Source organism: Melospiza georgiana, chromosome 5, assembly GCF_028018845.1.
Source record: "Melospiza georgiana isolate bMelGeo1 chromosome 5, bMelGeo1.pri, whole genome shotgun sequence".
NCBI lineage: Eukaryota > Metazoa > Chordata > Aves > Passeriformes > Passerellidae > Melospiza > Melospiza georgiana.
The window spans coordinates 14,546,302-14,605,317 of record NC_080434.1 but is presented as its reverse complement, the minus strand read 5'-3'; the positions used below and the strand labels follow the sequence as shown (position 1 = coordinate 14,605,317).

General features: G+C 40.3%; 1 protein-coding gene across 1 annotated transcript; it reads left to right on the top strand.

Annotated features, from left to right (window-relative positions):
* Positions 1–268: 268 nt before the first annotated feature.
* Positions 269–41,434, top strand: MND1 (meiotic nuclear divisions 1). The gene is made up of 8 exons (XM_058024779.1): positions 269–313; positions 2,410–2,475; positions 3,300–3,357; positions 4,962–5,110; positions 22,258–22,332; positions 24,166–24,280; positions 39,520–39,564; positions 41,190–41,434. Exons 1-8 carry the CDS (start codon positions 311–313, stop codon positions 41,294–41,296), a joined length of 618 nt encoding a protein of 205 aa, XP_057880762.1. The 5' UTR covers positions 269–310; the 3' UTR covers positions 41,297–41,434.
* Positions 41,435–59,016: the final 17,582 nt, after the last annotated feature.

The window sequence follows — 59,016 nt, the reverse complement described above, 5'->3', positions numbered from 1 at the left end:
TTCTACAATAAAAAAACAAAAAAAACCAACCAAACAAACAAACAAAAAAAATAAAAACAAAAACCACCACAAAAACAAACCACAAAAAAAATTAAAAAAAAAAAAAAAAAAAAGCCACGCACACGGCGGCCGAAACCGCGGTGCCGCGCACGGCCGCCCCGTTCCCGCCGTGAGGGCGGTGAGGGCCGCGGGCCGGGCCGGGCGGGGCAGGGCGGGCGGCAGGCGGCGCTGCGCACGCGGCCTCGCGGCCTCCCGGCGGCCTCTTCCCGCCCGGTGGCGCCGGAATCAAACCGCGCCGCCCGCCCGCGCCATGGTAAGCGGGGCCGCCCGCCCTCCGCCTCGCCCTGCTTTCCTTCCCGGGCGCCCGCAAAGGCTGCGGGGGGAGCCGCCCCTGCGGTGATGGCGGGTGACGGTGCCCGGCCTCGCTGTCCCCCCGCCCCGGTGGCTCTGAGGGGAGCGGGGCTCCCGCTCCGGGGAGGCCCCACGGTGCCGGTTCTGGGGGTGCAGGTCAGCGCGGCGTGGGCCGTGCCTTTGGGTTGTTGAAGAGCGATGTAAACGAGCCGGCACCCGGAGGAGCGGCCATAGCCCCGTGGCTGTGGCTCGGGGTGGGTACGGTGCCCGCTGCTTCCCCCCGGGACACGGGAGCCCAGGTGTGGCCAGGCTGAGCCTGGGGAGGTGGGAGAGGGCAGAGCGGATCGCAGGTGCGCTCACAGCACCGCATTCCTCCGTCTGCCCGCGGGAGCGGCAGCGAAAGGGATGCCCGTGGTATGGTTAATATTTGTGGTGGGAATGCCTACCAGTGAGGTGGGAATTAACGTGAAAGTCAATAACCTCCACGGAGAGTGCTTTTGGCTTCGTTGCTTTGCTCTGTTTGCCGGAGTGGCCGTGTGAAACTTGACGCCCTCGGGGCGTAGCTGCAAGCACGTGGCTCCCGAAGCGCCGCTTCCATTGCGCGTCGTGCGCCCACGGGTTTGGTTCCTGCTCCTGGCGCCTTCACGGCTCTTGGAGAAAGCAGGAGGTGGAAGTTAAATCCGTCTGCTTTGTGTTCATGCTCCTGCTTAAATGTTCACGGCAGCTCCAGGTTCTCATCCTGCAATATACTGACATTGCAGGAGGCAGCAGTGCTGACCTAGGGTATGGACGGCTGAAAGGGGAGAGGTGACCTAAAAAAATAATAATGGTGCTCTTTGTGACATATAATAGTGAATTGCTTCTGCTCCTGTCTATGTATTAATGCAGCTGCATAAGCTAGCTTTTACATTTGTTTTTTAAAAGTAAATCAATCTGGCCATTTTGCCTTTGGTGTATGTTTTTAAGTGTTATGTGCTGCCTGATTGTGTTCTTTTTAAAAAAGAAGCTGCTACTAAAAAGTAAAAATAGTGTTAACTCCTTTCTGTTGGAAACTTGGAAACATAACCATGTCTTTCTCAAAGTATCTTGTTGTTAGACTACTGACTTCCACTGATTTATAGGGGACAATATGCCTTTTGTTTGTTTGTTTGTTTGTTTTTTAAAATGAGACCTTTTTCTGCCAGCATCCTATTTAGCCCTTTCCATCCCCCTTTCCCTTTTTTGTAGCTGCACACAGTGTATGAATCAGAGTAGGGCAAGGGGAAACTTCAGATTCCAGTTGTGGCTGCTGCTTTTGGGTTGTTGAGGATTATGGTAAATGCTATTAAAAAAACTCCAATTCTCTGAGAAATATTTTACATCCTAATTTTATAAGAGGCATATCAAAGTAGCACCTCTGAAAGTGACCGGAGGAGATTGTCTCTCAGTTTTGTGTTGTTGATAGCAGTTTGTGAATAGCCATTTCTGCCTTTTGCTTGAAGCTCAACCCAAGTTATTTAATGTTTGGTCACACAACCAGAGAGAAAAGAAATAAAAGCAACATGGTTTTTAAAAAATGACCTTGAAATTATATAGTTGGTTTGGACCTTTGAAGAAGGGCATATCTCAAAATGCTCTGTAACTCCTTAAAAAAAGCCTGAATGGCCTACAGCTCACACTACTCTCTGCATATCACAAGATAGAAAGTAATTAAAAAAAAAAAACTAAACCAAACAGAAGGTACTCTTTATCTTTGTAAGAGTTAATAAACATTTGTGTGAGTTTGGTATAAATACATGTTTTGGGATTGGTATGTGTCAAGGAGCATTGAGGCTGGAGTGGGGTTGGGTTGTGTGAATGGCTGGCTCCAAACTTAAAGGTAGGTCCCTCCATTTCATAGATGAGCTTAGTGTAGAGATTATTTGCAAAGGAGTGTATCTGAAAGCCTGGGTTTGGTGGTCAGGTATTTTAAAGGATGTCAGATATAACTTACAGATAAATAGATTTGAATTCTGAGCACATACTAATTCTGATGACTGAATATCTTGGTTAATTTTTTTGTTATTTCCCCTGTTCTAGTCCAAGAAAAAAGGTCTGAGTTTTGAAGAGAAGAGGGCCCGTATGATGGAGATTTTTTTTGAAACAGTAAGTAACTTGCAATTGTCCTGCATTTACATTGGTGGGAAAACAGGTCCTAAAAGGAGCTTAACTGTGGATGTAGCTGAGCTCTCTACCCTGGCAGGCATTTCACTGATGCCCTGTGACATCAGGGTGAAAATTACAGGGGCAAAACTTCATTTGTTTAACTTCTGATCAGGTGGCCATCCCCAGGGGGAGACAGGGAATAAAGATGCACAGGTGATGTTAAATTCTTCATGTGCTACTTATGGACATCTTCTCATTTTGAGTCTGTTACCATAAGAAGGGACAGCAGGAAATTAGGAAGTATCTCACTGCATTTTATGAGAGGAGAAAGAAATCTGAGCTTTAGAAAAACTGAGAGCAGAGTTGGAAAGGGTCCCTGGGGAGAGGAAACCTGGAGATCCAAAAGCTGACCTACAGTTGTATTGGTGGCACATGTAATGCACCATGTTTTAGCTTTTAGAGAAAATACTGTGACACTTGAGTACTGGAGCAATGTGGTGTCTCTGTGCTGACAGTCTAACCTTTCTATTATTCTTTCTAAAGCCCTATTTAAGGGCTTTATAGTCTAATTTGAAATGAAATATGATGGCTTCAGATCACCAGAGGAAAGAGAAGAGCTTGTAAAAATAATAGTTTTTTTCTTATTATTTAATTCTCAGAATGTTCCAGTTCTGTTGAGGGATATGCAGGCTATTTCCCAAGCAAAACCAAAGCATACAGTGTATTTCGTACTTGCTTTTGTTGGCATTGATTTAGTGTAAAAAACACTCAGGCTTAGGTGGTGCTGTCATTTGGAACTGAAATGTCTTTTATGTTTTGCACAGAAAGATGTCTTCCAGTTGAAGGATCTAGAGAAGATTGCTCCAAAAGAAAAAGGGATCAGTAAGTGTTTATAAACTTTATTTCTCTTGAGCAAGAAATCATTTTTGAGGTAAGTCCTGCAGTGTAAATTTTCCTGGCTACAATCTTAGGTTTGTGATTTTAATAATGGAAAATACAGCTAGAATGGGAGACTGGTCAGTGGCAGGGCTGTAGTGTTAAAAGTGACATGGGATGGGGGCTTGCTTAGGCTCTGAGCTGACTTGCAGTGACTTTCAGTGTATGAAATCATTGCTTGCACTCAGGTATTGAATATCTGCCTGTAATATCACAAATGTTTAAAATCCTAGTCCAAATGTACATGGGTAGTGTGCTCTTGAGCTTTTCTCCTCCATAAGTGGCTGGACAGCTATAGATGGAAGGGGCTTGTCTTTTCTATGAAAGCCTTCCTGATGAGATCCATTGGTTTAGGATTAGGTCCAAGAGGATTTATCTGTGCTCTTGGATTGTTTTGTATGTTCCTTATTCATTTTCCTCTGTGCTCATTGACAGAAGGGAGGCAAAGCTTAATGTTTATGTAGTTACCACTGTCCTTCTCCAGCTTATCTTGGTGGCACTGCAAGAGTAAATGAACTTGCTGAGAGAACTGCAGATGTGAATATCACAAAGCAGAGTTTTTCAGTTGTGTCAGCAGCTAACAGAGGCATTCATGGGCTTCTGAAGAGATGTGGTGCTCTCTTGGTTGGTATGTCAGTGCATGTGTTTAGTTGTAATTTGCAGTAAAATTGAGTTTAGAGTTTCTAAAGCCATTAACACCTTTGAATAGTCCAAATTCATCCTGTCTCTGCATATGAAGGCATTTAGCCACACAACCCATGCCCCAGTTTCTCTGAAAAGAAAAATTACTAACCTGCTCCCATCCTGACATCCAGCCTATAGCTTCCAAAAGATATGGGACCCCCTGTAATCTTGAAATTGAACATCAGGTACCAAAACCTGTGATTGAGCTCAAAAGTCTTTACATCTGCAACACCTGAGGATAACATAACTACTTAGCTTTGTTGAACAGGTACCATTTTTTTAAAATGGTGAATTATACCATAGGTTTGAAATTGTCAGTTATGTTCAGAAATGTTGATGCTTGTGAGTGTAAATGATGTTTTGTATTGGAAGTGAATATAAAGTGAAAATCAGAATCTGTCCTTCCTGAGTCTGTAGACTGATGGCTTTAGTGTCTCTGCTGCTGTGAAATGTATGCTGCTACATACATTCCATTACAAAGTGAAATGTAATTACACTCCCAGTCAAGAATCTTAAGTTAATCCAAGTTAGAATTAAGATTGCAGGACAACTTCCCAGGTGCCTCTCATGGATTTATTATGGTATTGTAGTGTAACATGCGTGTGTTTTGTGCAATACTTCTGAGCAGTGTTTTGCAAACATCTGGTAGCAGATGTGCAGAATAGCAGCATTTAGGAGCAAACTGCTGGTTTCAGAGAGATTCATCCCTTCAAGTGAAGCTTTGAGCATGTTGTCCTTGAGAAATCTTCCAGCTAGCTGACACTGGAGGGCAATACACATGATTGCAGATGGTACTTTGTGGTATTCATAATTCTCCATAGTCCAGCTGCTATGCAGTTCTGATTTTACATTTTTGCTTTTCTTAGCCTCGATGTCAGTGAAAGAGATTCTGCAGAGCCTTGTTGATGATGGCATGGTGGACACTGATAGAATTGGAACTTCCAATTATTTCTGGGCTTTCCCAAGTAAAGCTCTTCATGCCAGGAAGCGTAAATTGGAGGAGTTAGAGTCTCAGGTAAATCTGTTTTATGAAAAATACTTGTTTATCTGAATGGGTTTGCTTTTTCTTATACACCCTTGTCATTTTTGTTTATATCTCTCAAGTGTTCAAATGCACATGTCACACACACAAATTTTACTATAGGAATTATCTGTCACTCATAGTGGGGCATTGTCATTATCTTACTGTTACCTCAGGAAAACTGGAGGTTCTTATTGGAGCTTGAGAAAACTTCTTGTCTACTTGCTGCTGAAAGCATGCTAGTCGTGATGCAAAGCATCATTTAAGGATTCAAAGGTAGCATGCTTTTGTGTCTTTTCTATAAGGTGGGTTATCATGAGGTAATCAAAGTGATGACAGCTGGAATGCATAACCTGAGTAGATGAGGCAATGGTTTCTATTTAGGCCATTGTGTTTTCATCTGCTTTTATTGGTGGCTTAATTTGTGAGCACTTCTGTAATCCCATACTGCACTTTTCGCAGGAGAAAAGAGCAAATTGGTCATGAATCACAGAATCAAGGAATGGTTGGGGTTAGAAGGGACCTCTGGAGATGTAGTCCAATTCCCTGCTGAAGCAGGTTCACCTGGAGCAGGTTGCACATGATAATGTGCAGGTGGATCTGGAGTATCTCCAGAAAAGGGTCAATGACCTCCCTGGGCAGTCTGTTCCTGTGCTCTGTCACCCTCAAAGGAAAGAAGTTTTTTCTCTTACTTACATAATACTTTGTGTTTGTGCCAGTTGCCCATTGTCTTTTTGCTGGCCCTCACTGTAAAGAGTTGGGCTCCATCTTCTGGACACCTGCCCTTAAGGTATTTGTACTGATAAGGTCCCCTGTCTTCTGTGAAGTCATCTCTTCAGGCTGCACTGGTCCATCTCCCTCAGCCTTTCCTCACAAGAGAGATATTCCAGTCCCTCCTTATCTCCACAGCCCTCTGCTGGACCCTCTCCAGTAGCTGCTTGTCTTTCTTGAGCTGAGCACCCCAGAGCAGGGCAGAGCACTCCTGAGGAGGCCTCGCCGGGGCAGAGGACTGGGGGAGGAGAGGCTCCTCTTCAGAGGAGCAGGGCATCTTTCATTGCAGCATTGCTGTTCTGTGCATCTGGTTCTCTCCTACTTTTTAGGAACTGTCTTTCTTTCTGCTTCTAATGGGAGTGGGAAAGCATCTATTCATCAGTTTATTTGCAATGGGAGTATATCGTAACAAGATGAACAAATGAGCTTTTTGAGACCATGTGGTGTGATTGTACTGCAGCACTGCCAACTCTTCCTGTGATTATTCAGCATTATGTTCTTTCTTCAAAGAATCATTTGAATTAATGCAGATTTACTGGAAGCATCTGAACATTTTTACAGCCATTATTTTCTTCAGGCATAGCTCTGAATGAATCTCAGGCATTGCTGTCTTATGTACAGTCTTGTCAACTTCAGCTGTTTCTTTGTAGTTATACAGTTATATCAACATAATCAAAAGAAAAATGCTTTTTTTCACCATCTTGAATTGAAAAGGGAGTTTGACTTAGCTGAATATGGTTTTACTGTTTTCAGGCATGGACTTAACCTGGCACAACTGGACTTAAATTAATTTTTATAGACTGGTAGTAACAATGCACTGGCTCTTATTCCAGTGGAGTTTCATTTGTCTGAAACAGATTAGTTTAACTCTGCACTGAGTTGGAACTGAACTTCCCAGTAAAATTAATCAACTTATTAGTACATTCACACTAGTTTTAGACAAGACTGCTTACTCTGCCAGCACATAAATTGCCAACTGAAAAACTGAACAAATGCATTCCAAAACTCCTGCTTTGTTCACCAAACTCCCTGGTGCCACTGTTTTGTCGAATGTAAATGATTTGCTCTTGGATCCTTTTGTTGTTGCTCATGCTCCATATTATAGCCAAGTAGCTGAAAGGAGGAGTTGTATTTGTTGTCCTTGCCCTTGGGCCTAGTCCCATTGTGAATTTTGAACATAATTGGTCAAGCAGGTCTCTGGCATACCCTGATGAATATCTATCTTCCTTGGAATGTCTTGCAGAATCTGTCTAATGTGCTCCATGGTAAATACCCAGGAATTGCCTACAAAAATATGGTGAACTGCTTTAAATGTACTTTCACTTAAACAAACACATCTATTATTATGGAAGTGTAGTAGGCATGTAGTTATTGACTTGTGATGCTATTTCTATGTTCTGATATGAACAATTCTGCAATACAAAACTGTTCCAGAAATAGTTTTATTACCAGAACCTTACTTGCAAACCAAGCCCTGCCCCTGACATTTGGGCTTGTTGGTATGAGAGCTCTCTTTAGATGATGGTATGAGTTCTTCAAAAGTACTTCTCTTCATTACCTTGCTTTTCTGATGAGATTGGAAATGTTTCAGCATTTCAGGGAAAAGCATTTTCACTAGCTGAAAATAACTTCTCTGTTGACACAGTGGAAAGGTGGCATTTTCAATGAAAAGCTCCCTGAACATTTTTACAAGATGATAACAGGTTCTGTCTGTGAGTTCAAATTAGCTCTTTTGGTGTTTGTACTCTTCTTGATGTGCACACATACAGATTTTCTTAAGGACTTCTAAATCTAGTCACTGACTATCACAGAGCTTCTTGTCAGAACATACAGAGCAGAGGAAAAGAGTCAGCTATTGTACCATTTGTGTTGCATGTTGCTTGTCTTTGATCATTCCCATGCAGAGCTCGTGGCATGCTGAGAGATGTGTTTGCTCTCTGTGTCCTGTCCACATTGATTGTTAACTGCATGAGTCTGTCTCTTTGTGGAGCAGTTAAAAGCCAGAATCAGGCTGCCTTACTTAAAGCATGTTTCAAAATCCAGCAGTTCAGTTCATGCTGCAATTAAGGCTTTTTCCCAGGAGGCATTATCTTTGTTTCCTGAGGGCATGGGTAAATAGTCAAGGGAAAGGAGTGATCCCCAGTGCTAAATTGTCATTTGGAAATAATGTGGAAGAACAGAACAGGCTGCTTCATGATGTAAATTCCCCTACTGATTCACAGCACTGAGGCTTATGTTTGACAAGTTGGGCCTGCTGCAGGACCTTTTGCCTGCATATGTTGGTACTTCAGAATGTTACAGCCAGGTTGCTCATAGCATTCTGCATTTTACAGAACTTGAGATTGTGGTAGGCTGTTTAAGGAGCTGTTCTTGAAACTTTTTTTTTTTTTGTTTCAGATTTTTTAGTGATTATTAAGCCACATACCATCTTGGAGATGCAGAAGCAAAGAAGTCTGGCTTGGTATTCATAATGAAGATCAAGCCAGTTTTGTCTGGATGTTTTAAGCTGCACTTCACAGGGGTGCTGTATACACCAGACTTTTTCCAGGAAGGATTTATTACATGATCAGTGTGCAGAGATAGCACAGTTAAAAACAATGCTAAAGTTTCTTTTGACAGCTTCCCTGCCTGACCCCATCTTTTGGTGTGCCTTTGTGTTTGGAGGCAGGTGTTTGGAGAGGGGCACTAATCCCTGACTTATATATGAGGCAGATCTTGTGCTGATCTAATTAGTATCTTGGTGGTGCCCTCTAACCCCAAGTTACTGCTTGGGCCTCTTCCTGTTTTTGTGAAAAGCAAGGATAGCAAATGTCTTTAGTTTGTGTAGAATCTGCTAGAACTATTTCCTCCAATAGCTCCCACAGTGAGAATTGCTAAGTAGGTCCCTTTGGATTTTGTTTTGATTTGTTTTGCAGTGGTGTGGTTGCTCCTAAAGGTTTGTGCCTTCTGTCAGGTGCTTATTCTTCACCTCTTGGTTATGCTTATGCATCTGTGAAGAGGACCACTGAAAAAGTGAAATATGTTGGCAGCTGCATTTTGGGGAGATGGGTTTATACACACATTTGGTTTGTTTGCATGTGGAAGTTGCATTTGCTTAGCTTGGGTACAGGTGTGAGGTGGTGAAAGAAGAGCAAGGGTGTGGACTCAGAAATAATGTTTTAGCAACGTTTATAAGTGGAGAAAATTTTAATACAGCCTTGCTTGTAAAGGGAACTTTTGAAGCTTTACTGGGGGATTAGTCTTCCTTCCCTAAGAAAAGGTGAAATGATGTGGTCTTCTTATAATATTTTTCTGTCTGTTGGATTTAGAAGCTTGGAGTTACCTATGATCAGTTATAGTTTGACAGAACAAGATGTTTATTCTTGGTATAACAGTTGTGAGTGAGAAAAAGAGAAATCTTTCTGATGTAGCCTTAGTATAAACAGATTAAGCTTAGATTTTTTTTCATTTTTTCATCTGTGTCTTGGGCAAAACACTTGAATCTGACCTGAAATACCAAGCACTTCAAAGATGTTGTGTTTGTTAGTGTAACTATTGACAGTACTATTACCACTGTGTAATGTGGGAAAACAATTAGTTAGTTTCTTTCCTCAGTGTGGTGGTGCTCATTTCACTGTTCCATTTAAAACTGTTCATTTTACTGTGTTGTTATTTCTCTGATTTCTTATTGTGTTGCTCTCTTGTGGGTTAATCTTTTGTGTTCTGAGGCTTTTGCAAGGGAAACAGCCAAAACTGTTGGAGCTGCTCTTCCAGCTAAGAGCAAAATGGTGTCACCTTGAGCTGCAACGGAGATGGAACAGAATGTTTTTAGAGCAGGATACAGGATGGACATTTTGTGCTGTTCCCTGTGCTTGCTTCAACATACTCATGACCAAGAGACTTGAGAGTTGCTGGAAATGTTTTTCTCTCACTAAGCTTGCATTGGACCTCTGTTAGTTAAAGTAGAAAAGATTAGTTGATGTTTCATTCCTTAAATCCCTGCCCTAGGGCTGGTAAAAGGAGGGATTTTCACTTCCCATGACTCATATATTGAACCAAGGAGAGAATTTGCACTGGGTACATCCTGACTCACATTTGCCAACTAGTTTGGAAAAAAAAAAAAAAGAAAAACCCAACAAACCTCACCCTCCAGCCAGGAATGAACTTGTTGAAATCAAGTGACTTCGTATGTATTAAATTGTTTGTACTAATGAGCATTGAAATATGAAAAGTGAAAGAATTTATTTTAGTAAAAAAAATTAAGGGAATGCTGTATTAGGAAATGCTTATGTTAGGAAAGCACATTGTTTGAAAATAGTTAATGGAAAAAAATATTCATATTGTGAGTAATCTGGCTTGAAGCCTCCTGAAGATATCTGACAACATAAGTAAAAGAACAGAACCTTGTTTATTTAGAATGCACACAAATTTTTTTAGTTTTAACCATCAGAAAGTTCTTTCAAGATGCAGCTTGGTCTATTTCTATCCTTTTAGATATATTTTTCCTCCTTAAATACTGTGACTGGAAAGTTGCTGAATAAGTCTGCTTGAGACCACTGACTGAAGCTCAGGAAACTTCTGCTGTCCTCATTGTTCCAGTGTGAGCAGCCTCCTCCTTCATCCCATGGACTCAGTTGTTGGGGTATTTCCACATGGTGTGGAGGTTGATCCTGGACTGCAGTTAAGTACAAGTGCTCAGCAGTGGCTGGCTAAAAGTAACCAGTCCTGAACTGAGGTGCAAATCCCTGGAGATGACAGATTGCAGTGAGGAGTAGCAAGCCTGATGGTGCTTGAAGTTGGGTGATGCTGCTGTAGACACGGGACAAGTTTTGTGTCCCAGATGGAGCTTTGCATCAGCAGGGAGAGCCTGTGGGACCCAGTTCTGTGGAGCAAGCTTTTGGCATTGCTTTGTAGAAATGTCCTCAGTAGATGATGCAGCATCAGCTCTCAGCAGAGCTCCTCACACACCTCAGGTCTCTACTGCAGTTTTCAGCCTTTGATAGTTCTGAATGCAGGGTCTCACTGATTTGGGTTTTTTTGCCTCTCAGCAGTGATGAGCTATTCTAGAGGTACGTGTGCAACATCTTTGGAATCCATGGCTTAATGCTTTCAATAGAACAGTTTATTTTTGCGGTGTAATATTTTCACATTATCCATTGCAAAGCTGTATTCAGTGTGTTTTTAAAAATTCTTTGTCTATTTATTGAAAAAAAAGGACTTGTGGGCATAAAATGTCTTAGGGGTTATCATGATCTGAAGCTTTGCTGTAATACATTTAGAAAGCTTAGCACTATCTTTTTTATATACATTTTATTAATTTTAGGTAGTAGATTGTATGGTTAAAGAATTGTCCTCTAAACCAGAAAAGTACCTTTGCAGAACCAGAAGTCAGAACTAATGTGTGTGACTTATGCTAGGAATTACTTATTTAGACATTTTTCTCATTCAGTAATTTAGACATATGTGTGCTTACAATTTAATTTTATTAGGTTGCAGAAAATGCAATAAATTGTTCCTTTCCAGGAAAAGTGAAATTGTGATGGCTGAAGAGGTCTTTCTTTTAATGCCATTATAAGGCCTTGAGCAGTGTGGTCTAGTGGAATGTGTCCCTGCCCGTGGCAGAGGTAGTTGGGACTGGATGGTCTTTAAGATCCCTTCCAACCCTTACCATTCTATTACTCTGTAATATGTAGGCAGGATCCCAGTGTGCTGACTGAGCTGTTGGAGTGGTCTTCCCATATGCATGCTAGGCCTCCTTTTTTCCCCTCTTATTTGAGGATGTGTCATTTGGCTTTCTACTTAGTTAGTTGGTTAGTTAGTAAGTTATTCTTCCTTGGATTTTCCTGACCATTTTGATAGTCTGCAGCCCCAGTGAGCTGGGTGATTCCATTCTGTGCTGGCTCACTTTTTTTTATTTCTCTTGCATAGTAATTACTCTCCCAACAGAGACAATTTGTGACCCTTCCCATGTTCAGCCTTCTGGCTTTCACTGACCTGTACATTTTATTTGAACTGAGGGACTAGACTCATAAAGAAATGGCCTATTGCAGAGCTGGTATGGTGTGACTAACTCACTTCAAACCATCCAGGGGGAGCTGTAGCAATAAGGGCAAGAGGCTGAGAATTTGCATAATTTAAACATTGTCAATATGTTGATTACATCTATGCCCATTTGTTCATTGATCCTGTAAGACTTATTCCCTCTATTATTCCCCTGGAAAATGCTAATAAAATTTTATTCGAATAGTCCACAATTTTTGTTACTTCTGCATCTTGCACTTGAATAATGGTGATATCTTAAAATGATTGTGCATTTACTATGTCCTAAAATGTCCATCAGAGAACTCTTCTAATGCTGTAGCTTATTAGAGCCTTCTGGAATTATGTTTTATGGCATTCTACAAAGCCCTGGAGGGTATGCTTAGTTACTGCTGTCATGGCAGATTTCTAAAAATACAGTGCTCTGGAGGCTTCTGTTGGACTTAAGCAACTTCATTATTTGGTGTTCATTAGTTGAATTTCATGCTTTTCCTTTTACTGTTAATATATAACTAATTTGATGGCAACTGTGAAGTGTAGGTTTTCCTTTCCTTCCTTGATGAGCATAAGGTAAAATTGGCATGATTTAAGAGCAATTGTTTTTAAAACTGGCTCTGTAATAACTCTAAAACTTTTTATGTAGGTTTGAAGGAAGATTCCTACTACATTAAAAAGGATACATAGATATTTATTCTGATATAATGCAGGAAGACCACTAGGTTTTTCAAACAGGATTGTGTGTGACACTGAATTTTTTAAGTAATATCATTAAGCAGTTTACCTTTTTGAAGAGGTTTGCTAGCTGGCTCCATTGCTGCTAGCTCCATTCCTGGCACTGCAGTGAAAGTGTTAATCTGAAATGAAAAGAAACTGGAAGTAAAAACAGGGCTCTCACTGTAGAAGCCCAGTCAGGTCTGGCAAAGCCACAGCCCTGCACATCTCCCTGTGCCCCATGGTCAGCATGGCAGGTGGGAATGACCATTCAGCAGATCAGCAGATAACCAGCATCCCGAGAAACTTGAAAGGCTTAAATGTTCTGTGCTGTCTGGAAATTTGCCCTGTAAGGCCAGAAGCTTCCAGCCTAATGATAGGCAGCCAATACTACTTTCAAAGCTGGATTTGATGGAGACGCTGAATTGTAGTCCTATTTAATGTAAACGTTGACTTTCACCTTAAAATCTTTTCATTCAATTAATATAGCATATTTTATTTTAGAAAATGAACATGCATGCAGAAATGAGCTACCAGCAAGCAATTATAGAAGTCTCACTTCATAGAATTTTCCTCTTCTGAAAGGAATAAAATTAAAGAAAAACTAAACAAAAAACCCAGAGTATAAGACCAAAATGTGTTAAGTTATTTTGATGCAGAGAGGCTTTAGAGGAAAAGGTCTTTCTTGTCACAGACAAACAGCTCATTATTTTTGAACACATGGAAAGACTCTTCTTTGTATCAAGAATTGGAGATGACTGGGTGATCTGTCTAAGCATTATTTAAAAATGACAAAATTGGCATAAAGAGTTAGTATGTAAAACTGCTGTCAAAACTCTGAAGTTTTTGATAGATGTATTTTACTAAGGTTTATTATTTTACTGATAATATCTCAGTGTAGAATTTGGGCATTTCTAGAAGTTTGTGGAATAAAGTTTGATTTTGTTTCTAAAGTCTTTAAGCAGAATGAGAGCTTGGGGAGTATTGCATGAATATTGTGTTTTAACTTGTGCCTGTCTCTGCATAGTCCCTGAAGGCATTGTCAGTGTATGGTCCAGCTGCTTCAGATAGCAATCTTTAAAAACCCTTCAGGGAAAAGTTGAAACTTCTCTTCATCTTCTCCTTTTCTTTCCAAGGGAAAATATCTTTCTATGTTCTTCCTGCCTTGAACAGGCCTATTAACTACCACCTTGGACTTTGTAGGTTTATTAAATACCCTAATGTTCAGTAACAAGCATATCCTTCATGTCCAGGTATGAAAATTTTCTGTAGTTCTGTCAGTCATGTGAATATCTTTTGAAGTTCTTTCAGCTTTCCTTATTAGATTTCTTGCATTTGTGAAACAGTGTTGAAAGAGGTGTTTCAGCTGTTTTTTGTTGGTTTGGGGTTTTTTTAGGTTGATTGGGGCGTACTTGATATTTGTAACTGAGTAGACAGCCATCTGTCCCTCAGGTCGTGCCAATTACACCAACTCTGAAAGCAGCCACAGAAATTCAGTTCTTTCATTGAGCCTGCACAACTGTTTCTTTCACCTTTTGTCTTTTAAGGAGGTTGGCCTCGAGCAGTTAGTTTTTGTTGCATAACCACTACTTATCAAATGGTGTTGCAAATGAATGAAGCAAAAACAAAAGCTCTTGGCAAGACATTTACTCTAAATTAACTTAATTATTATGGCAAATCTAAAAAGATGGAAAATAATTGCATTAAAATACTTTTAATGTAGAGGGACTTGCTGTATGGTAATACTTTTAAAATAATTGCAGGTAACAATATCAGGTTTGTACGTTTGAACCCTCATGTGGATGAGTGAAGGTTCGTGTGGAGGGGGAATTTCTCATTTGTTTCTTCTGAATACCCCACATTTTACTTTATTTGCCAGAAAAAACCCAAATACTCGTATTCAATATGGCCTGAGAACAGAGCCATGCCTAATTTACTGTATTGTATTTCAGCTTACTCTGATCTGTTAGCATATTAAGTAAATCAGGATTATAGGCCTAAATTTTATCTTGAAATGTAAAATGAATTGTGTTTGTGGGAGGGGCAAGTAAATCAGTTTTTCCCACATGGATACTCTAGCAAAACATAGAAATACTGCTTGTGAGTGCTGAGAATTAACTTAAGAATTGCTAGTTTTTGAGAGTCTTTGTAGTGCTTTGACAAACAGTTGTATGGAGAGTCAGGTATTTTTTCAGTTTAATCCCCTGAAAAAAAAAAACCTTCACTTACTTAGTATGACTGTCAGATACTTTTTTTTAATCACTGACATATTTATAGTGCTAAACTTAAAAATTCACACTTGTTATCTCTTCAGTCCCTCTTAAAAAAGACAGAACTTACACATTGGCAGGATTAATACTATGATGTTTTGGAGCAAGTGTTATTTACTTAAAATAATCAATGTACTATCCTTTAATTTAATAGCAAATATGATGTATTTTAGGGGAAAGGGAATGTATTCAGCTCTGTCTTAGTGAGCATGATGAGGGAGTCAAGAGCTTATGGGTCAGGATAAAAGAGCAGAGTGGAAAGAGTGACCCTGTTGTGGGTATGTGCTGCAGGCTGCCTGATCAAGAGGAGGAGAGGGATGAGGCCTTCTACAGGCAATAGGCAGCAAGTCTCAGAGTCCCAGGCCTTGGTTCTTGTGGGGAACTTTTAAGCTCTCTGACATCTGCTGGAGAAGCTGTACAGCCATACTTGGTCAGTCCAGGAGGTTCCTGGAAAGCACTGACAGTAACTGCCTGCCACAGATGGTGGAGGATCCCACAAGGAATGGTGTGCTGACTGACCTCATAGTAACCAACAAGGAAGTCTTGTTGGGATGTGAAGGTTGGGGGCAGCCTTGGCTGTAGTGACCACAAGATTGTAGAGTTCAGGGTTGAATGAAGAGGTAGTAGGACAGCTATCAAGATGATAACCATGGACTTTAGGTGAACTCACTTTAGCCTCTTTGGGGATATTCTTGGAAGAATCCCATGGGAACCAGGCTCTGCAGGGAAGAGCGGGCCAGGAGAGTTTGTTGATGATCAAGGCTCCCTTCCTCCAAGCTTGAGAATGATGCATCCTACTGAGAAAGAGTCAGGCCAAGGACACAAGAAACAAACCACCATAGATGAATAAAGAACTGCTATCATTACTCAAGCAAAAGCAAAAAGTTACCAGGAAACAGAAGCAAGGCCAGGCCACTTGGAGTGAGTATTGAGAGGTGGTCAGGAGAAGTAGAAATGAAACTTGAAAGGCCAAGTCCCATCTAAAATGACATCTGGCCACCTTCTGAAATTCAACAGGGACAAATGCAGGGTCCCACACTCAGGGAGAAAAAACAGCATGTGTCTAGCTAGGGGCTGACCTGCTGGAAGGCAACTCAGCAGAGAAGGACCCAGAGAACTTGGTGGACAGCAGGCTGTCCCTGAGCCAGCTGGGTGCTGTGAGCCAGCCTGGGTGGCCAAGAAGGCCAGTGGTTTCCTGGGAGTGCCTTAGAAAAAGCAGGTTGAGGGAAGTGATACTGTCCCTCTGCTCAGTCCTGGTGGCCACATTTGAAGTTCTGTGTCCAGTTCTGAGTTCCACAGTAGAAGAGAGACATGGAGCTCCTGGAGGGCTCCAGTGAAGAGCTACTAGGTTGGTTGAGGGTCTGAGAATCTCTCCTATGAGGAAATGCTGCAGGAGCCAGGCTTGTTCAGCCTCAAGAAGAGGTGACTGACAGGGGACCTCCTTAATGTGTGTAAATATCAAAAGGGAGGCTATGAAGAGGATGGATTGAGGCTCTTTTTGATGGTGCAAAGCAACAGGACAAGAGGCAGTGGGCAGAAACTGAGGCACAGGAAGTTCTACCTGAAAGGAGGAATAAGGTCACTAGCTGTACAGGTGACCAAGCAGCAGCACAGGTTGCCCAGAGGGGTTGTGGAGTGTGTGTGTGCCCACTGGAGATATTCAGCAACAATCTGGATACAATCCTGTGCAGTGTGCTCTAGGCCAACCCTGCTTGAACAGGGACATTGGACCAGATGATTCACTGTGGTCCCTTCCAACCTGACCAATTATGTGATCCTTTTTCTCCAGAAAATCAAGTTTATTCCCTATTCTCTCCCAAGTTTTTGAATTGACTCTTTCAAAGATTGCATTAAAATACTTCTTATGGTAAAATTTCATAAAGAGAAGAGAGTTCTTGAACATTTTTCCAATATACCTATATTTCAGTATTTAAAAACAAAATTTTTATGAATACAGAAATGTGGTGGGCCCTAACTCTTCTGTTCTTTTTTTTGACAGTCTGTTTTCCTTCCATTTTATGATGTCCTCTTGCTGAAAAAATCTTCTTTCTTCTTCAGTTTGAGTTACAAATTCTTACTTGATCTTGCTTTATCTCTACTCTTGTTCTTACTTCTATTTCCTGAACTGTTGCAGAGTCCTAGTTGCTCTTTCTGTGTCCCACCAAATATAAATCCCTACTTCATGTTGCTGAAATGAGTTGGAGTGGCTCAGGGTAAGACCTTGCATGCTGCTTTCTCTTCCTTTCACAAATGTTAAAAGAAAAGGAAAGAAATAGATCTCAGTTGTATTTATGTAGCGAGTGTGTGTTTGCTGTTTGTGCCTCATGAGAGTTTAATGGGATATTTATCACATCCCTGACAGAGCCCCCAGTGGAGCTGGTGGCTGCTCCTGCTGTAGTTCAGTTCCCTGGATGGGTTATATGGAGAAATGGCATTTCATGAGTGATACAGGACATCCCGGGATCAGAGCAGAGGCCACAGTGCTGCAGGTCACAGGAGGGCTCTCCATGCTCTGTGACCATGATTAGCTGGCTGCAAAGTTTGCTTGCATGTATTTGGAAACTCTGGGAAGCATGGATTTGGGACCCTGCATGTAAAAGGAGTAGCTGTATGCTTGCTTAGTGTAGTACTTAAGAAAGCAGTTCTGCATGTCAGTGTGCTGCCCTTTGGGATTTTTCTTCCTCTAAGTTTTAGTCAACAGTAATTGTTAAGTGATTTCTTTAGTAATGTTCTCTGCCTTTCTTTTAACACAAAGGTCTGTTGTCAATATTTTCAGATTCTTCTTTGGCTGTTGATCTTTGCATTTTTCCTCTCTATATATTATTAGTCTGTTTTTAACTTCAATTTTTTCTATCTTTCTTTAAAATCCAGAGGAATGCTTTGAAGTACTTCTTTCCATACCTTCTGTCAATTCTACTTAAGGTTTTCAGTAGTGAGTTGGTTTTCCCATAGAAAAGAAATACACCTATCTACTGCTTAATGCTACCCTAAACCTCTTGAACTGTTTTCGTTTAACCAAAAGACAACTAGCCTTGCCTTTGGCCTGAATCAAGGCACAGTGAGCTTCAAACCTAAAACAAATAACTTTACAAGTTAGAAATTATTAAAAAATTGATGTCTTTAATTCTGTAGTGGCACAGTGAGCTACTCACAAAAGCAGTAGTTTTGAATACCATTTTTGGTTGAGTGTTTGGCCAAAAGAAAACCCAAAGGGATGATATTTCTTTTTCAGACCATAATGACAGTGAGTTAACAGCTGTGAGCACTCTTGGTGGTTAGCATGTGAGACCTTGGCTTGATTCTTGGCCAGTGAACATGCTCAGGGGCTGGGTTTGCATGGCTTATACTGGGTTTGTAGATATTTTAATATGCTGGTGAGACAAGCTACATGTTTGTGGGATACTGGTGGTTGGAGTGGTTAAAAACAGGGAATCAGATGGCATAGGACCGACAAAAACCTTTGCTGGAGGAAAAAAAAAGTAGTTTTTTATTCTGGAATATAAGTTTATCAGGCAAGTTTTGAGAAAGACTGGAACTGGAACCTGCTGCTCTTGTTCATTGGGGTTAAACATTGCTCTTCCAAATGTAGATCAGTGGCTTGCTGAAGGAGAGCCCTGCTATTAATGTGTTCATACTAGATTATAAATGATGTGAGTATGTCTAATCTGTGTTCTTTGGTACAAACCAGGCCCCAAGTTCCCTGATGGAACTAGTGCTATCACCAGCACACAGCACTTTGCACACCCAAACTGCTGCACACATGTCTAGCTAAACATTGTGATACCTTTGCAGAGTAGGAAATATCATCCCTTTGAGTGATTTTTCCCTTTTGGGAAATTGGGGGGCACTTGGGATTGTATCAGTGTCTAAGGCTAGTGGCCATTTAATTGATCATACTGGTCTGTAAACTAAAGAAATTGTTCCCCAACTCTCCTGTTTTATAGATGCTAGTTACTTTCTTCATTAAACTGTCTTCTTGCAGGCTCCCACTGTGTTTTGAAAACATGAAAATGCTCTTGTGGAAAACCTTTTTAACTTCTTAATTTTGAATTATTTAGTCTCCTCTCCTTTTTCTTTCCCCTAGATGATGTTTTTGCTGCTTTCTTGCATCTTGCTTAATCATGTGCTGATTCAGAGCAGTCAGATAGGAGACATGAAACTTTGTAGTGGAGTAGAATCTCTCTGTACTTCTTTTCCACAGCTGGTCTGTTAACACTTGTGGCAGAAGGTTGTTCCTGTGTCAGCCCAGACATGTCTCTCAAGAAACATAGAGGGCACACAGTATCTTTATCTCTGGACTGGTCTCTCTGCTTTTGGCAGGAAATAGATTTCTCAGAGTGGTTAATGTTCTTGAGAAATTGTTTGCCAGTTCCCCTGGAAAGTTGCTCCAAGGATTGAAATATTTCATTTGCTACTGTGCTTCTTTGCAATCAAGCTTTTCTACAGCTGGTGAGTGGGAAAGTAAGTCACTGTATTTGTCCAGATGTGGTTGTCTGCTATCATGCATACACAATGTTTGCATATTCTGCTTTTTTTTTCTTTTTAATGCCCTATAAACTGTCATTTGCCATTTGCACTTGCCTTTCAATTAAGTATTGTATCATGTGTATCCTTCCTTCCTCTGACTCCTTTATCCTTGCTTCTTTCCTTCTTTCATTATAGTTATTTTCAGCTGTGTTCCCACCTCTCTATCCAAGCCTTTCTGCTTCTCTCATAGTCATAGATTCTTTGTACAAACCCTGGCCATCTGTTCCTCACCCTTTGAATCCTTGTCCTCTGTTAGGGTTTTTTCTATATCTTGCCTCCTTCTGCTCTTCCTTTCTGTATCCTCAGATTTATTTGTTATAGAGGATAACCACCATGACTTCAAAATAATGCATAAAGAGCTGAAGTGTCAATTTTTTTTTTTTGTTAAGTGTAATAATAATTAAAGAATAATTTAAAAATCAGAAAATACCCAAGCAATTAAAATCTGTGAGTTAAGAAGGTAATATCTTAAATAAGATTATGTAAAAATCATCTTTGCTTTTAGGCAAAGGAAGGTCTTCTAACCTCATGGCACAGTAACCTTGCATGTTGGGTAGGACAGAATCTAAGAAATTCCTTTATCTCCCATAGTTTGTCATTAGTATTTCTTGCATTAGTAAAGATGTGGCATACAGAGGATCAAGAAAATGATAAGATGTCTTATTGGGTGCTTCCATGCTGGAAACCAGCTTTTATAATTTGCACTCCTTGAGAGCTCCTCCTGGACATCCATTTTAGAGAAAGCAGAAACATTCCTTTAGAACTTAATGAGTATGAAGAAAAAAAAAAAAGAGAAAATGACACCTTTATGACCTCCCTTGCAGAGAGCATTGGCTTCTTTGCACTTGCAGTATAAGGGTCTAGGTAAGCTCCTTGGCTTCTCTATGTCCTCTGTGGGTTTTGCTCCAGAGAAATCCTGCCTTCAGAGATGCCAAATGACTTGCTCTGGGGTTTGTGTTCCCTGGACTTAGTGAATTGCAAACTGCATCTCAGTACTTACCCCCTTCTGAGCTGTGTACCTCTGTTTGGTATGGCATCATGTGGGGACTAACACACCTCCTCTTTTAAGAATTTTGTGGAAAGCCTGGAAGGAGTACTCTTTGACTATCCACCAAAATTAAGATGTTGGTCTACTTCAAGCCACATTGTGAAACCCATGCTGCCTCTGTGGTTTCTTGCACTGAGAGCAAAAAGTAAACAGCTGGACATATTTTTCCTCAAATTATGTCTTACCATTAGTATAATTCCTGTATAAATTGAAGAAAACTAAAGCATTCTTTTAGAAAGGAGACTTTTTGGCTGTATGCATGCTCACACATGCATGAACACAGAGTAATTATTTTTTTAAATCAAGCTGTGAAAGGAACCACTAAACCCAGTGAGCTGCAGTTGGGCTGTATCCTAATCTTTATGGACCAGCAGTATGGAGTTTCTTTTTACTGTTATGACTGATCTTCAAGACTTGGCAGTAAGCTCTGCCTGATATTTATCATACATTTACATTTAGTATTCTGAAAATACGGACCAAACATTAGTTTAAATTGAAATTGAGAAGTGATTATACCTCCAAAGGAGTGCAGTTTGTGTTGCATGAATGTATTTATATCAGCTGCACAATTTTAGTGATATGGTTAAATTATCAAGGAGATTGCAAGAAATATCTGGGAATGCTTTTGCACTCAGTGGGATTCTCAGTGAGAAGGGGAATGTAGAAGTGGAGGACTCATGTGGGGGATCTTGGGGTAGAGCAGAGTAAAAGCTGAGCTCTGGCAGCTGTTCTTTTCACAGTTACTGTGATATATTGGTATACTGATTGGTCCTTTAGTTTTAAAACTAAAACAAAGAGTACTCAAAAAGCATGCTATTGTTTCTTTTTTTCCTCCTTTGTGTTGGTTTCAATGCAGTAACTGTTTTTTATTAGAATTTTTTTTTGTTCTTGTTCATCTCATTTAATATTTCAAGGTGCTTTGTCTGATGCTGAGTATGGTGTCCCTGAGGGTTGAGTCATAGTCCTGCTCAGCTTAAGAGTTTGCAAAGTATCTCTGGAAAACTGCCAACTGAACTGGAAGGGCCTGGTTCAAGATGGGTGGCAGGTTAATGGAGAGAGCTCTCTCTCCATTATCTCTCTCCAAAATTATTTCTCCTGATGTAACAGAAAAATGGAAGGATTATTCACACCAGCCCTGTGAGATTCCTCTGCCTTGGGCTTGAAGGAAGGGATCTCTGTGAGCTCTGGCAGTGCAAGGGCCACACAGTAAAAGGGGGCCACAGCTTTGCATGCCTTTGAATAGAGGCTTCTGTTCATCAGCATGTAAAAGGGATTGGGGCTGTGCCAGTGGCATACCACACTTTGGGAACACCGGTATCCACAGCTGAGCAGGTGGAGCTGCTGCAGCATTTGTCACTGCTTCCTTGAATAGGGACAGCTGGAAAAGGACCCAAGGAAATCATCAGATCCAAAGCCTCCATGTTAGGGGGTCCTTTACATAGAGATGCCAGGTTATGGTATGAAACAGGATTTTAGTCCCATGCTGAACGTGCAGTATATAACAAGATTATGTGCCACGGGAATAAATATTTCTTAGACTTGAAGTTGTTTCCTGTAATTCTTCTCTGTGGGTCAGAGCCTCAGATTTATATTTGGGCACTTTTGTATTTATTTTGTCTTTATTTTTATTACATAAGTTACACATGTATTTTAAAATTTAATTATTTTTTAAACACATGTATTTTAAAAAGATATATTCCCTTGTTTATTTAAATGCATTAATATTTATGCACATTTTATAGCTCTGTTTAATGTTACTGGAAAAGTTTTATTTTGTTCTTTGTTTTCCTTATTAGTTTGCTGAAAGCAGTCAGAAAAAAGAGACTTTAGAAAAAAGCATCGAGAAATCAAAAATTGGACGTGAAGATACTGTAAGTTGCTTTGGAGGGTTTGTAATCCTACAAGGAAATAGTACTACAAGTATGTACTTCTTGTAGATACTAATGTAGTACTTCCAGGTGTTTTCAGATATAAAAGTATCTTAAAACTTGAACTACCCAGAGGCCTGTACCAGAGTTGCTAATGGGTACTGAACTGCCAAATCTGGTAACTACAAACTTCAATGTTGGTTTGGGTTTTTTTCAACTTATTTGTAATATAGTTTCCTAAATTAATGTTCTGAGCATAATGTAAGCCCAGTGCTCTTTGCTGCTGAAGCTGTTAACACTGAAAAAATGGATCTAGGCTTGCTGTTTGTCATAACCAACATATTAGTTAGAAATACTTTGTATGGTATTCTAGGTTGCTGACTTGCTCTGAGATGCTCAGTCTAAAGTGATTTAAACCTCCAATAAACATGCATAGCCAGAAGCTTTCAGGAGGAATTGAATTTTGTGGGAAAGTGCCAAATCTTCAAATCCGAACTGTTTTGTAGAAACACTCTAGGTTTTCCCTACGTATGTTTCATTTATCTAGTAAGGAATAGAGCGAACCTTACCATCAAACTCTGTTCATGTTGCAGTTCCACAAATTCAATTAAAACCTGCTTTTTGGCAGTGTCTTTAATGGGAATTCTTTATTCATTCATTCACAATGGACTGTAATCAGGAATCACAGGCAGGTTTCTCACATAATTGTGCTTGTCATGTTTCCAAACAAACTGTTTCAGCCTTGGGCTTCTCCAGCATGTGGCCTGCCCTACAGACAGCTATTGATCTGGAAATCCTGTTCTGGCTGATGTTTCCAACATTTTCATTCCTGATTATACATCAAGAAGAAGTCGTAAAAAAATCTAGATTGCAATGTAGGTCTCCAAGCATCTCACCTCCATACCTCAGCATCTGGAAACTTTTGATTTCCATACTGCATTTTCAGAACATGCTGAATCCAAACTGTTGGCAAAAGCACTGGGAAATATGGAAGTTTGGGGGCGAAAAAACCCAACAACTGTAAACAAAATCCCAGATCCACAAAGACCTCAGACTGCTGGGTTACCATGGAGATTGCCATTGGTAAAATCTCGATGGCTTACAGACTCATGCAGTCTGGCTCTTCTAGGCTACCCTAGCTTCAGTTATTTGAATATCAGCCAGTTCCAGTGTTTGTCTGTAGCTACAGACTGAATTAGAACTATGTGCTGAGCTGGCTGTGGGAGAGCTCATGTTGAGTCAGTGTCTGCAGATTCTTATTGATCGATAGAATCTTTGTGGTCAGTATTGTGTACAATCCTAGCAAAGACTACCATGTCATAAATGCATGAATTTATTTTTGAGACCATTGCTCTTAAAGGGTGTGCAAAAGAAAAAAAGACAAATTCAGAGGGTGTTCATACACAGCATCTCAGTTTGTGGAAGGGTGGATGGTAGGTTTTTCTGTAATGCTGTCTTTTTTACAATTACAATTTTTTTGCAATTACAAGACTAACACTCCTAAATACTGCTTAACCTTTAAGCCAAATAATTAAGAGATCTCTTTGGAGTTTGTTAAACCATGGTTTAAAGGTTGTAGAAAATTGATCTTTTATCGATACATTTTGGCCTTAACTTTTTTTCCTTCCAGCTGGTATTCAGTATCATTTAATATCTCTGAGAATTCTATGTAATAAAATAAAATGCTCAAGTAGTTCGTAGACAGAAAGCAGTAGTGAAAGCAGCTTTTAAATTTTAATTGTATATTTTTATTTTTAAAAAAACTTTGGGTGATAATTACTGTTTTTAATAATTGGAGGGTTTTTTTGTATCTCCCAACATCCTTTGAATGCTCAGGCGGATCGTGCAGCTCTGCTGAAGGAACTTGCTGCCCTTCGGCAGAAGAAAGAGCAGCTAAAGACAGAAATAGACAAATACAGGGAATGCGATCCAGACGTGGTGGAAGAGATGCGTAAGTTGTGCATTGTTTCAAGTCATCCTTTGCCTGAAAAGTTCTGCACTTCTTTGGCCTAAAATCTGGTAGTCAGAAGTTAGTCAAAGAATAACTGCTTTTCTTTTTAAAGCTGAGCAATACAAAACAGGTACGCTGACCATTTCTTTTCATGTTCTGTTCTGTTATACATGAGAAAGTTCATTGATACTTACTCTGCCACCACCTGAGCAATTGAGAAACAATCCTATAATTGAAATACTCTGATGCTTTAGAATTAACATCAGGGTCATCCTTTCCAGAACCCTGTTAATTCTATAACTCGTGCTGTACCCTAGAATGTGTGTAGGAGGAGGAGTCTCTAGCTCCCATTTGCCTTCAGTTCCAAGCTGTTAAGATTGGTATCTTTCTACTTTGTCTTGCCTATTTAAAACATAAGCATTTCATTAGAGATGCTTAATTGTCACGTACATGAAAGTAGGTTACACAATCTTGACTGACTGTACTGTCTCTGACATGCTGGGTTTTGGTTGGAGTTTCTAACTAATGGAATACAGAGAATTATCAGTGACTTTAATACAGAATTTGGCACTGAAATGCACTTAATATTTTGATCGTTAGCATGAAAAATGAAAAGCATGCATGAAATTTTATTTAATTTTCTCTTCTGCAGCCTTCATGTTTTATTTATTAGGCCCTTACATTACTACCCAAGCACCACTGCGTATTCAGGTTGCTGTAATGGCAAAATGATTTTACAAAGTGACGAGAAACAGGCACAAAACTTTTTCTGAAAAGAGATGTGGCTAAATCTTTCTCCTTTCTTATTTTATTAACAAAGTTCACAGCTTTAGAGCTGTTCTGAGAGAAAGCCGGGAACATAAACAGAGTTGGCAGCACTCTCCAAATTTGGACAGATATTATTTATTTTGAGGAGCTGTGACATTTTTTGTCAGCTGTGTTATCTTTCCCCAAGGATGTAATGGTATGCCAGGGAATAAGCAAACTTGAGACCTGAGGTTAGTTACTGTGCTGTAAATCCCTTGCTGCCTGCTCTCCTGAGGAGAAGACACATTCCAGCTGATTCCAGCTGTAAAAATGAATGAGGTTAGGCAGATACCAACAGCAGAGGGATGTGTAGCATCAGGTATTTTAACTGCTGAGGTACCCTTACAATCAGCATCTCACAGAATGGTTTGAGAGCCTCTTTTGAAACAGTCGCAGTGAGCACGTTTCTAAATATGGCACAAGGGAGCAAATCACAGCTGCAATGCTAGGGCAAGCTGCATCAGCTGGTAACATGCAGACTGGTATCTTGGAAAGAAAGAAAAAAAGGGAAGGAAATGTAATACTTAGTGCTTCAGTCATGCCCTTGTCTTTTGTCTGTATGTTGTGCATTTGGGGTTTTTTTGTCCAAATGTGTGGAAGCTCCATGTGAATTTCTGTGATGGAGAGATGAGCATTTAAGGCACTTTTGAGGTTAGCACTGTTGAGCTACCTGTAGGCTTCCCAGGGGAGTGTGCAGTAGTGTTTCAAAATTAATTTGTCTTTGAACCTAATTTTAAGTTTCTGCTTCATTATGTGTTTTGTCAGGCATTGCTACACTGGCAGCATGCATTGTTGCTGGCAATGTATGAATGAGTAATGGTGGTGTCAGTTTTGGGGAGTTAATGCCCTTGTCAGAGCTGAATGGAAGTTGACAGGCTTTATAGAAGAGATGGAAAGAAAAAAAAAAAGGGTTTAGGGGGATTTCTTTTGGTTCCAGAGTGCAGAAAAGTGCAAAGGCAAAAGTAAGAAGGCAATAAAGAATCTGAGGCAATGAAATGCATTCAGCTGGACATAAAAGTTATTGCTGCTGTTTCACAGAAAAAAGACATATTATAAAAGTTACTCATTCACAGATTTTCAAACTGCACATGGGTGATACGATTTTCTATGTCTGTACAATTTAGATAACATAACCCTTGGGATTATTTTCAGTTAAATCACCTGAGCAGATTTCTAACTACCTTATTTTAGAGTCAGAGATGGCTGTTATGCTATGTAATCACACTATTTTAACAGCTGAATAAATATATTCAGTAAAATATATTCAATAAAATATATTTTGTAACAGGCAGTTGTCACTTTCTACCTTTGGGTTTTCTCTCTTCCTCCTTAATGACTTCAACCTGTAAGGCAATCTTCCTGATGCCCAATGTAAAATTTCATCCTCTTAATTTCTCATGCTGTAGGACAGAGAGCTGCCTTGATTCTTCTTGTGGTATTTTAGGGCTATATCAAGTTGTCATCTGTTTTCAGTGGCCTTCAAATTTGGAGAATGCTTTGGTGTGTCTTTTAACCCTCAGCAGAGTTTTGCAGAAGGAAACCAGTTGCACAGCAGCAAGGCTCATTGAAACGTGCGTGCACACACGCACACATACATACATAATTTTCAGGGTCAAAACAAAAGTTTGAATGATTCATAGCAAATATCTGAAGACTCAGCTAAAAACTGAACATCTGTCTTTACTTCCTGAGTCTCATGGTGGGAAAGTCAAACTTGACCATGTAACTAAATATATTATAATGCATATTCACAAGGGTGCAAATGGGAAAACTAATAACTCTGGTTTTTGCTGACTTCACTGTTTAGCTAGTTCACTGTTTTAGTGTCAACTAACCAATGTTTTGCTCTAAGTTTTGGCTTAGTTTCCTTGGCTTTTGTATTAGAGGTACATTGCAGTATAAATTTTAATGCCTTCTCAAATTTACAGCATTTGAACACAGAATTTGTGTGTAACAAGTAACTAGAGTAAATAGCAGAAGCAACAATATTTAGGGACTGACCACTAGAGGAAGCTACATAATAGTCTGGTCTTGTGGATATATTCAGATAATTCCATTTTACAGGAACAATATTGTAAAAATATATCTAGAACAGCAAAATATGTGGATTTTTTTCTAATGACCTCTGCAGTTCAGAAGTTTGTCTTTGCCACTTGGTAGTGTTGTTTAAGACACCTGTGAGTTAGCACTGATTAATAAATTATTTCTCAAAGGCAGTAAAACTGAAAAGAATAATTTGAAGTAAAAAAAGCCAAACAAATAGTGGGATTTTATACTTTTCTAGTCAACTTGTGACCCTGCTTCAGATGGAGATTGTTTCTCACCTTTGAGACAGGTCTGTGTAGGTGGGATATATTGTCATGGGAGAGCAGCCATTGTAGAGAGATTTGTCTCTTTTTGTGACATGGTATGCGTGTATGCAGAGTTGGAGAGATGATGCTGCTGGATTCTCTAAAGGTTATGGTAGACAACAAAGCCATGGAGAGAGCAAGCTTACAATAGTTCATAGTTGATGCAGATTTTCATAAAGTCAACAGAAAAAGTTCCACCTAATATCAAGATTACCCTGCTGCATATGTTTAATTCTTTCTGCCTGCCAGAGAGAGGTGTTAAGGAGCTAATAAAATTTTTCTCATAATTAATATTATAGAAAAGTTTGTCTGGCAACATAAGTGTATAAATGGTAGGGACTTTCCTCTGAGTTGCTGGTCAGCTTGTAATTGGAAACAGCTAAACACTTTCAGTGTTCACTGTAAAATAAACATTTCTAGAATTTCAAACTTCTTGTTCTTTCACTGTAATAAGAGGAATTAAAATTTGTAAAACATTGTTAGGCCTTTGCTTGTTTTTACACAATAGCCATGCTTTGTTACTGTGTGCCTTTGGATAGGGCAGCTCTCTCAGGAATAGTTACCTACTGACTGCACTGACTTCTGTGTGGTATGATTGCTAATATTTATGGGGCCTGGGATCTTGCCTGTCAGCATTCCTTTTTGATTTAGCATGTTTTTAGAATGTCTGGTTACTGATAACTTTTATGTCTTAGGCTTTTACCTTTAAAACAGTGATCTCAACATGTCTAGGCAAGCTTGTTTTCTCAAAAATTAGCAAACTACCAGATACAACACATGTAGCAATTTTGGTGTCAGCCTTTTTACTTTAGCTCTCTCTGTTTATTTTTATCCTGTAACAAGAGAGACAGGGGGTTCAAATGGACACGATTTTAAACTACAAATATCCACATAGTTATTCTTTTGACTCTCTGAATGTGTGGTCTCAGAGGCATCACTGCCAGTCCAGTTCAAGTTATTTTCTAAAATTAATACTTACATGATTCTGTGAAAATAAATTTTGGTAAAACACCCAGACTTTACTGAATACTATGAAAATGTCATGTTATATGTAATATGTATTTGAAAATGTCTTTTTTCCTTTTAGGTCCTTCAAAAATTTCTAATTCTGATGTTTCTAAACAAAGAAAACTTTAGCTTGACAAACTGAGGAATTGTCAGGGTATATAGACAGTATGAGAAAAGAGTTCTGTATTGTTCAGTTTTTTCATTCATCTTAATATCTGAAAGGTTAATGCTGAAAAGTTAATGTTTATTTAGATTTTTTTGAGTGCATAGTTTGGGGGTTGGTTTTTTTGTTGACACACCCAGCTATTCTCTTATGTTCAAATCAATTTGAAAATATGTTGCATATGCAGATGTACTTCATGTTACAAAAACTTTACTACTAAGAGGTAGATTCTTTGGGACATACTTACTAATGCTAGGAAAAGTTCCTGTTCCCAGAAGAGAAACAGTAGCGAAGAAATTAAATGAAGATTGGACTATCCTGGCTAATGGAGGGACTTTAAAATGAGTTGCATCAATTTTACTCAAAATGTGTCAGAATGCCAATAATTTACAAATGGTTTAATGGATTGTTGTTCAGAAATTGTATCAGAAAGGTGATTTAAACTAAAAAGCCTTGTCAGCAGTATCAGCTAATAATCTATTAAAAAAAATTGAATGTTTCCACTTGGAAAAGTGGAAATATACAAATAATTTTGAGCCTGGTCTAGGTGCCACCAAGATCAATAGTGTACAGATGAAGCCTTTAGAGAAAATGTTTTTTTAATCACTTTTACATGCAGTATGTTCAGTTTACAGTTAGGTGAATATTTCCTAGCTACTGACCATGAAATATGCACCTGGCATCTGAGACAAGCTGTGCTTTTTACAGTTTGTGCAGCAATGCTGTTAACAGAGGTCTGCAGTTGGAAATTAGTCATTCTGCTGATGTTAGACTTGTGTCTTCACTCACACTTAAGTTAGTCTTAGTGGGTTAAACTAAACTTTCCTTGAAATTAATCAGACACTTGCTTAAAAGTACATAGAAAAATAATGGTTATAAACGCAAGAACTCCTTTTTTAATGAGTCTCATCTTACAGAGTATTATATATTTAATATAGTCCTCTCCAGAGAATCTGGGTGAGAATATGACAGGAAGTAGACAATGGATGTTCATATATGGAGCTTGCAAGCTCTCTGCTACTAATCAGAACAAAACTACACAGCTCACATACCCACGCCTTTTTTCCTCCTTCATCATGGAGTACCAGAGTATATATAGATGTGCACCAGTTACGAAAGGACATGGTTACTCTACTGTTCTCAATAAACTAAGAATTTTGTTTTGTTTCCCCTGCTCCCTATACGGTTCTTGGAATGGCTTGTCATTCATTTGGAAGGTTGACAAATTAAATTACCTGTTCAAAAACTACATTAGAATGTAAATCAAACTTATGAAAACTAAACATAACTTAGTTTCTAGAAAGAATGAGGAATAATACATGTACTGGAATGTGAACATACAGTTTCGTACAGTAATGCTAACATTTTAGCTGTTAAGTAAAGTTGAGAAAAGGAGCAGGGTACTTAATGAATGGAGGTACCAGTGTGTACTTTGATTACTGATCCAAGCTGCTTTGGTAATCATAAGAAACTGGATGGAATTGCCCATTTGAGCAGAGTATCTGCCCCTTTATCTTCAGCCCTTCTGGTTTTTTTTTTATCTTGAAAATCAAAGGAGGCTTGCCTGCATTTCAGATATTGAAAAGGCTGATCCTTTGACTAAGGAAGCACTTACTAAGCAGAATCTGGCTGTGATTACCAGAGGCTGTAATGTAATGGCTTAAGAACCTTGCCTGACAAAAGCAAGTTAAAGAGTTCTCACCTTGGCCCTTCCTTCGTTCCAGTGCTGAAGTTCACCAGTGATAAGCTGTCAGCTCAAGTTAGGAACTGATGGTGTAGATGCCTGTATCTTATGATGGACTCTCCTGAGGTCTTTGAATCTCTCTTTCCATCCAGAAAATCTGAAGAAGTCTTTCATTGCCTTCTTCACAAGACACTGATACATGTGGTCATTTGTCATGTACCTCACAGAATTGTCTGTCATGTGGTAATCTCTGAAGAGCACCCAGGGATCTTCTGACCAGCTAGGAACAAGTGATGAGTTTTCATAAGGGGATTTTCATGAACTCTGCAATGAATGGAACTGTTAGAAAATGGATTTGAAAAAACTTGAATGAGGGAGCAACAGGACTATGTAAATGAGCGAGCAGCTTTTGGCACTTAGAAAAAAAGGAAAATATAACAGCCATGAAGAATAATGAGTGAAAGGCCACCAGGTCAAACTGGGCAAATTAAGAAGTGTCTGTACACACATACCTAAGGCACAAAGCTTAAAGTGAAATATGGGGCTTTTGGCTGAAGCTGGAAAGCTTAACTCCAGAAGGGTAATTTGGCTTTCAGCAAAAGGCCCTTATTCTCTGCATTTCAGAGAATTTCTCTGTCTCTGTGTTTGGTCTTCAGATAAGAGGTTACTCTGCAATGAGAAATTGTCCTAAATATTTAGACTTATGCATACTTGTGTTTTTATACCTCAAACACATTCTAGCCAGACTATTCTTAGGGAGTGTCGACTTAAGCCAACTTGCTTTAAAATGAAGCTGCATTTTAGCTAGTTAAGCAAAAAGCTATTTTTTGTCAGTGGAGCTTTTCTTGGACACTCAGAAAGAAGGCAGTTGGAGGACCAAATCTTTAGATAATGTATGTAACAAACACCCTGCTTAAATGAACTTGCTACTCTGGAAGGTTGCTTTTTCTTTAAATCAAATGAGAACACTCACAAGACATATTTTTGTTCTTTATTTTGTTTCTTACTTGTTTATATGGGAATGACAGAAAAAATAGTTAAAGTGAGAGGCTCATAGGTGAAGTATATAGGAATAGCTTTATTGTCTCTGCCAGTAAATCCTTATGGCAAAAGCTCTTGAGCTGCTTGGGAATGGTAAACACTTGATAAAATTTGTGATGTGGAAAATGGCTACTTATGGCCACATTTATGACACTCTTTTATTTAGGAGTGAATTGGCTTATGGTTTCATTTATGACACTCTTCTATTTAGGAGTGCCCTGAGGAAAGGATCTAATCTATAGATCCATTAATATATGAAACAAAAAGGCTTGTGTGGAGTAAGTATTTTGCTTCTGTCTTCCAGGGTTAGACCTGCTAAGTTTGTTGTATATGGTAGCACCCATTCAGATAATTTTGATAAAGTTATGGTGATATTTGAAGGAATGTACTGGCCTATATATTTTCATGACTTTGACATGCAAAATTATGTCAGGAAGGGTATTGTGGATTTTAGTTCATTGTCTTTACTGCTATCATGCAGGACTGTCAAATTGAGGTCTTCCCTGGCCTTGCTTAAAGAAATGTATTGCTAATCTTTTATGTTAAAATATCTCCTATATTTTATGGGATGGTGTGTTATGTTTTCACTATGTGTTTTTCTGGATAATGACTGTTTATTCCTAATATAGATACCTTGTCCTGTGCCATTTAACAGAAGATTTTGCAGGGCAGGTTGTGTAAGTGCAAGACTAATGTTAGCACATTTGACAGTATTTCTAATGTTTTTTCTTCCTTTCTCACTTTAATGTCATATGAATTAGTTTCACTGAAAAGAGCAGGTTATCAGAGAAAAATTCAGAACGGAAAACCAATTTGGAAACAGCTAGAACAACACAGAAGTTTTCTCTCTGCCACTGTATGAGATCTTTGTAGATTGGGGGAAGTTTGTCTTGGTATTTTGAGTCAGTTTTGCATGACGCTGTTTTAAGAAAGTTAGGGAAATATAATCCTGATGAAACAGCAGTAGTGTGAAATCTCAAACTACTTTATAATGTGTGAGCAATTCAGTATCAGAAAGGGAGATGGAGTTGATGAAGCTCTGTAATGTGGTCTGTCATGTATGTACATCTGCTCAGTGTTGATATTAATGAGCTGGATAATACAATAGAAGATGTTCTTTTGTTATATTTGCAGATGATGACACTAGGAGAGACTGCATGGACAAAGGACAGAATGTGATTGCAAAATGATCATGATAAACTGCAAAGATGGTCTAATAACCAATGGATAGCATTCGGTAGTGGCAAGTGCAAGGCTGTTATCTGTATTCAAGGGTATTGTGCTACACAAATGATCTGAGGCAGTTGGTTAAGTGGGGAGACTTTGAAAAAAGATGTCAGAATTGAATATAAGAATTTTTGTTGTGCCAAGAAAAACCCCTACACTAAGATACAAAAGCAGTGGTAGAACCCACAAAGAGATGTATAAAATAATCTTTCTGCTCAAGGCAGAAAGTGTGGCACTAAAGGCTTTAGCATGGCTTCAGCTGTAACACAGTGTCAGTGTTGGATATCCTACCTGGATATAGCCTAGTACTTTATTTCAAAGCATTCATATATTCATGTAACTAAGTGCTCAGAGTAGAGCAAAAGGACATTGAGCAATCACATTCTGAGACAAAAAAACTTTACAAAAATAGGGCTCAAAATAAGATGGTTCTTAGTGGGTTGTGCATATCTGTATCTCCTCAAGAGAAGAAAAGGAACAGCCTGTTACTCAGGTTCATGGAGAAGGTGGCAAAAAGTAATAGCCTTAAATTGTAGGGCCAGAAAATTGGAAACCTTAAAAACAGGCAACAAATACCTCAGAAATGGCATAGGAAAAGTTGAACATACTTTGAGTTGTGGTGACAGAGATCAGAGAACCTCTTGCAATGCCTTCCAGACTCTTCTCTGCAATGTCTGTGGCACATGAGGTCACAGCAGATTGCAATACACATCTGCCCAAAAACCATGGTGCCCTGGCATGGGCCTCCTTGTGAAATACAATTCAGCAGCTCAGAAGTGTGCAAGTTCCTTTAGCTGTGCTGAAGGTGTGGCATTTATTTGGGAATGAAGTGGGGAAGGAAGAGTTGTCCAGTGCAAGAAAAACAGAGTGGTGTCAGGGAGACCTGAATCAGCCCTGAATCAAGTTGGTGTGCTTGTTTCTGTTTTGCAAGCTCATTGCTTCCCTCTGCTCTTTGGATGAAAATTGATGTATTTTAGTTATGCAACTAAGATTTCAATGTGGATTTTCAAGTACAACACTTGAAAGGTAAATGGTCTTTTTCTGTAGGTACATGAGTATAGTAAACTTAAGTGCCAGACCATGTCTTGCATAGAGGAACTTTTTGGTAGCAATTCTGACAAATTCTGTTGGACATTTTTGAAGAAGACCCTGTGTACATACTGATGAAATTTGACAGTGTGACCTTTTCATACAGTTTTTTTTGCTGATGAGACTTGACACTTTTTTCGAACCCACTGACAGAGATCGCAGACCCTTTAAAACCATATTCTCAGCAATGTGAATCAGCACAGTAGCTTAACTGTGCACTGCTACATCTCACCAGGTAGACAAGACTGGCACTGTGATACCTATTTGCTCAGGTTCATTTCCAAGCATATATACACTGGTGTTGCAGCAGAAATGCTGATTTTGTTAATTCATATATCACTATTCTTGAGTATTTTTCTGCCTCAAATGGCTTATATTGTGTTCTATGCTTTTCAGAATAGTTGTAGATCAGTAGCTAGCATTCATAACTGTCAGTGATTTTTCTTGTAGGGCTGAAACTTTATTCAGAGTCTATAATAAGTCAGTATAAAAAGTTGAGTTGAGTTTGTGATGCCATTTAAATGAGAAATCATATTTACACATTGACTTGAATTTAGTAATGAATTCTGACCTGTTGATTAACATAATGAGGAAAAGTGTTGTGTAGGATACTGGAGTATGGGGGAGGAGTGATGTGTTATTTTGGATTCAAAGGAGTTGACAGAATTCTGATGTGCTATCACTTTTCTACATGGCAGCTCTTTATTCTGTTTATAAGAGGAAGTTCCCATTTGGGAAGCATGGGGGAGGATAAAGATTTCCAATAGTATAGACATATCTGCCTGGTACAGGGTTACAAAACATTCTTATAGAGCTCTTCTTGCCACATTGCAATTCAGCCTGTTGACAGTGTTGTAGATTACTTATTCTCAAGGATACTCAATTATGGACCTTAAGAAGCCACTTCATCACATCATTTCCATAAATAGTCTCCAATGGCAAGCCATGGGCTCTTGATCAGAGTCTGTGGTGTCAGTTTGAATGGACAGGTGGGTAGGAATTACTAGGCAATAACCTTTTGTACTTTCTGTGGATGACAGGTGTATCATTTCTATGCTCACCTTCTACCCTGGCCTTTGGAGATGGGATCTTTATGTGCATGAGATGTTTTCATTAGTGGAAAGAATTTTGGAAACTGCGTCACAGGATATTATAGTGATGCTACCCCAGGAGAAGTAGGAAAACAAGTCTGTCACTGTCATGATGGCAAGGTAATGTTTCTGGAAAGTAAGGACAACCTATGTGCAGGAGAATGATTATCCACTGCCTTCTGCAGAGGGTTATCCAGAGTCATGAGAGGTTCAAGTTTACATGTTCCTACTGTAGTTGCCATTTTTCATCTTTGAATTAGTTCCAAGTGAATGCATATTTATTACAGGAATTCAAATCCACTTAATGCATTTAATTTACCCTGACCAGTTTCACGGGAGAGATTGGGAATCTTTGGGCTAATAATCCTCCCTGGTCCCTGAGAACAGTTGCAGCTGTTCCCTGTGTTTCATGCCGAGGAATTGTGATCCATGCTGTAAAATAACTCCCTCACCCACATGGTGAAGGCTGCAGTTGTATTTTGCATGTGTCTGCTAACACTCTACAGGCTGATGGGCGACTCTCTCCTTGGGAAGGTGCTAATTCCCTCTGCAGTCACGTGCCTTTTAAGTGAGGAAGTCCATACCATTTTCTTGTGGCATTAGTTGTGGTAGGTCAAAACTGGCACTCAAGTGTGTAAGCTTTATAAATACAATTAGCTTTTGTTATTCTGGGGAAGTAGAGGTTCCTGGACCTAGGAGTCCTTAAAGTTATCCAGAAAATGCCAGAGTAGGATCTAGGAGATCAGAGAAAGTGACAGCTCTTTGTTCGTTTCTGCCAGCTCAGGTGGTTGTGATCTGGTTCTGGCCATTGGTTTGTTTTGTTTTGTTTCTTTTACTATAGCTACCAGAACTGTCATATGGTGCCTTTACAATCTGAATTTGAGTACTGTTCCATGGCTGTATCCTTAGTGTTCCTGTAATGATATGTGTGAGACTTAAAAATGTTTTTAGGAAGAACCTAAAGTACATTTGGAAAATGTTTCTGAGGAGATGGTGGTTGTTGCTATCACAATTGATTTTAGCCCTGTGGAAATATTTGAGACTTCTGCAGTTTTGGCCATTCAATTTTGGAATGCAAATAGCATTTTTAATTCAAACTCTCTCCCCCTTCCAGTGAAAAAGTGAGAGAATCTGGGGGAAGAAGGAAAGAGGAGGCTGTAGTTCTGCAGTATGCTGAGAATGACTGTAGGGGCTTCCTGAGTCAGATCAGAGACATTGTGGCCTTACAATGATTTGAGTCAATATATAATGCCTGTTGAGATTTGTTGGAAGCACTGCTGTGCTGATGTTCTGTGCTGCTGGCCTTGACTCCTCACCAGGTGCTGTCCATTTGCTTTAGAAGCTTTTTGGTGCACCTCTGACATCTGTCCATGTGCCCGTTTGTCACCTCTGTCTCCTGGCCTGCTCCAAAATACCTGCAGGTCACTGGTAGAATGCCACTTCCCTGCATTGAAAAGCATGTTTCCAACCCACCCTTGTTTTCATTTTAGGCATTTACTGTGGCTGGACCTTCCTTTCCATACCTTTGCTTTCCTCTGAGGGGGTAGAGGGGATTGTCCCTGTGAGAAGGACAATCACATTATGCTTGGGATAATGGTTCAGTTCCCAGAATCTGGGCTTTTTGAGTTCCCTGAAGTTCTCCAGAGATACTAGGAGTTGAGGGGAAAAAAAACTTTCATGAGGACTGGTCAAAATAACTCTGTCCTGTAGCCTTTCACTGTTTTGGGCATGTTTCCAGGTGTGTTTTGCTGACATAACAGACCAGCACTTCACGTCTTGCTGCTCCTGGGCCTTGCATTGCTGTACATACAGTGGTTGCTTTTGTTCAGTTTTGGAGACAAAAATGCAAGCTTCCATTTTCTTTCTTAGAAAATGCCAAATGTGCCTGAAATTAGTCAGCAGAGGATACAGGTATGTGCCTTAGCCAAATAAATGACTTGTATCCTGCAGACATGGGAGTGGGAAAGTCTACTGATTCATTGTCACACAAATAGGTGAAATAAATATGTAATGTCCAGAACAAATGGATTGTTTTGCAGCTTCCAGACAGCAATATATTGTCAGCCTATATGCAGACTGTAACTAGAGCCTAATGATAATGAGAACATCTGGAAGCATCTGGAAAATGTTGCCTCCTCTTTTGCTCACCTCTACTGCATATTTGGCCTTTCATTGTCTTGTGCAGATTCAGTACTGGAGTACTATTTAGTAGTTGCCAAAAATCAAGTTCAGTTAGAGCAGCTCTGGTGAGCAGGAGGATCAGAAGGACTCCAGCCAAGTTTGGGGCTCCGTGGTTGTGATGGTTTTGGCAATTAGCCAGTTGCCCTTAGGGCTGTGTTTTAGTTTCTCCCTTTTACAGCTTCACACAGTTGGTGTCCTGATTCTGTTTTGGAGTGTATATTTTTGAGTTCCCATGCTATTGCTCTCTTCAGATCTTGAGTTTCTTTTCCAGTGCAGTCTAAGAACCAGCCTGGCTGTGTGATCCCCCTGTGTGAGCTAGAGAACAAGCAGTCAGAAGTAGCATTACTTGGAGTTAGCTACACCCATACATAAAGTAGGTGTGTCAGGGGGTGTCTGCTTTACTACTCCTGCTTTCCCTCATCCTCTGTGCATGTGTACATACAGATGGTGCAACCAATGAAAGTCCCAACAAGCAACTATAAAAGAGTTCCAGAAAGCACTGAAGGGGCAGAGTTCTTCATTTCTGACAGTTCTTGTGAGGTCTCTGGAAGATGCTGGCAGTGATGCAGATGTGGCTGGTGTCTGTGCCTGGAGATGCAGGTCCGTAACTATCAACTATCTTGTTCCTCTTCAGGCATGGTATTGGTTGCAGCAGACACACAAGGTCATGCAGTGGAATCATAGGCAAGACTTAAGACTGATCCCAAGGGGCTTAAATCTTGTCTTCAGATAGCTAAATGTTCACCTGTAGCCATGAGACACTGGGTATTACATGTCTGTCCGTCTGTATTTCCTCATTATAGCTTCCTGCTCTCACTACCATGTTTTCATTTCTAGCCACAATTGGTTATAGGCAGTGACTGCAATTCTCACTTGTTGTCCAGCCTATGTCTGCCATCACCTCAGCCTTTTCTTTGGCAGAGGTGTGAAGTCACATTTTCAGAACACATGATGACATATGTATATTTTAGCACACATGAGCAGTGTTTGCAGGGTGAGGGCACCGTGCTGCCACTGTTGTGCTGGTCAATTGCTTCTAGCAAAACTGAGCTTTCTGCTGAGACCTCACAAGAGCTGTGGAATAGGTTGGCTCCCCCACCACCAGGGTACTGTCACCTCACAGCTCTGGATCCATGGAGTTTAATGCCATCCCACTTTCCTTCACTTCATTTCAAACTTCATTACTTGGAGTCAAATACAGCTGTCAAGTGTTACAGTAGAATGCTGAGGTCACACATTTAAAGTCTTGATGAGAGGAAGCTCTTACTCTGCAGACTTGCATTAAGTAGGGTTAGGTAGGATTAGGTACAGTTCCAAATGCCATTGGCCGCAAGTTTGTTATCTGTGCTCCCAGTTGTGGAACTGAACAAGTGGGGATGGCAGCAAGCACTCAGCAAAGGAAATAAAGGATACCTCTCTCAGGCTAAACTTGAATTTCTGATGCATGCAAGTAAGCAAAAATGCCATTTTCTTTCCCACTCAGTGTTTTGCTCATCTTTTTTGCTTTTCTTCATGCTGTGCTCTAACTTTCTAATTTTAGGCCAGTTTTAGAAACTGTATTGGCTTTGAAATTACTCCAATGTAAACATTTTTCATATCAGTTACTATTAAGGTTGGAGTAATGAGTACTTCCCTTCCTGTGTGCTAGCAGATGATTTTTCAACATATTTTGATTTTCCTTTAAGTTTAATGTGTATAACAGTTGGTACCTGATCATGTATTCATATCTCAGTACCCTGGAGACAAGTTTCATGCTGACCATTCAAATGAGTATTATCATGCAAGTACTGACAAGACTGACTGGGAATAGCTTAAGTTACATGTAGGCGTGAGAACCAGAATGATTCTGATAAATTCCCACGTTCCAGCCTAACCTGCTTAGTTCAATTCAGTGCTTACTTTAATGGGAGCAAGGTGATCTAAGAGGAATTATTCCTGGTTGTTTTGTCTCATGGAAACGATACAAACCCTGCTTGTAGTAATGGTAATTTACTATTATGTGTTTAGTTCTGGAATGGTGTTAAGGGACATAAGCCAGGTTTAATTGCCAGAAACATTATTTTGTTTTAATTTCATTGAGGGATTCTCAAAGCTGTGGAGATATTCCAGAGCTATATGATAAACTTTTGGATTGATATGATAGACTGCTGCCTTGTCATTCTCCTTATCTGTGTAGAGTCATGCATACCCATGTGATGGTTTACTTATGTATAGAGAGGATTATGAAATATTTTCCATCTCTGTTGCCTCTGATATCTTTAGGCCATATATCTAGTTCAAATCTTGGTGAAGACAATTAAGCCCCTAGGCAAGCCAAACTAGGGTTATTTTATTTTAAAATATGCTTTTAAAATTTATAGTAGTTCATATGGTATCTTTTATGCGCTTTACTCCTCTTTTTCTTTAACCTAGCTTTGTGCTTGCTGGAACCTTAGAAGTGTAAAACAAGTATTTGGAAGCAGTAGAATAACTTCCTTACATTGTGTGGTTCCATAAAAATTACATCAATAAAAATTTAGTTTCTGTGCCTTGAAACTGTGTGATGATTTTACTGTAATGTATGCTTTTATTGTTGTTGGTGTTTTTCTCTGTTTCAGGCCAAACAAACCAAGTGGCCAAGGAGGCAGCCAACAGATGGACTGGTGTGTATTGCAGTGACACAGCTTCACACTAGAGCAATTTCAATAAAAGACCTACTTAGTATTAAGAACTTTAAATTTTATAAGAATTTGACATAGGATAGTCCTCACTTAAAAAAACATAGAGTAATTTATTTTACTTATAAAACTATTATGATTCAACAAAAAGAATGCATCCTCTCAGTTTTGTTACTGAATATACTTCATATGCCATAACAGATTTGTTCTTCTGATGCTGTCTTGTACACTGTGTTAAATCCTGCAACTTGTTTCCTTGGATAAGTTAAAATCTCTTAAGATGAGGAAAGCAATAGAGACTGGAAATGGTGATGCCCAGGTATTCAGATAGTTTAATTCTATTCTGAATGTTCATTTCTTTATAAGGAGTAGAATGTTTTGTGGAATCTTATTGCTGCTACCATGTGAAGGATGCTGATACAAAGTAGGTATTTCTCAAACTAATTGATCAGTTTTGACAGGTAAAATGATGCATAGTTTTAAGGAATGCTAATGTAATGACATTCATATGGAAGTTTAACTCAATTTTCTGTTGTTGCTTAGCTTTGCTGTATTCATTCCCATTTTTCAAAGCAAACAATTTATATGTCCTTATGGTTTTTTTAAATTATTTAGAATATTGTTTATCATTTTTTGTCTAGAATAGATCTCCTACTGATGGACTGCTTGCTATCATTGGTTGTGCCAAGTGCAGCAGGATATCACTGTCTTAGTCTTTGGATGTTTTATACCTGGCTTGTTTACTGCATATGGGGAAACAAAATTACGTGTTCTGGGAGTTGTCAGGGCTTTCTGCTGTTGCTGACAGGCTGTTCTCAAGGCTTTGAATGAGGTAAAGGAGCTGTGCCTCAGCCTGTAGAGGTACTTTGCTATTTAATTAGACAATTTGGTTATATGCTGCAGCATATTTTTCTTTTGAAGAGACAGTTTTAAAACCAAATGTGTGATGGTTAAAGAAAAGAAAAAATATCTCTAAGCTGTGCAGAGACAGTGAACACTTCCTCTCTTAAGGAATGCTGCAATTTATGGGTGTTAAAAATGATGTAATGAGTTTCAGTAAATGCTGCAGTGAAAACTTATGTTAAATTGAACAAAATGTATATGTTAAAGTAATGTGATGCTAAAAAGAGAAGTCCTGACTAAAATAAAGCTTCTTGAATAAATAGTGTCTGAACAAACATGCAGGACTAGAAAGGACCTTACGGTAAATTTAAATCCAATTTTTGTAGCTGTAGACAGCCACATAGTAGGTGTCTAGTTGAAGAAGGACCTATAAAATACTAACTATGCATACTCACACTTACCTCATCACTCTATAGCAGGCTTACACTGTAATTGTAGCTTTCAATCTCCTTGTAAAAGAGGAGCAAGAAAAGATAAAGATAACATATTTTTATTCGGTGCTAAGTAAATGATTTCCTCTTTTTTGGAGGTTATTAACAAAAGCCTCATGTTTTCTGTTCTAAATCTACTTGATAATGATGTTCCCCACTATGTACCTTTTTCATACAGACAAGAGATACTGCAAATGGAAGGATTTTGTTGTAGCTGAGACTAAAATTCATGCTTTCCTAAATACTCAAAATGAATGTTTTTCATTCTGTTTACAGATAACATCTTTTCAATAAAGTCCTGGGCCAAGCGTAAGTTTGGATTTGAAGAGAGCAAAATAGATAAAGGTTTTGGAATCCCAGAAGATTTGGATTACATTGATTAGTGTTCAGTTGATGGCTGACACAGTTGTACATAGTTTGTTATATATTAATAGCTGCCATTAAAATGTGAATCCTCTCCAAAAAAGGTGACCGCCCTTTAATTTGCTGGTTTTGTTAAGGTTAATAAAATACTAAAAATATTTGTTGCCCTTTTTTTTTTCTTGTATTCTGTAGATAGTAAATCTCATGCCTTCTTCTGTGAGACAGGCTTAGCATGGACAGAGGTTATAGGGAATAATTACTACAGAGTCTTGAGACTGGATTTAACTCTTCCTTTGCTTAACTGGAAGTGGTAAGTCCTAAGAGCTAGAAGCTCCAAGGATTTATGTTTAAACATGTTGAAGGCTTTGGAGTGGGAATTAGTGGGAACAATGTGGAGTGGAATGAATTTTTCCCTCGTCTCACCAATGAAATAGAAAAGAGGCATAATCCATTAAGGGAAAAAAGTGAGACAGTAAGGAGGTGAGTAGAAAGGCTGAGGTCTGGTTTCTGGTAATTTTTTATTGTTTTGGTTGCTAGAACTGCTTGTAAGTTTAGTGACAACATGATATTTGTTGTTGCAAAATACTAGTGCAAGAGAGCTGAATCTGTTTGGATTCGACACTGAGAAAGCTGATCCGGTCAAGGGTATATCTGCATAGAAGGGGGAACAAAGAGCACCCATCCCTTCACACCACTGTGCACCAAGATTTAGGATGTTTATCTGGAATGTGAGAGACTGAATTCAACTTACTGTTAAAAACTGAGGATTTGGGCTTTCTGCACGTTTTTCAATTTCAAGTTAAAAGCACAGCCAGCCGAAATAATAACAGATGGTGAGCACCTGATTTTTTTTGGTGAAGTTTCTGAAGCACCTCACTTTGTATCAGCTTCTGGTTTCTAGTTCTGATCTGTGCATGGCTGCAGCAAGAGAGGTGGACAGTGGAGACTGGCGTTCCACAACTGTGGATTGCAAGATGGCATTTGTGCTGTACAGCTCTGGAGGATTTAAGCTTTACCTTCAGGAGGTAGGTGGGCCTGCTGCAAGCTATCACTGAAAAGTGTCTGTCCACCTTTTATGTAACATCTGATGAGAAAGCATTGCTGAAATGTGGCATTTATCTGGAAATGTTCCCAGAAATCTGTCTCCTGTGACCTTTCCAATTAAAAAGTTTCCTAGCAGTTCAACCCATGTTAAAATGCAAGGATTTCAGGTATGCCCCTGGATATTGTCATCTCATGTCTATGGGGACAGCAGAGTTACTGGGAAGATAACAAGTGAAAGATTTCCTCTCGGAGAGATAGCGTAGCAAGCTGTCCATTGCCTAAGGAAAATGTATGGGATGCCTGGCACATAGGAAGATGTCATTAAGCTTAAAATTGCAATGGTTTTATGAGTTTGGAAGGACTTTATTCCTAATATTCCTTTTATGTGTTTGGAAGGACTTTATTTTTAGTATGTCCAATACTGAACCTTGAGTACAGCTGCTGACTGGTAAAGGTGTAAGGGAAGTTGGTGGTGCTGAGCTGAGTGTTGGAGAGTTCCTGAGCAGGCCTGGCTTTTGCCCCAGGAAGGAAGGGCATGCTGTGCAGCAAAGCTCCCTGCAGTGCCAAACTGAACTACTGATGTGCCTGTAGCTTGGGTGGTTGGGTTGCTCTTGGATTTTGTGCTGTGAAACAGTAAAGAGGCAGGCTCTTTTGGTTCTTTGTAGGAGATCTCTCTCAAGTGAGTCCTTTTTTGGTTTTGCTGAACATTTGGAGTGACTATTCTGTACCACCTAACAGGTTTGAGAAGCTCCTTGGCACATCTGTGTTCATACAGTAGAGATGATGATTTCTCAAAAGGCTTATTTGTATGAAGGAGCATTGAGCACATTAACTTACTGATGGTTTTTGCCTGTTAGAATCACTTTCATGTGGCTGACCTTCTACTTGTCAGGGAGCCTCAGGTAATTTATGGTCTGTAGCAGCTTGTGCACCAAAACTTCCTCTGGTACCTGTGGGGATGAGGGTTTCTTACTGACTTCACTGTTTTGGCTACTTTCCAAATTCAAGAGGGAAACGAAGATGACCAGCTGTGTAAGTTTAGCTGCAATATTGTGGCTTCCTGTCTGTCGGGTAAGAGCATTGTGGATTGTAATAAAACCTTTAAATATAGTAAGTACCATCTAAATAACTATACTTGAGGTAGATTTCCCAGAGATACTACAGTCAGCCAGAATGACCTGGCTTTAAAAATGTCAAACACAGCCTTTATGCTTTGAACACAGAACTTAGGTAGTTCAGTTGCAGGGACTTGAACAGCAGTGCAATTTTCTCTAGAGTTTTGGGTTTGTTATATAGGTACAGAACAGATGTAGACATACCATTGCACTTTATTTTTTGTTCTGTCTTCTGTTGTTGGTTAGCAAACCTGGAGGGAGAATTTGTCTGCTTCTGTAAGGACACAATTTTGGAACAGTCAGAACAGAAATTTCTCAGCTAAAGAGAAGAACGGAAGAGGTGATGCATTACCAGAAACTGATTCTTACTCCTCTAGTGAAATAGATTGATTTTGCACTACTGTTTTGTGATTCTGGATTTTTAGCATAGGTGAATTTCAAGGGGAAAAGCAAAGACACATCCTTTCTGAGAGAAAAAGAGACAATTTGTGTATCTTGTATATTCCAAGATACTTTGAGCCTGCTGCATCTGCTCACTTTTGGAAGCTTTTCTTCTTAAAAAATTATGCAGCAGACTGCTAGATCCCACAATATGAAACTATGTTGGATTGTGTGGTTTGAGATGTGTGTTCACTTCAGTTTTTAGGAGAAGCTGGGACTTTGGTCTTCTGCTGAGTTAAAAGTCACTAGCAGTTAAAATTATTTTCTTTCTGAGAAATTTTTTGCTATTAGCCTGTAGCAAAAATTAAAACACTGAAGCTGATTTTTTGTCCCAATTTGTATTTTTGATTTTCTTGAGATAGAACCTGAAATATTTCTAAAGAATCTAACAAGAAAACAGTGAAGAATCTAACAAGAAGAACAGTGCTTACTTCTACTGTTACTCTTGTGGTTATGTCACAGCTATTTTATGTATGTCTTCCTCTTTTCTCTTTATTTCTTGTGCCCTACAGGGTTTTTTGCCCATGTAAGGTAAATGCTTTCAACTGTTATAGCTAAGCCAGTAGATGAGGCCCTAACTACAATTCAGGTTTATAATTAAAGCAGTTACTAGTGCAGTGGGTGAAAATCAAACCTGTTTTTAGCAGAGTCTGTTGCTCTGAACACTATCAGGAACAAAATCTCATGAGGAGATTATCTTTTCAGTACTAGGCTGAGGTGTTGGGTAGGCCTGCTCTTTGGGACTCGATTGGCCACTGTGAAGTAAGAGAGATGCAGGAGAAAATATTTATGTCTACCTGATCTAAGAAACCTTAATTAAAGAATGTTGCTGATTGTTTCTGCCCTGAAACATCCCGTTCTTCCTTTTCTTTTATCTTGCCATCCACATGCTCTGTACAACACCAAGCATCAGCTCTAGGACTCACTTTATGGCACTTGCAGAGTGTTAAATGTTAACTGTCACAAAGGTTTAGGTTTTGACACGAGTCAGTTGCTAAGCCTTTCATTAATGCATCATGTAAAATGTCATTGTTGTTTGGGGGTGTATGAAAGGGAAAATCCGGGCTCTGACACAAATGGCACGGTGATGCTGTAGTCACGTGACAGAGGTGGAACCGAAACTTCTTGGGACAATGAGGGGAAGAGAAACCCAGTTTGTAGTTTGTGATGGTGACTAAGAACTTCAATGCAAGAGCTCCTTAGAGAGTTCTTCTGTCACCCAGGCATATTTCCACCAGTCAGGTGATCTGGTTGGTGCTTATCTCCATGTTTCTTTTAGAGGTGAGGTTTGTATGATCATACTTTTCTGTCATATATCTTCTCCTTTTCCCTCCTGTTCTTAAATTACCCAGTGATTTCAGCTAAGTTTACTCTGAGGGGCCCTGGTACAAGCTCACAATTTATTTATCTCTTCTGTTTGGCTGCCTGCCTGATAAATACAGGCTTTCCCTTTCCCACCTACCACTTTTGGAACTCTGAGAAGGGGTAGAGCATGCTGGAGGTGGGAGGAGGAAGAAAAGATGTCAAAGATGGTGATGGAATATGTGAGGGTCTGGCAGCATTGCTGGGGCTGAGATGGGATGGTGTGTGCATCCTTTCAGTGGGAAGGAACAGGTGACTTAAACAAATGATGTCCTTGCTAATCCTTGATGTCACACATATGACTGGGTTCTTTCATGATGGCAGCAGGTAACGCCCGCTAGACACAGTTCCTGTGTAAGTATTCTTGTGCACAAGGAGTCTGCCTCCACAGCAAGGATAGCCTTTCTCTTCAGCTTCTTTTTCTCCTTGTCCCATTTGCGTTTTCTACCCCTCCACTGTCGTTTCCCTTTTAGATCCGCTTGTGGCAACCACGTAGGCAGAGCAAGCGAAGCACTGCAGTCTGTACAGATGGCTGTCTGTCTTACTCCTCCTCCTGCTGACACTGCTGTCAGCACACACACCTTCCAGTGCACAGGCATACGGGACGGGAAGCATCTATCTCTGTGTTAGACTTGCCTGTTTAACCTGTATGCACAGAAGGTTGCATGTCAAGAAGACCAGGGAGCAGAAAGATCTGTGAACAGCACCACCAGCACCGCTGAGCTTCCCAGTGTCACTTCAGACTCTTCTATAACGCCTCACAAATGAATAAACAGTTTTTGTGCTGTGTGATGGTTGTACCTAACCTAGTTAGAAAAATTTTCCTTACAAAAAAAAAGTTCCTGCTGAAGTATTTATAAAGAACAGTTTTTAAGCAAAACCTGCTGGACAATTTTCCGTTTCCAGTATTTGATGAAATCCCAAGTTATTCGGAGAAAGGATGAGCCTTTCCATATGAAAAACTTAATTTTAAAATATACTCCATCCTTTTGTTTCAAAAAAACCTTACTGGTCTGGCAACCAGTGCTGAAGTAAATCCTGTAACCCATCCAAGGGACACCTTTTTTCAAGTGAGATGATGAACTTCTGCTGCGCTGCTGCTGAAACTCAACAGGAGAAGCTGTTTAAAATTATGACTTCTAGAGAAAGCCAGTGATGGATGTACTGAAGCCATGTCTTACAGGGATTCCCACCCTACCTGGACACCTTTGATCACGTCACCTTTCTTCAGGCAGCACCTCAATGGCATTCTGGAGATGGGAATTTTATGTTGAGATGCAAAAAAAAAAAAAAAAAGTTCTCATTTTTTGAACTCTACAGTGAGAAAAATGGTCATAATATTCTCCCCCTTCCTGCTAAGAAAAAAAAGGGAGTAAAAAAGTCAATCACATGCTTTCTTGCATTATCATTACTAGCCATGCAAAACAATGCTTCTGGCTGATCCTGTCATTCTGGAGGATTTTTGAAGGAAGATAAAAAGTCAAATTTTCATACTTTGTTTTCAGTTTCTCAGAAAAATTAATTACCTATTTAATCAGATTTTTTTTTCCTTGTTATGATGTTCTCAGTCAAAGACATACTCCCAGTAGCAGAAATGCTTTTTGATTAATTTTTTTGCATGGACACCAATTAATCATCATAATAAGCTATATTCTTCTGTGGGCATTTTTTTCTCCTGAAATATTACTAGGCAATATCCTCTTCCCTAGGTTTTAAAAAGTCAGTCAGCTCCTGAGATCAGTGATTAAAAAATCCGAAATCAAGGCTCTGCAGCAGATCTGATTGTTATTTCTGTGGCCATTGATGCTGTACCTGTCTGAAAAGGATATGTAAAAAATAACACTGAAGAAAGTTGTACTCAGTGCTCCAGAACACCAGTCTCTGTATCATCTGGTGAAAGGCAAGAAGCCTGGATGATGCGTTCCATTTTTGATGTAACTACCATCCAGAGGCTCAGCAAATGAGTAATTTTTTTTCAAACTCAGCATTGAACAAAGCAGCTTCAAATCCATCTTTGTAATCCATCCACTTTTTCTGGTACTTTCAAGCTGTTTATAGAAGTTACCTTAGATTGGGGCTAGTAAAAATGAAAACAGATTCACAATCAAAACTTCAAAATTTAAAACGTTAGGTTCAAAATTGGATATCACATTGTTGAAGCTGTCTTTGTGTTCAACAAAAAAAAAATCTAGGAGCCCTTTCCTTGTCATAAACTGTTTAAATCATTAGAAGATTGTACAAACCTAAGAGAACCATTCATGTCAGGGTAGGAAATATGTCTTCACTCTTTCAAGTAGGCATGATCGAAAATCTGCATTTTGGGGTTGTGTGTTTTCATGCTTATTCTTTCTTCAGTGCTTATACTGGAACTAAGAGAATTTTCGGTTAAATAGCCTTTACTGCTATGCAGATTTGACTGATGACTGGATAGGAACTTGGGGAAATGAAAAAAGGGAATTTAATGTCAAATTTTTTGGTTCTTTTTAGACTTTTCCCTCATCAGTCTTGAGCCAACAGAGTGGGCATTGTCTGACCTCTGGTTTGAACCAACTTCCCAAATCAGAAAACCATAAATGGAAAGCATTGATTCCTGACTTGATTTTCCAACTCACCAACTCCCCAGCTGCATCCTCTAGCTTTTGATAGGGAGCAGATAGAAAAAACAATAGCAATGAGTTTTTGCAAGGTTTTTTTGGCTTTTTATTGCTACTGTTATTGCCTAGCCTATCCTCATCCTGAAATAGGGCCAGAGGGAGGAGAGTTCGCTGCTTAAAAAGCACAAGTAAGATCTATGCTTAGATCCACCTTTTATGGCAGTTCCCCTCTCTGCCCTTCTAGACCGCTTTATTTTTGACAAATTTACCATAACAAATGCATATCTTGGCAAGTGAGTGGTGAATAGTCATACTATGAGTGCTTTTGCATCATAAACTAGTATGCAATAGTGCAAACAATAATTTACAGTTTAGTTTAAAAAAATTCTGAAAACCAGGCTTGCCAGGTGTATTACGGAGTTACTGAAAGAAATCCTTTGATGTCAAGCTGTCTGCTTTGTCATGTAGGTTTTTTTCAAGGTAACATATTTCAGAGGCTTTAGTTTCATACACCATGCCAGTACTAATTGCACAGTCCTGTCACCTCTTGTATGAACAACAGCAGTGATAGTGGGACACGTGGCCTTAGCGTTTACCAAAATTAAAGAATTTCTGCCAGGAAGGCAGCAGAGGATGATTCTGCTCAGAAGGTTCTGTGTTCTTGAAAAAGAAACATTTCTGCATTGAAGTCCTTTCAGCTTGCTTGATTTCTGACTACTTCAAAAAACATCTAGATCTGATTGAGTGAATGTGTTTTCTCATCAAGCCTGGGTTTTGCCTCTTGTCTTTGCTCCACCTGACAGGTGTCATCTTATCTTGGGCTTGAGCCGTTAGAGGCTGGCCCGGGAGCTGGGGCTGCGAGGTTGTTCTGCAGTGCTGTGGGTGGCTGTGAGCAGAGATACTGCTCCTTGGCTGCTTGGGTGCACAGAACAGCCTCCTATCTGGGAAGCTGGGAAGCTCTTGATAGCCTTCCATGAAAAATATTTGTGGCAGTGCCAGTAGAACCTTATTCCCTTTATTTTAGAGCTCACATTCGTTTATTTATCTTTTCAAGTCTGTGGCCAGCCTCCTATCCCTCAGCCTTCATAGTGCAAGGAGAAGCAATAAAAGTAAAATATAAAGCAAATGCAAAGCAGACCAAAGACTGAAGATGAGTGGGAGGAAAAAGCCTCATGACTTTTACTCTGAAGTCAAATTTAACAAGAGAAAGAGCCTAGAGGTCCCTCCTCCCTCCCCTACCTTGGGTAGCATGCATTTCTCAGTTTGCCCTGTCTGTGTGACAGCCACAGGAATAAGCAAAATCTGTGCCTGTAAAGGCATCAGGAGTGCTGCCCTCCTAGATTCAGCCAGTCCCATGTGCCCTTGAATTTGACAACTGAATTTTCAGCCTGTTCATTCATAGTAGAACTGAATGACAGAAGAAAATGACAGCCTGCATGAACTACCTTGAACAGAGGTGCTCACCTGTCTATGGTTTTTGCATGCTGAGATGCAGTGCCACTCAGCCTGGCTAAAGCTGTGTCCTGGGAGAAGCTTTTGAGCCCCATATTCATAGCTTTGAAGGTCATAAAAGCACAACAATAGGGAGCTGTGATTGTTAGATTTAGCACTGCCATTCCAGGCTACTTTAAAATGTGTTGTTTTAGTTCTGTGGGTCACCTGGTCAGGTTCTTGGTTCAGTTAGGGGAATGGGATGCTGATGGTTCACCATCCTTTAAAATAAGCTCTGTACCATAAATGCTTTCTTGTTATTCTCAAATTTGGTTTCCATGGTAACTCTGTAGCTGGAACAATCTTTCTGTTGATGAAAAGGAGGAAAATCATTTCCTTTTTAGGCATCCTCTGCTCAGTAAAATCCTCTTTTTGCAGAACCCTGTTTGCCTTTAGGGAATCAGGATTCTTATCTCTGTTCACCTCCACCAAGTGTACTGAAGGTTTCACCCCTACAATTTCCTTCTTCCACTCCTTTCTGGCTTTTGAGTTTAAACCATTACTTTTGCTTCAGAGATAAAAATCTGTGACGTTTCTGCTACAGAATTCCTTGGCATGTGGCTTCTATCTTAACCTTCTGGCCAAAGCTTCTTGAATTGCACCTGATTTTTATGAAAACAGAATAACTGCTGGAGTGCTCTCTGCAGCAGGTCTGAGAGGCTGTGTAATGCAGGATGCTGCTGGATATCGAGCTTCTCACCTTTCCCATTTTATTGCTGACTTGTTTTTACAGCTCTGCCTCAGGATGCCTTTCTGCCAGAGCCCTGGATGCCAAGGCAGAGCCCAGTGATCTGTGCTACAGTGTGGAGCTTCTCTTGAGGAAAACTAGTGATTGCTCAGAGATCAGTCATGCAGAGACTGCAAACAAGTCTTGAACTCTGCATGTGCTGTAATGTCTTGCTGTAGAAACAGCTGTTGGTGTCGAAATGAGACAAGAGGCAGCTTTAGCTTTAGCTTGATGTGGGGAAAGGTAGCCTCTGCAGCATCAGGTGGCTTTGAGACTGAATAGTTTTTGTGGAAAATGTGCTTCAGTCAAATGCCACTTAAAGTACAGTTGCATTGCAGCCTGGCCTATGGAAGGGACCAGCCTGAATATATCTTTCCATCATCGGCATAAACAAGTCTTGCTAATTTTTTTCTTGAAATAATTACATTTTACTTATACCTCCATCTTACCTGCAAACTTAGGGAAAGATCTTTACCCCACAGTGCAGTTTCTCAACTGAAGCTTTAAGCTGGTTTTCTCAACTGGTATGCTTTAAGCACAACACAGCATCTTTTGTTCCTGGCCCCCAGGCAGGTTATTGAGCATTTTTCAACATCTGCCTGAACATCCCTGGGGATTCAGAGTGTAGCTGTGCTAAATGCCACGGGAGGCATTTGGGCATCTGTGTCTCTTCAGAGCTTTTCAGGAGACCAAGTTCTACTGAAATCACTGGGCGCCTAAAAATCTTCGTAAGTTAGTCTCAGGTCTCTTCCCTACCAGATGGATTAAAATAAATAAGGGAGATTTTGTGAGGGTTTTTTTCCCATTTTTCTGTTGTTAAGGACAGCAGGATTGTAAATCATCCTTTTCTGTGGGAGCAATTGAACCTGGTTCTGAATACATCAGAAATATGCAAACTAGATGAATGTCATTTTGCTTACTACTGTTTCTAGGGCCCAAAATACATTGGACAGGATTTGAGGTCTCAACGGCAGCAGATTTTTTTTTTCAGAATAACTTTTTTTGGAGTTGACAGTAGTGTTGTGTCCTTTTCCAGTTTGACAGTCAGTCTCATCCACATTTAATGCTTTTGAAAGATGAATGCATAACCTTCAATTACTAAAAGCAGAAATCAAAATAATACAGTTTTCAGATTTCAAGTTTAATCCATTATGCTTTTCCCCATGTTTTCTTGATTGGAATGAGAGTGTTTCCTAGGAGACTTAGAGGTGAGTTTGCATTCTTTTCCTTGAGAAAGTTGCATGAAGCATCCTCTGTTTTCACATGCTTGTCATGCTAAGTATAATAAAGAAAATCTTGTGAATTTTTCCCAGATGGGTAGAATTGGATGCTTAGATTTGGATAAAGCAAAGGAAGAGAGGCTAATTCACCAGCTGAAGACTGATGAGTTGGCATAAAAACTAGATGAGTCCTTTTGTGGGTTGAGCTAGAGTATGTCCGTGCAAACTCCTAACCGCTGGTTCTCAGGACTATGAATTGTGGGGAATATAAGATTCTAGCTTTTTACTTCATGTTTTTCTGGTTAATTGTGCAAAAATTTGTCCTTTTAGAAATACCAGCCTGTCCTCCTTGCTATTGTATGTCATATTAGAATATAAATATATAAATAATTTCAGAACATTTTCTATGACTTTTTTTTGTGGGTTTTTTTTTCTGTTGCTAAGGTGATTACTTAGTGAATGCATTTAATTGATCTTGTTCATCCATAATTGTATGGCCACAGATAAATCCAAGCAGCAAGGCACCAAATCAGAAGTCTGCATTGAGTAGGGATCTGTTTCTTGATATGCTCAATTAAGACCAAACAAAATATGCCAACAGACAATGTAATTCCTTTAAGGAGTATTTCTAGCTTGAGTGGTAACATGCTTTTACATCTATATGATTTACTGTCCCACTCTGTCTGTGTAATCCTCTAGTTCATGCTCTTTACACATGGCAGTTACCAGACCACAAATGTATTTTCAGGCTGAACCTTTCACCCTTTTTTTGCTGTAGGAAAAACAATTGTATCCCTCCTTTTGGTGTTTCAGGGAATCATGATAATGATTAAATTGCCTCTTGAGATTCCTATACTACCAGTTTCTAGCATATCTGTAAAAGAATATTCTTAGCATCAGTTCTATTTAATTATTCAAGTTATTTAACCTAATTGTGAACGAGCTAAAAAAGTCACTTGGTGAGGTTTTAGGGGCTTTATCCTGCTGCTGAGTGCACACATATGTGCTCCTGGACATAAAGAGCTTGGAGACTGAGAACAAGGTACCAGGGTTACCCCATGTGTTTGCAGTACCTTGACCTGGGAGTGGAGGTTTGATGAACCACCCCTCCACAGCAGGAAGCACCAAAGGGAAAACATGGGCAGATGCTGGCACTGTGGTGTTTGGGCTTCTCCTCATGTCAGATAAGGGGCTCTGTGGGGTGGTGCAGGCTGCTGGAGCCGTGCTGGATAATGCCTGTGGGGAGTTAAACCATCCACAGGGATTCTCTCCTGGTTTCATTCTTCTAGCACTTAGTTGAAGCTGCTAAACTGAGCAATATTAGTGGTGGGCAAGGAAATTCCCTGTGCCATAGGCTCCAGCACACAGCTCTAACAAGCCCGCTCTGTATTTCTGGCTGTATTTATTTTGAATTTGCTGCTCAATTTTAATGACTGCATAGATCTCAAAGTTGGAACAAATCTGCAAGTGACAGGACCCTCAAGGTGCCCCAGAGCTTCAGCAGCAGTGCTCATCCATGGCCTCTCAGCTGCCAGCTGGCTCCCAGGTGGCCCAGGGGCAGGGTAGGGGGGGACATGGCACCCACCAGCAGGGACTGGAGACCCTCTGGGACCTGCAGTGGGAGCATGTGCCGTGCATTGGCAGGGCAAGAGTGCACACAGCTGCAGGAGGCTGGCCCTTCACGAGGCAGCCTCCATATGTACATCTTTCTCCCACTTCTCCAAAAATTAATACACTCAAAAGTAGTTTAGCTGCAGGGATGCACTGTAGATTTCCTTAGTTTAAATGAAGTGGATCAGGGACTATATCCCCAGCTGGGGTTAAACAGGCCATATATTGTTGCCTGCCTTTTTACATCTGGGAATAAGCTAGTTGCTTGTTAACGGTACCTAGCAAGTGAGAGAAGAAAAGTGGCCTTAAACCTGACTCTGGCAAGGAGAAAAATCAAATGGAAAATATGCATTTTTAATACGCCACTGGGTAAGTATATAATAGAACAACATTCGTTGTAACCTGATATCCCTCAGGAATGAGGGAAAAGCTGACTGCTTGCTCCACTGAGCCAAAAAAATAAGAAAACATGTAAGTGCAAGTGTGCAGTCAGCAGCATAAGGAATAACGCTTCAGAAAGCTGAGAGCAAAGCTGGAGTTCTGAATGTTAAAAGCCTAACAGTTTTACATAGAAACACAACTTATTATTGGTAACCTCTTTGTAGGGATGTCTTCAGTGACCTGAAGAAAGTCCATATCCTTGGCATTTATCCAGCCACTGGATAGCTGTTGTGGCAGAATCTAAGGAAGTACTTCATGTTAGCAATCTTTTGATTTCTTGCTGGAAACTAAACAGATTTTGGATGTAAAAATATAATTCATTACAATAACCAAAATGTATTTCCTAGGGCAGATGTGGTGTTTTCAGAGGTCTGATGTCTTATCAAGGCCTGTAGAGGAGCAGCATATTGCATTTCATTTGAATATCGCTCAGCATATACAACAGGCTTGGAAAAGCAATCCTGCATGACCTTCAGGCACCCGGCAGAGTACATTTTTGGCACAGCAGGTGGAGAATGAGGCATCCAGCTCCTGTGGCTGATGATGTGCATGGGTTCCCATCCAGAGTGTGCTGGAGCTGTACTGCTTCCTGTCCAGCTGTGAGTGCCATGCCACTGGGAATAGCTGGTGAGCAAAGGGCCACAGCCCTTGGGATGTCAGTACAGCAGCTGAATGCTTGCACTTCCCTGGGGAAAGGGCAGAGCTGCTGTGAGGTGAAGACCTGTGCATTGAAAATATGCTTCCCTAATGAACAGAAAGTTCCTGCAATTATTTGGAAGGAGGCTGTACAAGTGTCATTTTTGAAAGACAATGATAGAAATTACAGTTGCAGGGAATTGCAGATGTTCTGTGAAAAGAAATGTACAAGCCTAAAATTGCTCCCTGGGAAATAAAGTAAGTCTTCAAAATTTTCAGATGTCCTGATTTTCTGCAGCACTTTTCTAGGCAACATTCAAAAGTGGATTAGAAAGTTGTAAATATCTAGGCTGATTCCTGGCTATAGGAATTAGACAGAAATATTACTCTTTCAGCTCTTCCCAGGACAGCCTGGGCCTCTCTTCTCCCCAAGATGCTCTGGGGTCTGCACGTGACAAAGGCTTCTGCAGAGACTCCTTCAGCAACCAGACCATTTCAGGTGAGGGGAGCCATGTGGCTCCTGTCCCAGCATTGCCTCCCTACCCTTGCCTGGGCTGTCTGTGGGTAGCACTTAGGGTTCCTGTCTGTTTGTGCCTCGGAGGGAAGCTTGTCTCCTACTGGGCACCCACGCCTGCCACCCCTGAAGAAGCATCCCACATTTACACATGATGTTTGACTTCAGTGGTGATGGAGCTGGGCCTCTGGAGAGAACTTCAGTACCCTGTATTGCAGAAGCACCATGAGATGCTCCACTCCTGCCTAGATTTTACTGCTCTGCAGTGTAAGTATCCAGAAAGGACTGTTCATGCTGTGGGTTGAGTATGGGAACCATGAGCTTTCTTGTCCTCATGTCATTTGGGTTGTACTGCTCTAAGTACCCTGTCACCCACACCACTGCTGCCCATGCAGCCTGGGTGCAAGGCAGTGCTTCTCTTCATCCCACATTAAAACCACCCTTGACATGAATACCGTTAAATGCCAATGCTTTGGGGTGGTCAGGAAGGCTTTGTAATAGCACCCCTTGTCCTCAGGGAGGGATTTATTTTCTCCTTTGTTATACTGTGGCTTTTTATTCCCTAAATGAGGAAAGAGCTAGGTGCTGGAGGAGAGCACTTGGTGACAAGCTGGTGGCTGCAGCCACACAAGTTTTCAGCAGATAGGTGAGCCGAGAGGTCAGGCCATGCCCAGAGGAGATCCCTCCTCATAGCAACTCCCACACAGCAGGCAGGGAACCTGGCTGCAGTTGGAGAGCCTGACCTGCATGTGCATCACGATGCCCTGGCACTGAGCTGGGCAGCAACCAGATCCCTGGATTCTTTGGGCATGTTAAAAAAAAGGTGGCCTTATGTCTGTGGCATGAAAAATCCCTGGTACTTCACAGACTGTGCACATTACATTGTTTTGGGTTACGTAAATTTCCCTCTCAGTTTTGGATGGAAGTGAAACTCTTACGTGCTGTCAAAACTGGCAGGGGGGTGGTGGAGGGGGGAGGAGAATTTTGCACGGCAACATCTTTTTTTCAAATAGATTATTCAATCAAGTAACTGCAACTCACAGGTTTTCAGTTGCTCCCCTAACTGCCCTCTGGCCGGTACTATGAAAGAAATAAACACATTCAACTTCTTTTTGTGAAAAGAGAACATCTGTGACCCATTATCATAGGATGTGGAGGCAATCTTGGAAGCACAGCTCTGGCAAATTTGCCATTCACTTCTCCAGGAGTTTGGCATTGCTGTTCTCTTCTATTTCATCAGCATGTTTATTTTTGTTATAGTAACACTTCAGGACTTAAAAAAATAGCTACAGCAATAGTTTACAGTGTTTTAGTAAGCTTCTAACAGTACTGTTTCCAATTTGGTTGTATTTTTAAATGTGTTTTACTTTTGTGGTATGTTTTTTCAATGTCATCAATGCGTCTTCCTCCCTTAAGAGCATCTGCACACATGTGGAAGTGCTGCATTCTTGACAGCTGTGTTTTTTTCTGACGTGCTGTGGCACTAAACTGATTCTGGTTGCTTTACACTTTGTCCAGGCTTTACCCCTTTGAGCTCAAATTTCCCATGCCCGTTATCTGCCTCCAACTAGTTTATGTTCATTATTTTCAATTGCAGTGAAAAATGGCTCCACTGGGCTGAGGACTGAGGTTAAATAAGATGACATTTTACCCCCAGTAAAACCTTCTACAGCTATCAAAATTGAAAATTAGGCACATGGTAACTCTGCTGTGGCTCACACCGTGTCCTTTTCCAGCCTATCAAGCTTTGCCTGCAGCTGTGCCCCCATGAAGTGCTGTGGTCTTAGGAATGAGATGCAGCCTGCGAGACACGACATGGCTCTGAGTGCTGCTGAGGTGTGCCCAGCCATTACTGAACAGCATTTGTCATGCTGTGAAATCCTATTTTACTGTTTTATTTCTAAACCTGCTCAGGCACCATGGCTTTTTTACAAAGCTGGTATTTATTACACCTGTTTGCTACAGACTGTCCTTTCAATCTACTTATGGGCATCCTGTTTTTACATGGATCATTGCCATTTTTGTGGGGGTCTCCCTCTCCTCATCATTTTCCCTGGTGATCAAGAGCATTGGGGGTTTTCCCAGGGAAGCCTGACAAGGCAGGAATGGGGACTTCATGCCACTGCAGCCCAAGAATACCTGTAACCTTCACCACTTGAGTGAGGTGGCATGGGTAGGGTGGATGCTTATTTTTGGGATTCAAGAGGATTTTCTCCTCTCACCTTGAGATGTTACCAATGCAGTTTCTCACTGTGGTTATGCAAACTGCATGCCCTTGCCTAGAAATGGTGACAAGCAGGGTTGTACATTGAAAAATGAGTGCCTCTTTGGGAAACCACAGTTTTACTGATGCCTGTTTTACTGCTCTTTCCCTTTGCTCGTAGGTAATGTAGTTCTGCATTAAATGCTGCCTTTTGAACAGCCCTGGGATGTGCAAACCACGTAGAACAAAAGCTGGGCATCTTGTGGAAGCATGGCTGCTGCATCCTGCCTTGTTTTTATTGTGTGTGCTCTAGCTGTTATTTTCTTTTATTCATAACAGCTTAGAAACACACATATCAATGGCTTAGAAATCATTCCAGAATGAGAGAATAAATATGCAAAGGTACAAATCTCAAAGGCAGAAAAAAATTTAGAATGCTTTTCTTCCCTTTAGTCCAGGCATGACATTCAGTGGTAAAAACTCAATGTGCACCCCAGATTTTCTGTTCCCCCTCCTCTTTTGTGCCTAGGTACTGCCAGGCTCTCAGAGCAGCGTGTCATGTTTTCTACATGATGCCATCACTTCAAACCATGCAGTGAACTCATGGGTTTAGGGAGTCCAGCGTCATTGTCTCTGAAGCTTTCAAAGCTTCGCTTTAGTTTAAATGCCTCTTTAAGCACAGACAAAGCTCCAGCAGGCTTGCTGAAACTAAATGAAGCTTATAAAGCTTTGAACGCTATTGTAACATGGTGGGTCCCGCAGGAGACTGCAAAATCCTGCTGTGTGCAAGGATCCACCACGCTTTCAAGTGGATGCAGTGTATGTGCTAAAAAATGTAGGCAGAGCAGGGCAAGGAAAGGACAGAGCACATCAGCATATTTTTTTAATTACCTAGCATTTGATTGATACCACAATGGTAACAGTGCTTTTAAAAATAAAAATATTTACTATCCTTTCTTCTTCAGTACACAGAGGAGTTTGGGATATATCTATATCTATCTATCTATCTATCTATCTATATATATATATGTATGTATGTATGTAGGTATACTTGAGATTCCAGAGCAAGTGGGTTTTTTTTTAATAGATCACTTAACCATTCTGCTTTTCTTGTCAACATTTCAGAAGTTGCACCATTCAAATAACTTAATATTGTTCTATGTTCATCAAACTTTCTGTGTGATCATATAGATGCTTCCTTTACCATGCAGATTTTTTCAATCAAAAATGCATGAGAAGAGGGAAAATGAAAAAAAGTTGGCCAGGTAAGTACCCTAGTTTTCTGTCTGTGTTTAATCACAACCTAGAAAGTCAAAGCGAGCTGGCAAAAATTCTGCTTAGAAACAAGATGTTTGTTATCCGCAGTAATGAGTGCGGTGTCATTAACAGCTTATTGGGGCAGTGCCGCTGCCTGTTCGCTCTCCCGTCCTCAAAGAGGCGATGGATGGGCTGCTGACCCAGATCGGACGCGTAAGACGAGAGCGATTCCTCCCTGACAAGCCCCAGCAGAGACAACTGGTCATTAATTGTAAAAATTCTGCCAGCGTGTGGTTTTAGAAACAATTTGTACTTCTTTAATTACTCTGCCAGGGCAGGCTTTGTCCCAGACACTCTTATCAGGCTGAATTAGTCTTTAAAAGAATTAGGCTCAGCCCAGCTCGAGCTGCACTCACAATCTTCGCTAAGAATCTTTGCTCGGAATGGGGGGGCGAGGGGGAGCGTGCAGTGGTGCAGCGCATGACAGTAATTGTCACCAGAAGGAAGAGAGAAACTCTTGTTCCCGTACTGTTTTATTATTCTAATGATGCAGAGGGGCCCTGGCGGAGATGGCAGCCCCGCTCTGCTGGGAGTTACACAAACATTGAGCTGGAGGGAGAGTGCCTGCTCCCAGAACGCCGGCTGGCTAAGCAAGGCAGCGGGGCCAATGCCAGGGAGAAAAGGGAGGGCTGCTTATCTTCAGCTGTCCCGCGGGCAGCCGAGCAGACTTTTATGGCTGTACCCTGCCAGATTCTCTGTCGCTAATTTTTTTTCCCCTATCTGTGCATTCAGCCATGCGCTGGTCTTTGGGGATCACACAGGTGTGCGCTCAGGTTTGAAGGACCTGGCTGTCCTTGTGTGGGACGGAGCCCTTGGTGAATGCCCTGGTCGCCCAGCAGGGGTGTTTGGGGAAAGGCCGTCATTTGGGGCGGAATGAGCTAGCTGGGCGAGGAGATGACCCAAGGCAAGGCGTTATCACCTTTCGATCTCTCTTTGGGATTTGTAACCTTATCAGGGGGAACTGCCCAGTGCTGCACTTGCTGATAGGGCTGGCCCCGGGCGTGGGGATGTGTAGCCATGGGGC

Coding starts and splice junctions, on each gene's coding strand:
- MND1 (XM_058024779.1), top strand. Junction 2,476..3,299: donor TGGAGATTTTTTTTGAAACA/GTAAGTAACTTG, acceptor TGTTTTGCACAG/AAAGATGTCTTCCAGTTGAA. Junction 39,565..41,189: donor GGCAGCCAACAGATGGACTG/GTGTGTATTGCA, acceptor TTCTGTTTACAG/ATAACATCTTTTCAATAAAG.